The sequence below is a fragment of the Lygodium microphyllum genome, chromosome 28 (assembly GCF_053477565.2).
Source record: "Lygodium microphyllum isolate KBCC chromosome 28, Lygodium_microphyllum_v1.1.10, whole genome shotgun sequence".
Lineage (NCBI taxonomy): Eukaryota > Viridiplantae > Streptophyta > Polypodiopsida > Schizaeales > Lygodiaceae > Lygodium > Lygodium microphyllum.
Window position 1 is genome coordinate 79,922,791 of NC_141162.1, and position 72,089 is coordinate 79,994,879.

At 41.0% G+C, this 72,089-nt stretch overlaps 1 protein-coding gene across 4 annotated transcripts; it reads left to right on the forward strand.

Moving 5' to 3' along the window:
- Positions 1-6,203: 6,203 nt before the first annotated feature.
- On the forward strand, positions 6,204-34,261 carry LOC148011658 (phospholipid-transporting ATPase 1-like). Of its 4 annotated transcripts, none has more exons than XR_015689297.1 (8): positions 6,204-9,039; positions 9,146-9,500; positions 9,635-10,481; positions 10,675-10,798; positions 10,895-11,114; positions 17,648-18,115; positions 18,192-18,490; positions 32,765-34,261. XR_015689297.1 is itself a non-coding variant. In XM_087670150.1 (7 exons), the coding sequence occupies exons 1-7, from the start codon at positions 7,035-7,037 to the stop codon at positions 18,349-18,351; spliced, it is 4,179 nt and encodes a 1,392-aa protein (XP_087526276.1). In that variant the 5' UTR covers positions 6,204-7,034; the 3' UTR covers positions 18,352-19,303. The 4 variants fall into 4 exon arrangements, 2 of the variants coding, with proteins under 2 accessions (XP_087526276.1, XP_087526277.1); XR_015689298.1 differs by lacking the exon at positions 32,765-34,261 and adding an exon at positions 31,908-32,580; XM_087670150.1 differs by lacking the exon at positions 32,765-34,261 and having other exon boundaries at positions 18,192-19,303.
- The last annotated feature ends 37,828 nt before the right edge of the window (positions 34,262-72,089 follow it).

Here is a 72,089-nt window from a genome sequence, read left to right on the forward strand (position 1 = left end):
ACTTCATATGATCACATCATTCATTTGATGGTGATTAAAATGATTCCATATAGTAGGAAAACCAAAACATGTGTTAATAGTGAGAGAGTGTAGTAGTGAGTTGTCATAAGCTCTAGATTCAACCATGAAAACTAATTCCATGTTGATGTTGGCTATACATGTCCAAAGAGTGGAAGAGATGTACATTCTCCGTTCTCCCTTGGCCTCCACATAATAGGCCCATAAAATATTATTTGCAATGGCTTACTTATAAAATTCACCTAATACATGCTCAAAGCGTGGAAGAGATGTACATTCTTCCTTCTCCCATTGTCTCCATATACTAGGTTCACACAAGAGAATTTGCAAGGGCACTTTATGACCTAATTTAGTGTTCCTTGGGTTGATAAATTATTACACATGGAGGTTGATGTTGCCTTCTATAGAAGTTTATACTTGAAAGTCCCTAATAGGTTGATTGCAAAATAAAAATGTGAATGCTTTTCTCTTTGCCACAAATACCAAATGGGAAAATGGAAAATCTTTTTAGGTCAATAATGGTTGTCCTTTATGAGGTAGCTGCTATGGTTGTAACATTACCTTTTCTTTATAAACTCTGTGTGTGTATGCGTTTGTTTATTAGTTTGGACAAATTTTGTGTGCACACGTGTGTATGCACATATGTGGTAACATGTGCATGTACATGCATGAATGTTTGTAAAGACATGTTGTATTTTCCTAAGTCAATCTTTTTTTCAACTAGGACTAGCCTTTGGGGGCAACACCTCACAAATGTTGTGCCAACTAAGCCACTATGGATACTCTCATACATGAGACGAATATATTTCAACTTCATTTGAAACTTGTAGATTCGTAGAGTTACTAAATTCATTCCTCATTGTATGTTCGTCAATTTTAGGGAGTTACTCTACAATAAGCAAAAACTATTCCTTCTTTATTGATGATCACTTACATGCAAACTCATTGCTTTCAAGTTTTAACACTTGATAATACATCAAGCTATATCATAAATTAAATTATTAGCTACTATATCAAAATCTAAACTAAGTCAATGAAATTTTGGAAATCTACGAGATGAACTTTCTAATATTATATCAAAGACTACTTGGTTCATGATTCTAAAACCGTTGTTGTCTCCTAGATTCTAAAGGCATACTTATTCAATAACTCAAATGAGCACATAATATTTATTAAAAAGCTACATTATCATCTCATAACAACATATATCGGAGAATTACATAAGAAACTTTATATGGTAAGGCAACCTTGGGCAAGGTATCTTAGAAAGGCAATGAGTGTTATATTGAATATTATTTTAATGGTTGTAACATAATTTGCTTGTTTAACTTGCAAAGTCTTAATCACAAAATCTTGGATGTATTCTTTTTCTCCTTCTATTGGATGCTACCCATAACTACTAGTAATATAGGTGAGAGTGGCAAGTGACAATCTTGCCCTTTCAAACATGAGTTGTGGAGACACCTCAATTGAGTTACTTTTTAATTGTAAGTTGAGATTATAACAAGTTCGAGGCCCTCTTTGGATTTAGTGCTTGGGTTATAACAATAAACATATTAAATATTATTTTAATGGTTGTAACATAGTTTTCTTGTTTAACTTGCAAAGTCTTAATCACAAAATCTTGGCTGTATTCTTTTTCTCCTTCTATTGGATGCTACCCATAACTACTAGTAATGTAGGTGAGAGTGGCAAGTGACAATCTTGCCCCTTCAAACATGAGTTGTGGAGACACCTCAATTGAGTTGCTTTTTAATTATAAGTTGAGATTATAACAAGTTTGAGGCCCTCTTTGGATTTAATGCTTGGGTTATAACAATAAACATAGTCACATGCTCAAATTTCCAATTGATAGTAGAGGCCATCACATAAAAAACATGCTCATATTAAGGTTGAGCTTGCCCAAAATCCAATTATACATGCAAGACAAGCAATTTGTAAGAATGAAGCCACTTCTTCTACCTCTTCCTCTTGTCATTTGTTTATATGCAACAAATAATACAAATATAATGGGAAGTTTAAACACCTCCATGCTCACTTACACTCCCCAATATAAAGTGGAGATATACATCATTAAAAATATTTTCCCACCTTTTCCATTAGAGCAAGAACATGGTTACAATCTTACAACTTGTGATGTCTTAGTTATTGAGAGTTCATGATGTGCTTTGATCTCTTTTGGCTAAGGAGAGGGAAAAAAAGAACCTATGTTAAGTAGATTGATGGAAAGTTTGGGCTTTGGGCATATGGTCTTTCTAATCAATGTTACATTATAATTGAGGCATCTATCAAACCAACTCCCAATCCTAAGTAGCAAGTGTAGGATGCTCCCAACACACACACACACACGCACACACACACACACACACACACACACACACACACACACACACACACACACACACACACACACACACACACACACACACACACACACACACTCTCTCTCTCTCTCTCTCTCTCTCTCTCTCTCTCTCTCTCTCTCTCTCTCTCTCTCTCTCTCTCTCTCTCTCTCTCTCTCTCTCTCTCTCTCTCTCTCTCTCTCTCTCTCTTTGTGGCAGTGCACTAACTCCTCCATTCCCCACTCTAATACATTAAATCCTCACACACTACCTCTATCTCTTTCTCTCTCACCATCCTTAAATTACTTTTCCTACTTATAATTTTCTCACTTGAAACACAAAACAAATTACATTCCACGTATCTGCCTAACACATATGACTAGCAAAATGTAAGCATGCGAATATTGGCCATATGGCTAGGACAAGAAGAGCTATTGTTCAATAGGGGATGTGCTTTAAAGCGTCATGACTACCCCAATAAGACTGGCTAGAGATAGAGTAGCACTTACCATGCAAGGTAAGTGGAAGTAGAAAACCACATCAATTACCAACTATCAGTAGAGATGAAGAAGTTGGCAAAGTAAATGGGGTGACTGGGCATGCTATTATTGGTGTCATGGAGGTCATTGTCAGAGAAGAAGGTCAATGTGGTGGCTAACAAGGCACCTTGATAGGCCTACAAGTTCTTGAGGGTGTGTGGAAGGCTCATGTCCAGGTCAATGCTAATGTTGCTATCATCATCCATATCAATGAGCTTCCACTACTCCGCCAATAATGAGAGGACATTGATATTGTGGCTCATGTTTAGGTACTGCCACACCTTTCATAGGATATAGTGACTTGCTAGAGCGATCATCCCTTGAACATTGGGCAAGGACTCATTTGTGACCACTAAAGCCAATCAATTGCCTTGAAACAATCATCCTTGCTAGCAGTGAAGTGTTTCAACTAGGCATAGTGGTTCACTAGCTTAGATGCCACCTAGATGTTAGGCGAGGAAATGGTCCTCTCTTTCCTTTCTCTGTGTAGACAATGGGCCATCATTATCATTGGTATAGTACAGGCTTCTAATGATGGTAAATGTATCCATGATTTATTATAATATAGTCTACATGAAAGAATAAGATGTATTAGATAGATGCCATGATTGTATGGATCAAAATTTGATGTTTTAGAGGCTTTGTTGGCTCCATAAGGCTTATTCTCTCTTTTCATGTTTTGGCCTAGTCAATAGCACCCTACCATTCTTTATCCTCTTTTGATATGTATCCTTGCTTTGGTCCCATAAATACGCTTAATCTAAATTGTATTCATTGTTAGATTTCTTTTCCTTCCATAATTGGCTATAATGTATCACTACATTGCTACTTGTAGATTGTAATTCAAGCACTCCATGGAGATTTTATGAAAGCCAGAGCTAGAGATTCTATGCATGTGCAATTATAATGCAATGGTAGTGACATGATGGAAAGAGAGGTAAGATTGATGCATTTTTTAAGACACCATGATAATTTTCTAAGTACATATTTGCTTGCATTTTAATTTTATGAAATAAGCGTTATGAATTTCAAAGTGTTCTAATAGATGCTTATATATATATATATATATATATATATATATATATATATATATATATATATATATATATATATATACTTTAGTTTTGCATTAATAAGGAAGGGCAAAACTTATTTGCTAAGAATATTCTATAACCTTGTGATAGTTTATAACAACTTAAAATTTTCTAAGAATAATCTTATTAGAATGTTAAAAACAATAGAAAATTTTGCCATCTACATGGCTTGGATTCCCTTTAATAATGGGTGGCACATGAGAGTGACAAGGCTATTGTAATGTCATGAGAGAGAGAGAGAGAGAGAGAGAGAGAGAGAGAGAGAGAGAGAGAGAGAGAGAGAGAGAGAGAGAGAGAGAGAGAGAGAGAGAGAGAGAGAGAGAGAGAGAGAGAGAGAGAGAGAGAGAGAGAGAGAGAGAGAGAGAGAGAGAGAGAGAGAGAGAGAGAGAGAGAGAGAGAGAGAGAGAGAGAGAGAGAGAGAGAGAGAGAGAGAGAGGCTTAATGATATCTAGTCACATGTGGTGATTGTAATATTGTGATCCGTTTATGTGAGAAGTATCTATGCTCATCTCAATGCAAGAAAATGTTGCCATCACATAGTGATGGGTCCTTATAGGCTTGGTCTAAAACGAGGTATCCCATTCCATACACAACATCATGAGCTTATTGTCATGCAGGAAAATGTTGCCATCACCCCTTCTCAATTACGTTGTCTTAATTTCTTGTAGAAGATTGTGAGGCTATACCTACACTAAGGTTGCCACCTCATTAGATGGTGGCATCACTCATGGCATGTCTTTGACACAAGTTTGCATTTAGTCAATATTCTACACAAGGGATTTGGTAAGGGCAACAATATTTAAAAAATATTTTTTAAGGAACTTTGATTGGTTCTTATTGACATAGGAATGAGCATAGTTTTGAGTATTTCCAATAGGAAATCATGCATGTACTTTACATGTATATTCATATAGTTGACACACATTGCAAACATACAATCGACTTTTAGATGGAAAGCAAGCACTTTTTGCAAGCAAATTTTAGGTTTTAGAGGTGTGATGAAGATGCAAATTGTTGTGGCATTGGGTGGGTTGGGGGGGGGGGTATGAAGACTACAAAAATCATGAATTTGGTAAAGTCAACCTCTAATGTTTGCTTGCACTTCACATAATCATAGTAACCATTTATGTGATGTGAGTACAATTTACTTTAAGGCATGCTAGGATGTTTTTTGTTCACAAGGTGTGGTTAACTGTGTGTCTAGATGTGTTTGGACATGTGAATACATGTTCATGTGCATAGTCTAGCATGTGTGGAGATGTATGTTTGCCCTTGCTAGAATCAAAAACACAGATTGTATCTCATGTGAAGTTGTTCTTATGGTGAGCTTTGGTTGGAAAGAAATCCAATGGTGTGCCAAGTTTACAAGCACGTTTATTGTTGGATGCTTCATGTGCAAAGGAGCTCTTAGAAGGGCATTGCTTATTGTTATTCTAGTATTTAGCTTTGTTGTTTTAGCAAAACTTGCTTTAACTTTAGTTGAAGCGACAAGCAGCATTCATAGAAAATTGAGGTTTAGTATCAGATGAATTGTTCAATTTGGGAAAAAGACCCTTAAAATTGTTGGACAGAAGGTTTTTAAAGTCTAGAATTTAGGATCGATTGATATGATAAAAAACCTGTAAAAAAATCTAAGAGAACATGCAAATTGCCAAGGTTAAAGGTTTTTGTATTGATAATTGGCTTTGAAAAATGTTTTCCGTGAACAGAGCGGAGAAAAGAAACTGCGTAAGGTGGGCGTGGGAACGAACTACAACACTGAGGATGCCACGATGGCAGGTTTGACTGTCATGAAAGCTCAAGGACAGGTTACAAGAAAGTCAAAAAAGGTTATGTGGGGCCATCTCCTAAATATCCGGGTCAAGGAGAAGTTAGGATCATGACACGTGGGGCCCGGCAGAAGGATTTTTGGCGGCTCAGAGGCTCAGATATTGTGCCGGCCGCCGGGGCGAGGGGAAGATGCACGCCCGAGTTCTCACGATGGCGTCGCACGAAAGCATGTGATGTGTTGTTTTTTTTTTAATGCGACACGTTATAACGGCACAATTGGCAATTTTGCGCAAGGAGTGCCTAAAAATAACGAAATGGGGCCCGCCTAGACTCTAAATTTGCAAAAGAAAAAAGGTTGGTAATAGGTATTATAAAAAGGCCGCGGGGCTTGGGGATCCTCAGGACTATGTGCCGCGGGGCTTGGGGATCACGGCTGAGGTCATGCCCATCGTCTGTGTCGCAGAATTCGGAGGCACACAGAAGCACAACGCAGCCACGTTCTCTCTCGCTCTCTTTCCCGCGCCCCCTCCCTCCAGCCTCCCTCCCTCTCAGCGCCTCTCAGACGATTCAGGAAGATACAGGAACAGGGAAGGCTGACCTCTCCCCGCCGCCGTGCGTGTGTGTGTTTGTGTGGAACACAGACAAGCAGGGGTGGCTCTCTGTATGGACTCTTTGGAACATATAGAGAAACAGAGGACTCTCTCTCTCTCTGGAGTCGCTCGAACGTGAAGGGAAACAGGGGAGCCCCCGCCCCCGCCCCCGCCCCCCTCCTCTCTCTCTCTCTCTCTCTCTCTGTCTGCAGGAACGCCAATCTCTGTTTTAGGACCCAGAGAAAGCTTCCCGTGTATGTGTGTGTGTGTGCGTCTCTCTCTCTCTCTCTCTCAGGAACAGGGGGGTTCTCTTCTCTCCCCCTCTGTACCCACTTAAATTTCTGTCTTGGGACAACCTCTCTCTCCGGAACAAGGGAGGCGCCCTCTCTGCAATTTCCTCTTTTGGATGAAACCTTTGATCCGCAGGCCTAGCCCGGACTCAATAAACATCCTCTAATCATAATCTCCCCAACATTTGTCCTCCTCTAATTCCCTGATGACTCTTCAGGAACAGGGGAGGCGCCCTCTCTGCAATTTCCTCGTTCGGATGAATCCCTTGATCCGCAGGCATAGTCCGGACTCAATAAACCTCCCCCAGTCATGATCTTATCAACAGTGGTCCTCCTCTAATTCACTGCCTGTGGCCTCCCCCTCCTACGCTTATGTCTCTGACCGTCTGCCATGTCGTCTTCTCATAATAAGCCTTTGCTTGACCCTTCGCCCTCTCCTACTTCTTCAGACATACCTCCCCCTACTTCAAGCACCCGCTTCTTCGATTCTTTGTCACCTCCCCCTCCCCTTCCTGCATCAATTCAAAGAGACTCTCAGCCCGTGTCTCCTCGTCCTCTTCCCCGCCTTCCCTTGCCCCCTCCTCCTTTCGCCTCACCTCCTGATCCTCTCCCCACTCCCCCCCACAACCTCCATTTCCGCCTCCTCCGCCATTCACACTCCACCCACGAGCACTCCTCCAGTACACAATCCTCTCTGTCTCAACTATCACACTCCAGATCCGCTGACTTCAGGTTCTCCTCTGCCTTGCATTGGGAGAGCCTGCAAAATAAGGCATTTGAGGATGTCCTGAGAAAGCCTCAATTACCATTATCACCACAACACACAGAAAGCTGCAGTGCTGCATGCTTGCAGGAGCGACATCACAGTACTAGTAGTGGCAATGAACAACAGGGGTTTTGCAGATATGATGAAGAGCACCGATCAACTGTGCAGCTTGCCTCAGTTGGACCATCCTCCCGGCGAACAGGATCTGTTTCATTCGACTATTCTGCTACGAGCAGGATTGCACAGAGTGGCACTTGGTCGCACCTTTCCTCTGAACTACTGCGGTCAGGTTCAATGCAAGGAAGTGGGGTAAAAGACCCTGACAAGCGGATTGTCTACATCAATAATCCCCTCAAGACCAATGAGCGGTACGAGTATGCTGGAAACAAGGTGCGGACCAGCAAGTATACTGTATTATCGTTTCTGCCGAGGAATCTTTTCGAGCAGTTTCACAGGATTGCCTATGTGTACTTTCTTGTCATCCTATGCTTGAATCAAATTCCACAGTTGGCAGTTTTTGGAAGAACTGCATCTCTTCTTCCGTTGCTGTTTGTGCTGGTGGTCACTGCCATTAAAGATGGCTATGAAGACTTCCGCCGGCATAGGTCAGATATGAAAGAAAATTACAGGGATGCTTTAGTGTTTGAGAATGGAGAGTATAAGCCCAAGGCATGGAAACACATTCAAGTTGGAGAGGTGGTGAAGGTCCAGGCCAATGAGACAATACCGTGCGATCTTGTGCTCTTAAGGACCAGTGATACCAATGGTGTGGCCTATGTTCAGACTATCAATCTTGATGGCGAGTCTAATCTCAAAACGAGGTATGCTCGCCTTGAAACTGCTGCCCGTCTGGAGGCTGCAGAAAGGCTCCGGGACTCTCATCCAATCAATGGAAAAATAATTTGTGAAAAGCCTAACAGGAACATATATGGATTTGCTGCTTATGCAGAGTTGGATGGCAAGCAGCTTCCACTTGGCCCTACCAATATCATTCTTCGTGGTTGTGAGTTGAAGAACACTTCCTGGGTAATAGGGGTGGCAGTATACACAGGTCAGGAGACTAAGGCAATGCTTAACAGTGCAGGTGCCCAATCAAAGAGAAGTCGGTTGGAGCAGAACATGAACAGAGAGACATTATGGCTTTCACTTTTTCTATTTGTTATCTGTTTTGTTGGAGGTCTTGGAACAGGCCTGTGGTTGGGCAGCTATGCAGACGGGCTGTTCTTACCTTACTATGGCAAAATTGAAAACTCTTTCTCTCAACGTGTCAAAGAAGGCATCTTTGCATTTCTTAGCTGTCTAATTTCCTTTCAAATAATGATACCCATATCTTTGTACATATCTATGGAGTTGGTTCGGCTAGGACAATCTTATTTTATGATTCAAGACAAAGAGATGTATCACAGGGAGTCCAACACTCGCTTCCAATGCAGGGCCCTGAATATCAATGAGGATCTTGGACAGATAAAGTATGTGTTCTCAGATAAGACAGGCACACTCACAGAGAACAAGATGGAGTTCTGTAGTGCAAGCATATTTGGAAAACATTATAGCCACTCTAGGGTGACTGTTGCACCTGTTGGCAGCCATGAAAGTTCTTTAGAGCTGAATGAGGAGGAGGTAATTGCAGGTTTGTTTTCCAACCTATATTCTGCTTTCCTTGCACAGATGCTTGGTTCCTTTGTGTTGCAGTTGCAAGAAATTATGGGTAAAAGAAAGGGTATGCTGTTGTGCAGAGGTGCCAGGACATGTCGCCTGGAAACCCACAGCAGCAGAGGTGAGGCTGAATACAGAACTTGTTCAGATGCTACAGGTTTCTGACCAAGGGATGGAAAAACAGGCAGTGCAGGACTTCATGCTGACCCTCGCTGCTTGTAACACTGTAGTTCCGACAAAGGTGAGAATGACATCTTCAGGCAACTTAAAGATGGAGTTGGCAATTGCAGCTGATGAGGGGGCATCTTCAATAGAATATCAAGGAGAGTCTCCTGATGAACTAGCTCTTGTATCTGCAGCTGCTTTATATGGTTACACTCTTTTGGAGCGCACTTCAAACTACATTATCATAAGTGTCCTTGGTGAAATACAGAGGTAGAGGTCCACCATCACCTGCATTGTTTCAATGTTATTGCTTAAGCTTATGGAAGTGAAACAATGTGCATTTTCCATCAGTAGTAATATTTGGATTTTAAAGATCGTTGATTTTTGTTGCTTCTGAGTAACAGGTATGAAGTTTTAGGTGTGCATGAATTCGACAGTGCCAGGAAGTGCATGTCAGTAGTAGTTCAGTGTCCAAATGGGTTAGTTAAGGTGCTGGTAAAAGGTGCAGACAGTTCCGTGCTGAATATGATTGCATTGCCAGGAGAAGCTGATCCTGTACTGTCAGATGAGCATGGAGCTCAGATCATCTCTGATACAAAAGTGCACATAGACATTTATTCAAAGGGAGGGCTTCGGACCCTGGTAATTGCAGCAAGAGATCTCAATACAAGTGAACTGAATCGCTGGCAAGAACTCTACGCTATAGCAAATGCTTCTTTATCGGATAGAATGAAGTGGCTGCATGAGGCTTCTCAAGTGATTGAAAATGGTCTTTTTCTCCTTGGGGCCACAGGCATCGAGGATAAGTTGCAGGATGGTGTTTCAGAAGCTATAGCCACCCTTCGAGAGGCTGGAATCAAGGTCTGGGTGTTGACTGGAGACAAGCAAGAGACTGCAATATCAATAGGATTTTCTTGTGCATTGCTCACAGATGATATGCACCAGGTCATCATCAATGAAAGTGAAAAGGAAGCCTGTTGCAGAGCCCTGAAGAGTGCAAAGGCTGCCTATGTGTTAGCAGATGGCAAAATACCAAAATTTGCACAAGAGTCGGTCCTCCAGGATCAGAATTTTAAGGATGTTAACACCATGGGAGCAGGACATAAGAAGCCTTTAACTCTACAGCAATTGATGGAAATTGATTCTGCTAGTTCTGAGGTTGGCCAAGGAGTGAAGTCAGATGAATCTCTAGCACTGATCATTGATGGAAATAGTCTTGTCCATGCCCTGGAAGATGATTTGAAGCAAGAGGTCCTTCCTAACCCAGTTCTTTTTTCTGCAAAGTAAATTGATTCAGTGGGGATGTTCTTTTCATGGCTTGTTGTTGGGTGAGCATTTTGGCTTTATACATTGTTGCCAGTCTTTTAATTTTCTAATTGCTTCTTTCTTTAGTGTTATAAGGTGGGAAGCCAAATGTCATTAATGCGTTTCCTGTGACCTGCAGCTGTTTGAACTTGCCACAGCCTGCAAAGTGGTTATTTGCTGTCGAGTTGCTCCATTGCAAAAGGCTGGAATTGTTGCTTTAGTAAAGGAGAGGTCAAAAGAGATGACATTAGCCATTGGAGACGGTATGTCCTATACATGTATCATTTACATATCTAGAAGAGAACTACCTTTCTCTGCATGCTTGAATCCCAAAGGTTTGCACTTTTTCATGTTTTCAGGAGCAAATGATGTCTCTATGATACAAATGGCTGATATTGGAGTAGGCATCAGTGGTCAAGAAGGGCGACAAGCTGTATTGGCATCAGACTTTGCAATGGGGCAGTTTAGATTTCTGAAGCGCTTGTTACTTGTGCATGGTCATTTGAACTATAGGCGATTGGGCCAAATGGTGCTTTATAATTTCTATCGCAATGCTGTTTTTGTTATGCTATTATTTTGGTAAGCTGTGTGATTTGGCATGCACTCTGAAAGCCTTGTAATTATGATTTGGGATGCCCCTTTTGTTTTCTTTTTTCCATTGCTCTATTCATAAAACTAACTGTTGTGTTCTATCCTTCTGCCATAGTTGATTGTGCACATTGAGTTTTATTTCTTCAAGCTGTGGAGTGAGTAGAAGACCGAGAGAACCACTTTTAGTTGGTGGTGGAACATTGAAGTGGCAGATGTTGGGGCTCAGGCTTTATACTATACAGACAGTATGGGTGCATTCTTGTTTCACGCAGAAGCCTTTAATTGAGTAGCTGGATGCCACGTTTCTAGTTGCAGAAACCTTTAGGCAATCAAGTCTCCATTTATGAAGTGGTTTACATTTAGCTTCCAAATCCATTTGTGAACCAAAATCTTGTAAAAAGTAGAGTTCATAAAGAGAAGTCTCCAATACAGATTGGGTCCTGTCCTGAACCCATCCTTCGCCATCCCCTTTTCCTTTTTTAAACAACAACAAAAGAAAGAGCTCCCCCTTCCATTCACGCCACCATTTTCCTTAGGAGTATTCATCTTTCTTTTTTGGTATCAACCTCCCATCTGGTCCAACACCAACACCATGACAGGCCCAAGTTAGTATTAATGACTTCTGTAAAGATTATGTGTCACTTAAGTACCACACACACGTGTCCATCTTGACATATGGACAAACATCCATTTGAGTCTCTCTTACTTCAATATGCGCCCTGAACAGCCTTGCTGTTCATACTACCAGCAACATTGGCACATAGCATAGCACTAATGGAATCTGCTATAAGTGCAAGCCATAGTTAATTGAATCTGTAAGGCCAAACTAAGTTAACTTTAGAAAGTTCTTGTCAGATGGTGGTCATACACCCACCAGCTATGTAAGGTGAGCTAGGAGGAGCCATTCTTTATCCTTCTGAATCCCAATAATTACTCTTCAGTTGTCACTTCTTCTCCTCCAGCTGGCACATCATGCTCTACCATGCATGTGATTCTCTTGAGTACTTCCTAAAGCTGTCATTTTCCCCCCCTTTTCATTCTCGTTTTTGTTTCCCATTTGCATTCCCAGTTTTATTTCCTCAATTCAGTCTCAAAAGACTTCAGAATTACTGGAAACTAGCTTCAAGCTTTTGCCTTTGTTGCATTTCAAAATTTGGTTGCTATTTCCCTGATCCAAGCTTCAGCAGTGTCAATAACCACTTGACCAGGACGCTGCCTGCAAGAGCAGCTGACCGTGCATTCGCACATGCTTTGGATTGAATTCTGTGATGCTGCAAAGGCAGACAGGAGCAAGCAAGGATGGCTATGAAACTAGTGGGAGTTGTGGGCGGCAAAGTGAAACACAGGTAGCAGGAAAGTGTTACAATTTCAAGTCCCTTTAGACTAAGGTTTAAACTGATAAGGCATCAGTCCACACTTAAATTAGAGTCTCATATCTGAGTCACTTCCTAAAATTGTGTACTTTTTAGACCAAGGATTTTAGACCCTCACTCAAATTAGAGTGTACTATCTCCAATGATGACTCATTGCTGGGTGGCTCATGGCGATTGTAGTGTAGCAAAAGGCACAATGCCAGTGTGCTTTTAACAACTGTGAGACCTTGGAAAATTTGACAATAACATGGATAAGTATCAGCCGGTGCATGTCACACTCCTACTGCTTGTCCTAGTGGCTCATGGTGACTTGTAGTGAAGCAAAAGGCACAACATTTCATGAGGATGTGAAATTTTGATGCTTTGCTTAACATTTTATTAAGTATCAATCAAATGTGCAAATGTGAGGTGCACATGTGATGCGCTAGTTAGTTATTTCACAATGATGGGCGAAGAACCCTAAGATGTCAGTGTTTGTCAAGGGCAAAAGTTGTAACAAGTTTTGTAAGACAAGTTCTAGGTAGTACCTGGTGTCAAATTTTGGCCTAGAAGATTTTATTAGCCATTAATGTCAATGGTTGGTGACATTAGAAACTAGGCATTAATTAATTAATAAATGTGAGTTTAGGGGCTAATAAATGCTTAGGAATACTTGGATGACAAATTGGCTTAGCCATTTTAATCGCTAGTTGGTATAGTTAATGTTCTGAGCAAGAATAAATAATTAAATTAATTTATAAAATTAATATTCTGTAAATTAATTAATTGGCCTGAAAAATGCAATTAGAAGGCTACCAGTTGGCAAAACTTGCCCATGCAAGTGAGGGAAAGGCTATTAGAGGTTGTTGGAGCTGCATTCCAGCATTGTAGAGGTTGGGAGAGGAAGAGAGAGAGCTGCTGCTGCAATTTTCCAGCCATTGGTGATTAGCCTAGCCATTGTAGGCTATCAAAGAGCTGCCTCCAGCTGACCAAGAGGTCATTGTGGGCAGCTAACAACCCCTGTAGGCTGTCTATAGGCATATGACAGCAAGTTTGGGGCCCACAAGGGCGACTACATGTGGGGCTCGTCTTGATGGGATAGCAAGATGTATTGAAGATTGAAGGAGATAAAGCTGGATCTCAGTGTACTTCAACCTTCAGCAATACAAGTTAAAGAAGTATTACAAGGGGTGCCAGGTTTGGGGCCAATCGGGTATCCAATGTCCAAGATTAAGTGGTAACATTTACATTTTCAGTTTATGTGAATTTTATGCTTGATGTAATTAGTGCTTAATCAGGTTATTCACCATCCTATCTGAGAAGGAAGGCTAGTTTCGTGACACTTATGTGCCTTTAACAGCTGTGAGACCTTGGAAAATTTAACAGTACCGTGGTATAAGTATCGGTGTGTGCATGTGACATTCTTCCTCCTTGTCCCTAGGGCATGGCCAGTGAGTATATTGCATCTTTGGAGTCTAGGATGACCTGATAAGAATCTTTTACTTGTACTTTTCACAGCTTTCACCCTAGGCTAATTGAGAAATCTCAAAATTCCCAATCTTATTAGCTTACAAATTCATAAATCTGACAAGGGATGAAGACACAACACTCTAAAGTATGAGTGACATGCACAAAGGTAACTCTGCTTTGATTGTTACTTTCAAGGAAATGTCTTGGCTGCAGTAGGGAGAGACTTGTTCAATGGGGACCGATGCTGGGAATGGTAAAAATTGAGAAAGCTAGAGCATTCATCTAACTTACATGGCTTCTTTATTTGCCATCAGAAAGATTGCAGTGAAACCAAGGGTATTATAACCACGTTTTTGGTACTTATAATTGGAAAAGGAAAAGTAGCCCCACCCTTGATTTCTATAAACATGTTCAAAGAGTGTAGAAAATAAAAACTCAAGCTTAAATTCTTATAAGCAAATCCTATAGCACATGCAAGAGAACTGGAATTTCGAAGTAATCCTTTGACTTGTTTGTTCATCCAATGGTGACAAGCATGGTGATAGAATGTACGTGAACCAAGTCTAGATTGTATTCAACTTCTCAAAAAGATGTTGGGCAGCATGTCAACAGGTCTAGTAAGTCTTCTCCCCAAAAGGAGAGACCACTTGGAGCTATCCTAGTGGAGACTAATCACCTTGTTGTTAGTGGTCTATTAGGCACTAGCCAAGATGATTCGCAATAGGCTCCCCCCCATCCTTCCAGACATCATGCATGACACTCAGACAGGTTTGATCGAGGATAGGAGTATCCTAGATGCCATTGAGTGGGCAGAGCACAATGGTCAAAGGATGACCATGCTTCTTTTGGACTTCGAGAAGGCTTATGATAGGGTGCATTGGGACTTCTTGGAGGGTATTATGGCATGGCTTGGCTGCCACTAGGAGTGGATCAGTAGTGTGTTTGCACAGTACAAGTCAACAAGCATTAGGATACTCATTGGAGGATGGAGGGGGGCTGAGTTTCCTCTAGCCCCCTATCTCTTCTACTCTTCGTGGAGGTGATGTCCTATTTCCTTCCTTAGAGTGAAAATTTTTCAAGGCCTTAGGCTCCTTGTGTTGGTGGACTTAGAGTATGTTGATGACATGGCCCTCTATTTGGCGAGGATGATGAGGTGATGCTGGAGAGAGTGAGATTGGCATTGGAGGTTTTCTACATGGTTGTAGGTGCAAAAATCAACTAGAAAAAGACTCTTGGTTTTCTTATGGATCTAGACTCCAACAGGGAATGAGGCCTTCATCATACGAAAGTTGACCTATTGGAGCATGGTCCCTCTCTCTCTAGTGGGTATGGGCAATAGCTTGGTACATTGCTTCCTCTTGATATTTCTCCTTGTTGGGTGTGGTACAACTATGCCGCTTGGTGCATAATTTTCTCTTGGCCAGTTTGGATAGGTCTAGGGATTCTTGCACCAAGGCAGCTTGGGTGCAAGAATCCCTAGACCTATCCAAACTGTTTCGAGGGGGAGCTAGGGATCATTGACCTAGAGTATTAGAGTTTGTCCTTGTTGGGCAAGCTAATGGTACAGGGGCTTACACCAAGAGGTTAGACGTGGAAAGTCCTTCTCAAGAGGGCTTGTAGGAGTGTAGGCTATGGCTAGGTAGGGAGCGGAGACCATCCTTGAGGTGGATCTTCACGTCAGCTTATCACACCACCTAGATCCACCTTCCTTTGTAGCTTGTTGGTAAGGCTTGCGTAAGGCCCTTGTTCAATGGTCCCCAATCTGTTAGGAGGAGATTGACCGCCAACTTGTGGTTTGGAACTCCTAGGCCCAAGACTGTGATAGGCTTCAAATTGGAGAGTGCCCTCACATCCAGTGGGTTGGATAGGAGTTTGGCCTTGCCCACACTATTAGGATGTGGTGAGAGGTTTATAGGATGGTGGATTAGGTGGTTTTACAGCAGGTGTATGGCGCGAGTGGTTGGAGCCTCTCGACAAAGGGCTAGTGCATCCTGGAGGTGTGTGGGCAGCTAGGTTTTTACCAGTGGACATCCCCTTGCCTGTGTTGGCAGGCAAAGTGGGTGGCACTCCTTATGATGTTTTCTTCATAGTGTAGGTTGGCAGCTAGTCCTTGACAAAGATCGGTAGAATGAGAAGCTATTTAACTGTCCACTAGAGGAGGATCCACATAATTGGACTCCAGGAGAAGACTTGGGAGCTAGACCCCTATGTATCCTAGTTGAGTTTCTAGAGTGGTGCCTCTAGATTTGCAGAGCCGGCCTTATACAGCCAAGATCGGTAGATGTGTATTGATGCAAGAGGACATGGATTGGGCAGAACACAGCATCATGGATGCCTTCCAAGGGACTAGCTGGAGGCCTTGGAGGGTGTCATATTTCCTTTGGCTCCTTGCCCATAAAGGTCTAGCTGTTGGGAGCTGGTTGGCCTAGATGCAACAGGATGGAGTTTGCAAGTGCTGCCCGCAGTGGTGCTTGGAAACTCCAAAGCATTGCCTCTAGTTATACGAGGCAGCACAATTGGTGTGGAGAGGAGCTTGCCATATTCTCCACTGTGTGGCACCCAACCTGGGGTGCATATCTTGGGACTTTTTGTTGGCAGGGAGTTTGCTAGGGCTGCCACCTACTATACGAGACTGAGCATGATACGATTTTCATTATTGAGGCAAGTTCCTGTGCTGTGGTGGGCTTGGATGCACTGCCCATCCACCAGGTACTGGATTCCACTGTAGAGCACTTACGGGTGTGGGAGATCATTGGTAGCCTCACAAGGCGGCACATTTGGAAGGCATGCTGTTAGATGATTTTTGGTGGCAAGTGCCTCTTAGTTTACGTAACCTTGGGTGTAGGGTGATTCCCAAGCTCAGAAGGAGCTCCATCATCATTTTTTTCTCACTTGGGGTGGCTGCAACCTATTCTTCATGATGCAAGTGGGCAGCCCTAGGTGGTGGTATAGTCCCCTTGCATGGCTTCTTGCCCCCATAACCCCCCAGATTGCCTTGAGAGGCTTGTGTATTGATTGCTTTTTTATTTTGTTTCAGCTCCAGCTAGACTGTTGAGCACGTGTACTTCATTGTAAACATCTTGTGGGTAATATAATTAGCCACATTTTTTCTGCAAAAAAAAGATCAGATTTTGCCATAAGGACAGATTATGAGTGCTATTCAGGCATTAGAATTTTGTGAGGTAATCTGTGCCACATTATTCTATTAAGGAGGGACGTCTTTTGAAACAGAAGCAACAATGCATTATCAATCTTCTGTTGATGCACTGCATTGCAATTATATACACCTGAGCTGTCAGGTTGGTAAGAATAGACCAGCATGTGTGGCTGACACCTAAGTGGAATGGGTGCATCTGAATTGATCTTAAAACAGGCCCTGGACTAGGTATTGATTATGAGCAATTCGGGGGGGCCTTATTGATAATTGCTTAAACATAAGCAACACAACAGGGATAATATCAGAGAGTAGGTGGATTATTGAAGTTATACAACATAATTATTCTATGCTGTTGGAAAGTTATCCTAGTGGTTACATGATCCTCGGTAAAATTTTTAATAGTTTCTGGTATGATTTTATTAGAAATAGTATACATCCATGATTTGACCAATTAAGCACTTCTACTTTGTTGTTATAGAGAGACATGCGTGCAAGAAATTTCCAGTTGCTTAAATTTACTATTGCACCGTTGTTCTGTCCAGGTATATATTATACACAGCCTATTCTACATCCCCTGCAATAACTGAATGGAGTCTTGTTCTTTACTCTCTTATCTACACGTCAGTTCCCACCATAATTGTTGGAATACTTGATAGAGACCTCGATGATGTGACACTCTTAAGATTTCCGGGTCTTTACAGGGGTGGACAGAAGAATCAAAGTTACAATAGAGGTTTGTTTTGGTTGACAATGCTGGATACCCTCTGGCAAAGCTTGGTTCTTTTTTTTGTGCCAGTCCTTACTTTCCAGAACAGCATTATTGACATATGGAGTATTGGAAGCATATGGACAATTGCAGTGGTGATTGTGGTAAACATACACCTGCTTATGGATACTGAACAGCTCACATGGATCATTCACCTAGCAATTTGGGGCTCCATAGCTGCAACATACATTTGCATTGTTATCCTTGATATCCTAAAGGAGGAGACATCTCTTCCTCACTACTGGTAAAATATGTGAAATGTATCCACTCTTATTAGCTTGCAAGTTGTGAATTGGAGGTAATTATTATATCTTGTGCAGGGTGGTATTTCATATAGCAGCTATAGGATGCTATTGGCTTGATATTTTGTTGATTATAAGCCTGGCTTTACTTCCTCGATTTACCTGCAAGGTAATGAAGCAGACATTCTGGCCATCAGATGTTCAGATAGCCCGTGAAAAGGAGTTCCTGAAAACATAGTCAAGATGATTCTTGGTTTATATAACCAAAATTGTAGCAGCACCCTGTAAAAGTATGCAAACTCTGGGGAAGACAAATTTTGATAGTGGAATTGCAGTCTAACCCATCCCTTAATCCCAACATGTCCTTGCTGATCCAGGTAAATCTTATTCTTTTTGTATATTCAATCCAAATGGATTGGTTTTGTACCAAATAAGCAGCATCCTACAGGCATATGCACATATGTAATGAGAGCCTAGATAGATTGGGTCAGCTGCGTTAATTATAACTTCCTTGGCTTTGTATTATTATCACCATTCAATGTCATGATATTGAAAAGGGCTTGAACATGGAAACACCCATTCAAGCTTCTTCATGAGAATCACAGAATTACTTTAATCCAGGATTCACCTTTTGGATCAGTTGTGTACTATAATTAGAGAAGTCACCACCTTTCTTCAAAATTTTCTAGTTAAGTTAGACTGCGATCATCTCTAAATCTTTATCATCAGCAATGACTTTATTGGGTTCTACATTTGAATACAGGATGATGAGGTAAGAAATATGAATAAAGCATAGTGGGGATCCTCTTATGATCAAATACTAAACTAATTTTTCAGGAATAGACTGTGATAGAGGGAGTCCCTTCCGAGTGGAGGATAGATATAACTTATTAGACTTGGATTGGTTCCTTTTTCAGAAGGGACATCCTTCTTGGGCTCATCGTGACTAGGAGAGACTGTTGAGATGGCAAAGCTCAACACGTGTGGACATTGATGATGGACCGCTTGGCTAGATGGGTCCGCATGTCTACACTTAGTACGCTGGTGGCCATTATGACACTCACATGGCCACTGACTTATCACTTATTATATTTAGGTTGTTACACCTACCTATAGCTGGCAAATATATAGCGCCAGTCGATTAGTGTAGTCGATAATGCACTGTTTGACTTAGAATGCCACTTTTCTTTATGTTGTATCTTATCTATACTTTGTATATATTGTATAGTGTGTGGAAGAAGAAGAAAAAATTAGCAAGAAAACGTTTTGGCCTCCATCTCTCTTCTTGTGTTTTTGAGTGAGCTTCCTCTTGAGATACTTTCTTGGTATTGAGGTGATCAGATGTAATGATGGTATATGGCTATCCCAAAGGCAGTATGGCTTGGATATGTTATCCAAGTATGGTATGACAGCATGTAAGCCTCTTTCAGTACCATTGGAGCAAAATGTGAAGTTGAGTGTCGACTTTGGGGATGAGATAGAAGACCCTACTATGTTCAGGAGGATAGTAGGGAGTTTGATTTACATGACTATCACAAGGCCAGACTTGAGCTATGCTGTTGGCCTTGTCAGTCAGTTTATGTAGATGCCTAGAAAGCCTCATTTGGATGCAGTTAGACGTATATTGAGATATGTGAAGTCCACTTTATAGTATGGACTTTTTTATGAGGCAAGTAAGGACGTACAAGTCTTTGGATACACAGATGCAGATTGGGCTGGTAGCATGTTAGACAGAAGTGTTAGCAGTCATGTTTGTCATGCCTTGTCATCTCCTGCCTGTGAGCCTCAGTCTGAGTCAGACGAGGACTTTAGGAGCTTTGACTTGTCTATCACTTGTTTTGACGGAGGAGGTAGCTCATTCTAGAGCACTCAGTTTCTTGCATTTCAGTGCATTTTCGCTTCCAGTCGGGATTTTATGTGCATTTTCCAGGGCAGTTTCTGCATTCTTCAGCCTGTCTCACCTGCCGGACATTGTCCACCCTTTCCGGGATTTTTCTGAGCATTTCTGGCATTTTTACCAGCATTAAATGCTGGTCGGACATATTTATGGCCTCAAATTTCAGGTCGGCCAGTTTTTGGGTTTTTTGGCTATTTATAGCCATTTCCCACTTGCCAGTCAGTTGTATTATTATCTTCCCTTCTTCTTTGGCAGGTGCACACTCCGACTCCGTCATCTTCCTCCGTCTTCGGTGCTGCCGTCATCATCAGCCTGATCTGGTGTCCTCACTGACGCTTTGGGCTGCGTGCAGTGACTGATCAGTCCATTTCAGTGTATTCAGCATTCATTTCAGGCAGTACAGATTTTCTTCCTTCATTTTCTGCTTTCTCTCTCTCTTCCTCTGTGTTCGTGTTTCTTCTTCCGTTGCGCACTCTCACATGGTATTATCGCCTAACTGAGAGCACAGAGGAGAGCTTCCATTGCAGAGGAGGACACCATCAAGTGCAACCTTTCTTCCCTCCTTTCCAGCCCTTGGCGGTGCTATCCAGGCTGAAATGCAGCCTTCCATACCTGCATTTTGTTGTTTTGCAGCATCAGGAGGAGTAGGCGGCAGTTTTCTAGGTGTTTGCAGCCTGCGTTTGCATCAAACGCAGCCAACAAGAGGTGGTCAACATCAACATAGGAGAAAGCGTCATAATCTGGAGGATAGGCGGCAGTTTTTCTCTCCAGGAGGCAGCATTTTCTCTCTCCTCTTGCAAGCGACAGCATCTTCTGGGTCTTTTCTGACATAGGCGGCTCCATCTTGACTGTCTGTTGGCTGCAGATTGTTTGGTGATTGCAGATATATACGAAGATGTCTTATCACCAGTTCTTTGCTGATTCAGAGGATGAGGTCTCTATTCCTTCCTCTGAGAGACAGAGAGACTTTCGTGCTAGTTCACGCGACGACCGGAGGTCACCTAGTCCATTTGACCGAGATCCCTCTATTCCCTGTTATCTCCATGTTTCACACAAGGCTCGTTCTGCTGGCTTTCATATGCCTTCCATGGCACCCTCTATACAGGTGCCTGTACTCCCTTCTTTGCCCAAAGAAGACCGGCTTGATGGTTCCAACTACTCGCTTTGGTCGTGTAAGGTGGAGTATATCCTTGATACCTTCGATCTTTGGGAGTTTGTTACCCACCCTATTTCCCGTCCAGTGGAGGATCCCACCGTTGGATCATCGATGGATCATGCAACCTTATGGGATCGGCTCAACTCACGAGTTCAATCTTTCCTCTTTATGAGCTTATAGGATTTTGTCATAGTGCATGTGCGCAGGTTGTGGAAAGCAGCGGAAGTGTGGACAAAGCTTGCTTCTTTGTACCATCAGAAGACTTTTGCCCATCGGATTACTCTCGAGAAGAAATTACGGATGCTCGTTATTGATGATTCTTCTTCCATGAAGGATCATATCAACAGGTTGGAGGACATGAGGGATGAGCTTGCGTCCCTTGATAGGATGATCTCTTCCGAGGATATGGCCATGATTCTTTTGACTCAGCTGCCATCTCCCCGTTTTGATGTCTTCTACATCAGCCTTCTTACATCAAGGACCCGCAAGAAGCTTCTATGGGAGGAGCTTGCCCCGCTTGTTTTGGAGCATGACGAGCGTGCTAAAGACGTAGCTAGTGGATCCACCTTCATCAAAGCTTTTGTTGCAGGTTCGAGAGGGGGGACACAAAAGAAAGGGAAGTCACAGGCTAAAAGACAGGAGAGTTCTTCAGGTTCTGACTCCGACTCGGAGAAGCCTAAATGCCCATACTGTGGGAAGGGGACACATCCAGAGGAGAAATGTTGGAAGAAGTACCCTCACCTTCGTCCAGGAGCGAAGGATGGAGCTAAAACATCTGAGCCTTCTACCTCTACTTCAGCGGTTACCCATGAGTCAGTGTTCCTTCATATTGTTGACTTGGAGAAGCCTTCTTCAGTGGTTGCCTCATCTTCTGAGAGACCTTGGCTGGTTGATAGTGGAGCTTCTAGTCATATGACTCCCTGAGGTGATTTGTTGCAGGATCTATGCCCTTCTGAGGGTTCAGTCATTGTTGGTGACATTGTTTCGGTGCCTATTTGTGGTGTTGGCACTTTGCCTTTATTTCCCGACCGCGCGTCGAGCTCCCTTTCCCAGGCTCTTTATGTTCCTGACTTGGGCTTTCCACTCCTCTCAGTCTATGGCCTTACTAGGCTTGGTACCCGGGTTGTCTTCACCGAGCAAGCCGTTTGTATTAAGGATTCTTCTACAGGGGCTGTTATTGTGACAGGTTGGTGGGAGAGCGGGCTTTATAGGCTCCATTCCCCTTCTCTTATGCAGGGATCTCCGAGGCAGTTATCTATTGCTGCACTCGTTTCCACTTGTGCACCCTGTTTTCCACAGGTTCCTTCCCATCCCCCACCCTTTCCTCCGGTTGTTCCCTCGTACCCCCCATCCCTTTCAAAGGGGGATGATCTCGGTGATGCGGCTATGGATTTCCTGGCCCTTGCTGTTTTAGAGGGGGCTTTCCAGGATCGCGAGGAGTTTCTTCATCGGTAATCTTCATCGACGGACTTCATCGACCTTGGCATTCCTCTTGCTACCCAGGATCCGTTTCTCCCTTGGCCTTCCGCCACATCTAGGATCTGAGAGGGGGTGTTAGCAGTCATGTTTGTCATGCCTTGTCATCTCCTGCCTGTGAGCTTCAGTCTGATTCAGACGAGGACTTTAGGAGCTTTGACTTTTCTACCACTTATTTTGACGGGGGAGGTAGCTCATTCTAGAGCACTCAGTTTATTGCATTTCAGTGCATTTTCGCCTCCAGTCGGGATTTTATGTGCATTTCCCGGGGCAGTTTCTGCATTCTTCAGCCTGGCTCACCTGCCAGACATTGTCCACCCTTTCCGGGATTTTTCTGAGCATTCCTGGGATTTTTACCAGCATTAAATGCTGGTTGGATCAGCATTAAATGCTGGTCGGACATATTTATGGCCTCAAATTTCAGGTTGGTCAGTTTTTGGGTTTTTTGGCTATTTATAGCCATTTCCCACTTGGTAGTCAGTTGTATTATTATCTTCCCTTCTTCTTTGGCAGGTGCACACTCCGACTCCGTCATCTTCCTCCGTCCGGTGCTGCCGTCATCATCAGCTTGATCTGGTGCCCTCACTGACGCTTTGGGCTGCGTGTAGGGACTGATCAGTCCATTTCAGTGTATTCAGCATTCATTTTAGGCAGTGCAGATTTTCTTCCTTCATTTTCTGCTTTCTCTCTCTCTCCCTCTGTGTTCGTGTTTCTTCTTCCGTTGCGCACTCTCACAAGAAGATCTACTAGTGGATTCATGTTTTCCCTTGGTAGTGCAGCAGTTACATGGAGCAACAAAAAGCAACCTACAGTTGCTTTATCAAGTACAGAGGCTGAGTATAGAGGTGCTGCTATGGCAGCATGTGAGGTGGTATGGCTGCAAAAGTTATTAGGTGATTTGGATGTGCAAGGAGATGGTTCAGTTGTCATTCATTGTGACAACATAAGCAGCATACAGTTAGCTAGAAATCCAGTGTTCCATACTAGGATAAAACACATTGAGGTGCACTATCACTTTGTGAGAGAGAAGGTACTTGTAGGAGAGATTGACTTGGTATATGTCAGCACACATGATCAGATAGCTGACATTTTCACAAAGGCATTGGGTGCAGAGAAGCTTCGAAAGTTCCGAAGCTTACTTGGAGTTGCAGAGATAGAGTTGAGCTTGAGGGGGAGTGCTGAGATGGCAAGCTCAACATGTGCGGACATTGATGATGGATTGCCTAGCTAGATGGATCGGCACGTCTACACTTAGCACGTTGGTGGTCATTATGACACTCACATGGCCACTAACTTATCACTTATTATATTTAGGTTGTTACTGTTAGAGATCATAGCCTGTCCGAACTGCACAGTCCAATCAGACTATACAGTCGGACTGCCACGTGGCAGTTCGACTGACTGCAGTCCAGTCGGCTGCATTTAATGCAGCCGACCTACCTGATTTTTTCGCCCAGATTCTGGCTATTTATAGCTGAGGTTTTTAGCAGTCTCCCGCACTTCTCTGCTCGCAAATTACAGACTGGTGGCACGTGCAGATTCCGTCTCTGTTGGTAGATTTCAGACAGGAGACAGTGCAGACTGCAGCGGACTTCGAGGTGAACAGCAGGTTGCATCGTCGAGGTGGAGACACGCAGTCCAGCGCAGTGCGTCCGTGTACATATCTGCATATCTTTGTATACAGCACACTTTATACAACAGATCTTCATCTTCCACTGTCTCTTTCTCTCTCTTCTCTCTCTGCGTTCTCTCTCTCTCAGTCCTACGCTTCCGCACCGCTGCACTCTGACATGGTATCAGAGCAGTGTTAGAGGGCTGACTGAGCGTAGAACCGACCTGAAGAGGAGTTTCTATCGCGACACAAGGTTGCGTTTTCAGCGTTTGAGGGCAGGCAAGAGGGCTGCGCCTCGGAACAAGGCTGAAGCGAGCGTGGGCGCGCAGGAAAGGAGTCCAGGTGGTGGATTTGCTGCTGTTTACTGCTGGTTGACGAGGAGGAAGTTTGAGTTTTCAGCTTTCAAGTGCAGGTTTTGCTTTTTCATCGCCTCCGGCGGGTGAAGAAGTTTCAGGACGCGAAAGAGCCTTAGCAGGCTGAGTTTTCACAGTCAGAGGGGGCTGCTTTTGCGTTTGTGAAGGCATTACAGGTGAAGATGTCTACAAAGATTAACTTGGAGTTCTAGACGATTATGGACCGGAAGGTGCCTGTCTTACCAGCTCTTCCTGCAGATTAGAAGCTCGATGGCGACAACTATCGCATCTGGCGCATCATGATGTTGGCTATCCTTGAGTCTTATGATTTGGCGGAGCTTGTACAGGAGGAGATCGACCGGCCCTCGGTAAGAGATGAGTCCAAACTCTCTTCCGATGCTCGTGTGGAGTTGGCCAAGGCTCAGTCTCACTGGGACAAACTGAATGCCAGGATTCATTCCTTTCTTTTTCTATCTTGTACTACAGCCGTGATAGCTCACATCAAGCACTTGACGGTGGCTCGGGAGATATGGCTGGAGCTTGATCAGATGTATAACCGGATGACCCTAATGAAGCGGGTTTCTTTGGAGGTTCAGATGCGGACCTTGTCCGTGAATAAGTCTTTTTCGTTGCGGGAGCACATCAACAAGCTAAGACAGCTTTAGATGCAGGTTCAGAATGTGGGGAAGCCGATTTCCTCCGAAGACATGGCGATCACATTATTGTCCCAGTTGCCGCCACGATTCGGTACTTTCTACTCCGCCCTTATTGCTTCAGGGCGAGAGTCTACTCTTCGGTGGGAAGAGTTGGTTCCTATGGTCTTGGACCAAGAGGAACAATTAAAGGGATAGAATGCTTCCAAATCGGAGGCACTGACAGGTCAAGCCTCTCAGAAGAAGGGGAAGGACCAAAAGAAGAAGAAGGGAGATAATAAGTCAAAGAAGGACAAGGACAAGGACAAAGAATCCACATGTCATATTTGTGGAAAGACTGGCCATTGGAAGAAGGATTGCCCTGACAAAGATAAGAAGGACACCAACAAGAAGGACACGAAAGATTCTGGAGCGGTGGCTGCACCCTCATCAGCTGCATTTCTTCATCTAGCTGTCATTGAGGACTCTTCACCGAATGCTTCTGATGCTGCGATGATGGCTCTCCAGGCTCGAGAGTGGATCGTTGATAGTGGTGCCTTCCGGCACACGACTCCTTCATCAGATGGTGTTGCCCAGTTGCGACCCTCGCGTGGGCAGATTCTCGTTGGAGATAGCTCTTCCGTGTCTATTGCAGGACGGGGTAAGATGCAGCTTATTCCCGATGGACGTGGTGGTATCCATACCTCAGAGGTCTTGCATGTACCAGGTTTAGGGTATCATCTCCTATCAGTTCATAAGATTTGCTCCCTTGGACTTTTGGTGGAGTTTGACAGTAATTCGGTGCGAGTTCTTGATCGTGGGTCAAGGAAGGTTCTATCATCCGGATATGAGGAGAACGGCATCTATAAATTGAAGTCTTCCACCGCCCTCTCTACTCTTCTTCTTACCTCTCAAACACAGTCAGAGTTATGGCATGCTCGGTTTGGTCACCTCAACTATGATTATCTTTGGAGGGCGTCACGTGGACAGCTTGTTCGAGGGCTGCCGGATATAGTGGTGAGCCAGCAGCCATGTGTCTCTTGCATTCGTTGGAAGCAGCATAGGGATGCCATTCCCCACACAGCTTCGCGGCGGTTTACTTCCTCGATGGAGCTTGTATCTATGGATCTATGTGGCCCTATGAGGAACAAGTCCTTGCGTGGGAGCTCGTACTTCATGCTAATCGTAGATGACTACAGCAGGATGACATGGGCCTATTTCTTGGCATTGAAGTCAGAAGCTTTCTCCCACTTCAAGGATTGGCTTTTCTTTGAGGAGAACTGATCAGGCCGGAAATTGAAGACCTTGCGATTCGACAAGGGTGGTGAATTTGTTTCTAATGAGTTTGCTCGTTTTTGTGTAGTTAAAGGTATTCACCAGGAGTTTGCTAATACCAACACTCCTTAAGAAAATGGCATTCTTGAACGGAAAAACCGTAGTGTGATCGAGATGGCGCGCACCATGATGGAGCACCGACAGACCCCTCAGGTTCTGTGGGCCGAGGCTGTGGCTACTGCAGTCCACATCCTTAATCAATCCCCCACTTCGGCCATTGATGGGATGACACCTTTTGAGGCTTACTTTGGGACTAAGCCCGATGTTTCTTACTTTAGGGTCTTTGGGTGTGATGCCTATGTTCACATTCCCAAGGCTCACCGTGATAAATTTGAAGCAGCTTCCCGAAGACAGGTATTTGTTGGCTACAGCTCCCAGTCCCAAGGCTATCGATTGTATGATCCCGTCAAGCGGAATGTGTACACTAGTCGAGATGTGCGGTTTGTGGAGGTTCTGGCCATATCAACGGGTGAGGAGCATCTCGTTCTTGGAGATCCAGGGGAGAGTTGGGCTCCCGCTACAGTTCCTTTGAAGCCCGTGCCTTTTGATTCTGATTTTGTTTCTGACACAGAGTCTACTGTTCCACCGGTCACCACTGAGGAGTTACCACCGGTGGATATTCCAGAGTCTTCCGCTGATGGAGAGAGACGAGGGGAGGTTTGGCCTCCTCCTCGATGGACCCGTGACACACTCCGTGATTCAGGGATCGAGGGGGTTCCTAAGGAGTAGGGACGCAAGATGGTCTGCGGCGGTCACAGAGGCACTAGGCACATTCTACGAAGCTTGTTTGCTCTAACTATTGTTTGATGACCCGTGTTATGTAGGATCGAGAGCCCACCTCCGTGAAGGAGGCTTTACAGTCCGCACCATGGAAGAAAGCTATGGAAGCCGAGTTGGAGGCTATTGAGAGGAATGGCACTTGGTCACTCGTGCCCCGCCCCCCAACTAAGAAGGTGATTGGCGTCAAATTGGTCTTCAAGACCAAATACCTTAGTGATGGTTCTTTGGATAAGCACAAGGCTCGCCTTGTTGCTAAAGGTTTTGCACAGCGCCCAGGGATTGATTGTCATGATACTTTTGCACCCACTGCTCGTATGGCGACCATTAGAGCTATTCTTGCCTTGGCTGGCCATAGGAGATGGCCTGTTTATCAGTTGGATGTGAAGTCGGCCTTCCTCAATGGTGATTTGAAGGAGGAGATCTATGTTGAGCAGCCTCCTGGCTTTGGATCCTCAGATGGGAAAGTCTACAGGTTGAAGAAGGCCTTGTATGGCCTCAAGCAGGTTCCGCGTGCATGGAACGAGAATGATGATTCATTCCTTCAGTCTCAGTTGGGATATCGGCGTTCTCAGGCCGATCCGCAGCTTTATGTTCACACTTCTGAGGATGGTTGTGTGCTTTTTGTGTTATATGTTGATGATTTGATTGTCACAGGTGATCATGCACAGAAGGTCCAAGAGACGAAGGCAGCTTTACATCGAACGTTCGAGATGACGGACTTGGGTCTACTCCATTTCTTTTTGGGCCATGAGATTTATCAGTCTCAGAGGGGGATCTTCATCTCTCAGCAGAGATATGTACAGGAGCTCTTGGTTTCTTTTGCGATGGAGGATAGTCGGACCCTTTCTACTCCTATGGATCCGAACTGGAAGGCCACTTCCCATTCAGCTTCTCCCATGGCGGATGCTTCCCGCTATCGTCAGTTGATTGGATCATTGATTTGGCTCCTCAACACTCGTGTTGATCTTTGTTTTGCTGTTGGGCTCTTGGCAGGGTTTATGAGTGAACCTCAGACGGTGCATTGGCAGACTGCTCAGAGGATACTTCGGTATTTGAGGGGGACGTCTGATTTAGGGATTCATTATCCAGCAGGGACAGATGGTATAGATTTTGTACTTGCAGGTTGGAGCGACTCGGATTGGGCCGGTGATGTGGACCACAGGCGGTCTACTACAGGTTACTGTTTTACCTTGGGTGCAGGTGTTATCTCATGGAGTAGAAAGAAGCAGCCTACGGTAGCCCTTTCATCTATTGAGGCGGAGTATCGGGCCGTGTCTTCCACCACATGTGAGGCTGTGTGGCTTCGGAGATTATTGGAGGAGCTTGGCTGTCCCCAGACTCATCCTACTTTGTTGTAATGTGACAATGAGAGTTGCATTGCCTTGGCACGGAATCCTGTTTTTCATGACCGGACGAAGCACATAGAGATCCAGTACCACTTCATCAGAGAGAAGCTTCTGGATGAGACCATCACTGTGGAGTACTGCAAGACGGAGGACAATCTTGCAGATTTGTTTACGAAGGCACTTCCCCAGGCTCTACTTCGGCGACATTCCAGATCCCTCAAGCTTTTGCCCCGCCCAGGCTCTGAGAGGGGGTGTTAGAGATCATAGCCTGTCCGGACTGCACAGTCAGACTGTACAGTCGGACTGCCACGTGGCAGTCCGACTGACTGCAGTCTAGTCGGCTGCATCTAATGCAGCCGACCTGCCTGATTTTTTCGCCCAGATTCTGGCTATTTATAGCTGAGGTTTTCAGCAGTCTCCCGCACTTCTCTGCTCGCAGATTACAGACTAGTGGCACGCGCAGATTGCGCCTCTGTTCACAGATTTCAGATAGGAGATAGTGCAGACTGCAGCAGACTTCGAGGTGAACAGTAGGTTGCATCATCGAGGTGGAGACACGCAGTCCAGCGCACTGTGCCCGTGTACATATTTGCATATCTTTGTATACAGCACACTTTATACAGCAGATCTTCATCTTCCACTGTCTCTTTCTCTCTCTTCTCTCTCTGCGTTCTCTCTCTCTCAGTCCTACGCTTCTGCACCGCTGCACTCTGACAGTTACACCTACCTACAACTGGCAAAGATATAGGGCCAATCGATTAGTGTAGTCGGTAATGCACTATTTGACTTAGAAGGCAACTTTCCTTTATGTTGTATCTTATCTATACTTTGTGTACATTGTATAGTATGTGAAAGAAGTAGAAAATATTAGCAAGAAAACGTTTTGGCCTCCATCTCTCTTCTTGTGTTCTTGAGTGAGCTTCCTCTTGTGTATGCAGTGTGTGTTTGGCGCAGCAGCTTAAGCAAAGTCCCCCACCACGCGATTCTTGACAGAGACAAGTTCTTTACTTTTATGGTGGTGGAGGATGGCCACCTCAGAGATGCCTTAGATTAGAAACAGTTCACGTGCTGCTCCAAACAGAGGATCAGAATAGTGGTATACTATAAGGAGATGGTACATCGCCAATCACTTGCTTGATTTATGCATGGAGACACCAAGCTTATCTGAGGAGGCCCCTTTAGAGATTACAGTGGGATCCGAGAGAGTGGAGAGACCCATTTCTTTGACAGGCCATGTGATGTGGTCTTCTTTAGTTATACCACTAGGATGGAGAGGAGGATTCAAATGAGTGTTACAAACATGGTATGTCAAAGCACTTTTTGTTAGACTTTTGGATGAGGTTGAATGATATATTTAAGGCCTTTAGGCCTAGAAAGATTTCTCTCTCCATATGGTTAGTAGGTCATCGGAGCTTAGTAGTTGGTAAATGGCTCAAGTATAGCAGGGCCCCAATGGCATGTGCAAGATGTAGTGAGTTAGAGAAGACACAAAGGTGTTATCTATGGGATTGACCTAATATGAGTTAGGAGCTGCAGAGAAGAGGCCTCAACATGGTCTTTCATGCACATTAGAGACTATGGTTACGACTTAGGGAGTAGTAGCTTGTGTTGAGATAGAAGCTCGACATGCAGGTGTGAGAATTTTTTAGGGAGCCACTCTTTTCTCATTGTTGGCCAGTATTTAAGCAGGATATTACTCATAGGCATAGTGGACTCAGGGACACCCTCATAGATGGGAGTTGATTGCTAGTATCATTGCTTTGGTACATTTGGGCTGGGATGTGTAGCCATGCTATTGACGTCCAGGATGTTTCCATTTTAGAGACTCTTTTAAGGGTCTGGACAGAGATCATCCATACTCTTTTAAGGGTTTAGGGTTGGAGAGTTGAGTTGGGTGAACCACCTAATCCATAGCCATCTCCAATCACTCGCTTTCGCTAGGGGTCCAATGCCTGGAGACTAGTATGGGGAAAAAATAAGATCATGGTGTTCCATAGTCTCCCATGAACTCTCATGCCTGTGGAGTCTTCTTGAATAATGAGGCTTGGGGCCTAGGTCTCCTTTTATAAGTGATTGGCCACATGGGCTACCTTCACACCGGGCATCCATCCGGACACTTCACTCCAATTTGACTTGGCCACGAGCCTAGACCTCCCCTATATGCATGCACACATTGTGCTTGAGGCCTCAAGTTATGGACCCCTATGATGTGAAAGAAACATACTCTCTCCCCTCTTTATCATCGTTGATGTCCTCATCCATGAAAACGAGACATTGAGTTTAGATGCCCAACCAATTTTCAACTTGTGAACCTTTCTAGTTTACCTAACCACTTTGTCAAATACTTGTCATAAGGAAAAGTCTAGAATTCCAAGTCTATTGATCCAACACAATCTCAGGCTTTGTGAAAGAAATTTTATTTGGATATCCATCTAGACATAATGTTTAGCAGAATAACTTTGTTGGTTTGGCCTGAGTTTTCTTTTAGGTGATTGATATGAAAACTAAATGCACAAAAATGTTTGATTGTAGAGATAACTGGTATGCCATATATCCTATATTCTTTATGATTCTAAAAGGGCCGTAATACCTAGAAGGTAACTTTTAATGATTACTAGTATGCATTACTCTCCATGTACCTAGGCATCTTTGGCTGGTAGAAAGATACCTTGACCAATGCGATAGCCCGCTAGATGCCTCATTGTTAACACCAGGACATTCAAGCAAAATCTTTTGTTGAAAATTGTCAATTGTGGGCACACAAACTTTTCCATTGTAAAACAATAGTCCACTCTAGATACAACATCGCATGATTCACTTGAGTTTCATATATACAAGGTACACCCTTGCTCAGCCTCAATCTGGATTTTTCAATAATGGTGATTAGAATGATACAGCCCTAACATATATATTATAGAGAGAGTTTTTTCTTGGAGCGGGGTGGGGGGGTGTGCAATGTATTGGACGGACTAGGGGTGGGTTTTTTTTGGGGGGGGGGGAAGAGAGTATACATGGTGTTAGCAGTCTAGATAGCTCATGTGTGAGTCTAAGTTATGCCAGGCAGAGCTAGGAATTTTAGGTATTTTATTGTGGCATTCATGATGCTTATTTGGGCATTTTATGCTAGTCAACTTGTTGCTATTTTGGCATGGTTTACTCCTATTTATACCGGACTCCCTTCTCATTCAGTCACATCATCACCTACAGGTTCTATGGAGAGAGGGAGCCAATGCCAATGCCTATGAGCCAGTGACTCACTGTTGTACCCGTCATTTTCGTGTTTGGTATATGGATTCCATTTCCCAAGCACTTTGAGTTCTCTTCTTTGCAGTGTCTTCTATGTTTTTCTCGTCTATCCTTGTGTTCAACAGTTTATTTCAGCATTTGTTTATGCTTTCATTGCTACATTCACTTCTGACATGGCATTAGATTTCAGATCCTACACACCTATTGTTTCCTGCCGATTACAGCTCTTCAAACTGCTGCTGCTGATCAGGCGATCTGTGTTGCTGATAATCATGCTTTTTCCAGCCCTACCACATCTGTGTTAACTGTATTTATTGCATCACTAGCCAGCCTTTTACCCTTCTTCACCTGCATTTTCAGTCTGCTGTTCTCGTGCTGCCCTAAGCAGCTCATGAACTGCTGACGACTGATCAGCATACCTGCGTTTTCAGTCTTTGCTGATTGGCACAGTTTTGGGCAACATGTTCTGGCTGTTTCTCTACAGATTTTTGTGATTTCAGCATTGTGTTTTTGTGGTTAGTGTACACTGCGTGTGAACTATGTTTTGTGCAATTTGTGCTGTTGGTTGGCTGTGCTCTCTCTCTCTCTCTCCTCTTTTTTCCTTTATTTTCTCTTCCTATTCTCTCCAAATGCGCCGGGCCGCAAACCACCCCCCCCCCCCCCGGTTGCTCTACCCATGACAAATTACATAGCCCTGATCACCTAACATGGAGTGCTGTTATGAAAGCTTGGTTTGTGCAGAAGCGGTTATGTATGTTGTATTTGGAGCTTGTGAGCGTCTTGAGTATCCTAATTCTCTTCCAACTGATTTTGACAAGGACAACTATGAAGAAGCTATGCTCACCATGGATACTGATGATGCCCGTTCATATTCTGTCTTCTTCTCTGCATCTCCAAAGAAGTTCTTCCGGCAATCATCACTTGCAAGACCTCTCCTGTGATTTGGGTGAAGCTTCAGATGTTGTATGAGGCTCCTTCATCTATGTGTGCTATCTCTCTTTATGGACAGCTCTAGCAGATGAAGTTCGAGCCAAAGGATACGATTTGATTTTTCTTACTTCGTGTCACACAAACATGGGATCAACTTCAATATATGCAGTCCATCCTTCTAGAGGCTCATCTTGTGGGGGATTGTGCTCTACAAGCTTCCTTTGGAGTTTGATGGAGTGGACAATGCTTTGCGGGCTCAGACATTATTGACACCTGTCAGTTTTCTATAGATGTCCTCAATGCTGCTTGAGCATGAGATGTCTTTGCATTTATAGGGGAGGCTTCCATTGCAAGCTGGTGGTTTCAGTGAGCCCTTTACCCCTTCAGAGAGGGGTGGCAGGAAGGAGAAGTGGAAGGCCCAATGTTATCACTGTGGTAAGAAGGGATATCTGCGCAAGGATTGCAAAGCATTGGCAGCTTGGAGGAAGGAGGATACAAACTCCTTTGTTGAGTCATCCTCTTCCTCAAACTCTAACTTGGATCCTCTGGCCAAGGTGCGGACATGGTCATCTTCTTCAAACCGCGAGAAGGGCTTGGCAACCCCTCCTTCTACTTTCTAGTACCGGTGATGTGGTCATCTCCTAGGACTCTCCAATACTAGAGAGGGAGCGTGAGAGAGTGGTGAGATGAGGCAGGTCACCTCATCTATACAAGTATATAAGTGTACAAGTTTCAGAGAGGGATGTCCCTGATGCATTAATTGAAGTCTAATAAGTTCAAATCCTAGAGCTAGGATTGACTTGCAAATTCATGATGGGCTGTTTCATGGCAAAGAACAGAATTGGCTCCTAGTCCAAGCTCACATGAGGGGACACTTTGGTGGTCTTGGCTGAAGGTGGAAAATCCATGATTACGTATGTTCAAAGGCATCTTTGATGGGATGGTCTTGTATACTACTACGAGACATTGTTGACAAACACAGAGATATGTTACGACTCCTCTCTATTTTTTAGGAGCTGGTACGATCAAAATTGACATTAGACTCTCTAGCACCTTGGTGGTGGCTTGATCATCCACTACTTGGATATCTAGGATTCTAGTGTGGTGATTCTTTGTTGTATGGACTATGATTAGCCTTTATCATTGTTTCATTGTATTGTATCATATCACCCATGATTTGAGAGAGGGTGTTAGCAGTCTAGACAACTCTGGGACATTGAGTATATCTAACACAATCTTCATTGCCAAAAAGTAGAAAAACTTACCTAGGTCAGTCATCTTAAATATGGTGTAAAGCTAGACCTTTATATCTACCATAGTAGTAGAATCTAAGCGTGTAAGAAGTAAATCATCAACATACAAGAGAATGTAGCTAACTCCCTTGGAGGCAGTTTTGACATACAAATTTGGGTCGCATGGAGTAGAATGGTAGCTATGAGTTCTAAGGAACTCATCCATCCTATGGAACCATGAATGTGGTGCTTACTTCAATCTATAAAGAGCTTTCTACAAACGAAAGACCCCATCTTTACGGTCTAAATGAGAAAGCAAGTCACATGGGGTAGAATGGTAGCTGTGAGTTTTGAGGAACTCATCTATCCTATGGAACCATGAAATGGTGCTTGCTTCAACTTGTAAAGAGCTTTTTGCAAACGACCTATCTTTACGATCTAAACGAGAAAACTCGGGAGGCTTTCCCACATAGTATTCTTCATCCAAATAGCAGTTCAGAAAGGCACTTTTGATATCCATTTGATAGAATAGCAAACCATGGTAAGTGGCTAGTGCAAGTAACAAGCAAAATTATGTCAACCACACAGTTAGAGCAAAGATCTCTTCACAGTCAACACAATGCTGTTGGGATAAAGGCCCGTTTGACCTCTATGTAAAGTACACACACATTATTTAGCTGCATATGTGAATGCACCCTTACGCACCCTAAGTATAAATACATTTTATTCTTTGTGTATCAACACATTGTTGGTACACTCAAATCTAATCATACTTTCACTCTGCTCTCTCTTCCTCTCCAGCCATCACACTCTCACACTCTCACACTCACTCCTCTCGAACTTCTGTCACTCTCAGTTGAGCTCCAACAACTCGTATCAGAGCCCAAGGTTCTGCATGCTTCTGAGACCAAGGGGCGTAGCTGACAGGTCGACTTGAAGGACAAACTAGTGACGACTGGGCAACGGGGGCCAGGATCAGGCGTCAAGTACTGAGCGTTAGGGTGACCAGTGGCGGTAGTTGGTGCAGGTGTGGGACAGGCGCCGATTCTTGTGAGTAGCGGTGGCAGTCCGTGCAAGCGTGGGACAGGTGTCGTGTCCAGCGGGGGCCAATTGGACTGCCAGGCAAGGGACTAGTGTGGAGGTGCTAGCGTGTGGTGATGGGTCTAGCTGGGCCAAACAGGTCACGTCGCGTGATTGGCGCGGGTCAACGGACCCCCTCCCCCCTGTTGCGTACCCTGCTTGTCATTTTTTTTCAGTCAAAAATTTTCCTTAATTTCTCTCAAACTCCTTCCTCTAACCAGAGTTCACGCACTGGAGGCACATACCTCAGATTTGTGCAAATTCAAACCTGATTTTTGGGCTTTTCTCGGAATTGATCTTGTCCATGCCTGGCAGTGACATTCAGGTCAGAATTTGCAGACTTTGTGTATGGTGACCTCAATTAAATTGGGGATTTGACCAAATTTGTCAGAATTTTACTCTTTTGAGTAAAATTTCTTGACATTGGATCCTAGAAACTTTGGGCTTTTCATTCATTGATAAAATTTTGCATAGCTGGGTTAGATTGGCTGACATTCATGCAATTTTGGACCTGAAATTTTGGGGATTTGTGTAGAATTTGGTAAATTTTTGCATTTTTGCCAGTGTGGTGGCTGGTTCATGTACAAACGACAGAGACTTATTTTTGGTTGAGGAAGAAGAACAGGATGTTTGCTGGTTTAGCTTGTGCTTTTGCATTTCAAGGGCATTTACTCTTGTGTTCGTGATAAAATGGTTGCAACTTCTTCCAGCTCAGACATCAAGAGCTTGATGGAAATCAAACAGTTTGATGGTCATGGCTTTGACCTTTGGAAAGACTGTATGCAGGGCATTTTGTTCCTAAAGGATTGTGAGGATGCTTTGTAGGAAGATAAACCCGCACTAATGTCTTATGTAAATTGGGCCAGAGTAAATAAAAAGGCTGTGGCTTACATAAAGATGGGTGTTATTGATGACATCTTGGTAAACATTAAGGGTTTAGATACATGTTATGCAATATGGGAGAAGCTAAAAGCTACCTATGAGATCACCACACCTGTTAATCATGTGCATTTAATGCGCAAGTTGGTAAATATGTGATTGGATGAGTCAAAGCTTGTAGTTGAGCACTTGAGTGCATTTACAGGGATTTTAAATCAACTCAAAGATGCAAATTTGGACTTTGATGATAAGTTGAGGGCGATCTTTTTTATCATGACACTGCCTGACTCTTGGAAGACCTTGGTGGTTTCACTCAGCAATAACCCCAATCTCTCATATGATGGGGTGAGGGGTTCTATCTTGAATGAAGAAATAGTGGGGAAGGTAGTAACTTAGCTTATAATGTAAGAGGCAGGGCTGAAAAGAAAAATGCAAATGTAGGACAGAGGAACAAGAGCAAAAGCAAAGGAAAGGAAAAGAGTGACATTACTTGCTATCATTGTGGTCGGAAGGGCCATAAGAAACCTGATTGCAGGTATTACAAGAAGGAACAAGAGAGAAAGAAGAATGCAGGAGATAAGAAAAAGGAGGAGGATAAGACAGATGCATCTAAGGCAACAAAAGGCAAGGAAAAGGCTAATGTGGCCTCTAGTGTAGTCATAGAGGAGCTTTCAAATACAGAGGCTGATGTATTATGTGCAGTTGATTATGATGCATTTGTATGCCACATGCAAGATATGCAGATTACCAAGGCTAATGTGATTGATGCACTTTTTTTAGTTGATGATGGTGTCACTCAGACTTAGATTATAGACTCTGGTACCTCTTTCCATGTAACTCCTTGCTTGGAGTGTTTTGCTTTATTCAATGTAGGTAATTATGGAAAGGTGTATCTTGGAAATAACCATGCTTGCAGCATTGATGGGATTGACACTGTACACTTGTCGTTAGACAATGGGCAAGAGCTTGTACTAAAAGATGTCAGATATGTGTGTGGCATTAAAAAGAGTTTACTATCTGTTGGTCAACTTGACTTGCATGGCTACACTACACTGTTTGGTGGTGGTTTGTGGAAAGTGAAAAAGGGTTCTATGCTGATTGCAAAAGGAACCAAGAAGGGCACTTTGTATTGTTTGCGCTGTAAAGCCTTAAATGACAAGTTTCTTGGAGTTGCTGAAATTTGCAGCCACTTTGAGTTATGGCATAAGAGATTAGGCTATATGAACCAAAAAGGACTTGATATCCTTACCTCTCTGAAGAGGGTTGATGGAAAAGGCTCTAAACTTGACTTTGTCTCTCGTAAGTCGAATGTCTTGGACTTAGTGCTTTTTGATGTATGTAGTATGCCCGTGAAATCGTTGGGTGGTGCTGCATATTTTGTCTTCTTTATAGATGATTGTTCCAAAAACATTTGGATATACCCGTTGAAAAAGAAAAGTGAAGTGTTTGTTGTTTTTAAACTTTTCATGCATTTGTGGCCACTCAAACAGGTAGAAAGCTGAAATGCTTTAGAACTGATAATGGGTGTGAGTTCACATCAACTGAATTCAAGTCCTTTTGTGACTTGCATGGAATTAAGAGGGAGCTTACAACCCCTTACAACCCTTCTTCAAATGGGGTGGCTGAAAGATAAAATATAACTTTGTGAAAGAGTGTGGTGCATGCTGTCCACTGTTAATCTCCCTCATGAATTTTGGGGAGAGGTACTCAAAACTGCGATTCGCATTTGCAACCACTCTCCAAAAAGGTCCTTAAATAATTGCATCTTTGAGGAGGTTTGGCTTGGCAAATCGGCATCATATGATCATTTACACATATTTGGTTGTGATACTTTTGTGCATGTTAGGGATGTACTGAGGAACAAACTTGAGCCAAAATCCACCGAAGGCATTTTCATGGGCTATGGTGATGAGGGTGGATTTGGTTATAGAGTGTAGTTACCTCAGTCCAAGAAAATTATTCGCAGTCGTAATGTTGTGTTTAATGATGAAAATTTATTGAAAGGTACTTTAGCCTCTAATGAAGATATGAAAAAGGTCAAATTTCAGAGTTTGCAGCCATTTATTACTTCAAAAAATGAGCCTCATGGTGCTGTACCAAAGGATGAAACTGATGATCAGCCGGTTATTTTTGAGCCAGATGATGATGGACAACAAATAGGAGCACAAGGAGGTCATGGATAGCAAGATATACTCGCTGATTATGAAAATGCAGGTGCTGGTAATGAAAATGAAGGTGTTGTACAGCATGAACAACATGCTGAAAATGGCTTACAGCAGCCAATAAATGCTGAAAATAGCGTAAGAAGGCAACCACATAGGTTTGACACCTCCTTGCATTATGTGATGCTTACAGATGAGGGTGGGCCTTTTACATACAAAGAGACCAAGTCATGTGAATTCAGCAGTAAGTGGGAGCTAGCTATGCAGGAAGATATTAAATCTCTATATGCAAATGATACTTGGGATATTGTGTCATTGCCAAAGGGAAGGAAGCCACTTCCAAACAAATGGGTGTACAAAGTAAAGACAGTTGATGGGAAACCAAGTACAATGCAAGATTGGTTGCCAAAGGGTATGCACAGAAGGAAGGGATTGACTTTCAAGAGGTCTTTTAACCTGTTGTGAAGATATTCACTCTACGTGTACTTTTTGCTCTCATTGATGTATTGGACTTAGAGCTGTATCAAATGGATGCAAAAACAACTTTCTTGCATGGTGGCATTGATAAGGAAATCTACATGAAACAGCTCGAGAGCTTTGTAGTTCCTGGAAAAGAGCAAATGGTGTGTAAACTAAAACACACCATGTATGGGCTGAAGCAAGCACCACGGCAGTGGTACAAAAAGTTTGACACCTTTATGCTATCTCACGAGTTTATGCGCAGCCATGCAAATCATTGCTTGTACTTGAAAAAGGATATAAATGGCAGGCCCATCATACTTGTTTTGTATGTGGATAATATGTTGCTAGCTGGAAAAAGAAAGACTAGCTTGGATGCTCTAAAAAATCAGTTGAAATCAGCTTAATCCATGAAAGATTTGGGGAATGCAAAACATATTTTGGACATGAGGATTCGTAGAGATAGAATGCAGAAATTGTTGTTTTTATCTCAAAAAAAGTACATTGAAAAGGTACTGGATAGATTTAACACGGCTGAAGCTAAGCCTTTTGGGGTACCCTTACCTCCTTATCTTAAGCTTAGCAAAGCCAACTGCCCAAAAGATGACGTGGAAGCAAACGCTATGAAGGGAGTCCCTTATGCATTAGCTTGTGGCTCTTTTATGTATACTATGGTTGCTACTCGTCTAGGCATTACTCATGCAGTGGGAGTTGTTAGCAGGTTTATGTCCAATCCTGGCAAAACATATTGGGAGGTTAAGTGTATTCTTCGATACCTCAAGGGTACACAAAGAAAGTGTATTTGCTATGGGCATGGTGCACTTAGTTTCCAGGGTTATTGTGATGTAGACATGGCAGGTGACTTGGACACTCATAGGTCCACCAGCGGGTATGTCTTTACAGTTGTTGGTGGGGTTGTTTCTTGGTGTTCCAGGTTGCAGAACATCGTTACACTGAGTACCATTGAAGCTAAATACATATTAGCTACTAAAGCTTCTAAGTAAGCTATATGGTTGACCAGACTTGTAGAGGATCTCAACATGCCTATGGGTATTGTAGTTTTGGGATGTGATAGCTAGAGTGTTGTGTAACTGGCTAACAATGCTATGTATCATTCACACACAAAGCATATAGATGTGCGATATCACTTTATTAGATAGATTCTGGAAGATGGTCAAATCACATTGACCAATATCAAAACACAGGACAACCTTATAGATGTTCTCAAAGAAATCTAAGCAAAGCTCAGCATGAGCATTGTATACGACTAGTGGATGTTGATTAGAGGTTCACTTCGGACCTTTAAGTGGGAGGTTGTTGGGATAAAGGCCCGTTTGACCTTCGTGTAAAGTACACACACATTATTTAGCTGTACATGTGAATGCACCCTTACGTGCCCTAAGTATAAATACATTTTATTCTTTGTGTACCAACACATTGTTAGTACACTCAAATCTAATAGTACTTTCACTCTGCTCTCTCTCTCTCTCTCTCTCTAGCCGTCACACTCATGTTCACTCCTCTCGAACTTCTGTCACTCTTAGCTGAGCTTCAACAAATGCTTGTGTAAAACCCTTGTACCACAAGGTGAATCTTGTACCAGTTCAAGGTCCCATTAGCTGTCAGTTTAGTCCTAAAGATTTGCTTAGTCTCAATTACTTTTTTGTGGATTGGATGATCCCCCCGATATAATTTTTCTTGAAGTCAAATGCAAATGAGATAGTAGATGCAAGCCAAATAGATTTTCTAGGTCCCTCCAATATGGAATTTGGTGGAAGGATCTCTGATTCTAGCATGGTCTACTAATACCAATTAGGTAACGAGTTTCTTGAAGGAGGCCTGGAAGCAAAAGACTTTGCAAGTGGGCCATGATCAAATAGTAGACCTAGCTCATATGGTACTATCTCAAGCAATGCAAGCTAAGAAATCGGCTTAGAGGCTGGTGTAGTGGGCTACACAATATCCCTCTCATAAAAAACTCTTTATCTTTGGGTAATGTCTTTGTTGTCTTGGGATCAAAGAAGCAATATGCTTTAGCCTTAGAGGAGTAATCTACAAAGGTCAAGATATCCTCTTCGGACTTGAGCTTTTCCATTTTATTATAAGCAGTGTGCATATAAGCACGACTCCTAAAAACTATAAGGTGAAAAATGAGAGGTTGAGTACTAAAGATTGCCTCGAAGGGAGTCTTCTAAGGCACCATTAGAGTTCGCCACCGATCCAGGATGTACACCAAAGTGCTAACCATCTCAATCCATAGATGCTTGGGGAGCTCTACTACAAGCATCATAGAGTGTGCCATGCTTATCATTGTTACATTCCTATACAACTTCATTTTGGGAGAGGAAGTTGGTAGAGGTGACCTGACAAGACATGTTTTGCTTATGTAAGAGCTTTGAGAAATCACGGGAGATGAACTCACCAACCATTGTCACTCCTCATAGATCCTATACGAAGACTAGTATGATTTTGCACAAGACGTTCTCAAGTAGGGAGGTATGTGAAGGCATTAGATTTATATCTCGAAAAGTAGTCCACAATAAAAAAGAAATGCAACCTACCATTAATGATGGTAGTGGATGGTGGCCCACAAAGGTCAATATGAATTACTCTAAGGGGCTCCTTAACTCTATCTCTAGCTTGTTGAGGCATGAGAGCTTAGAAAGAGAGTCGTACCCAACGTGTCCTTGGTAGAAATGCCAAAGAGGCTTGTCATTTGTTGATTCCCTAGTGGAAGCTAGGGAAACCAATAGTTCTCAGTAGTCAGATGGTTGAAGAACTTGGGTCATCACATAGAGGCCAGTAGGTTGTACCTCACCAGAAGCAATCACTAAACCAATATGGGCATTAAGCACCTCGACTATGGCTGCAATAAAGAAGATCGCTTGCCCCGATCATCGCTACTGGATGGATAAAAGCTTCACCCCAAGCTAGGGGACATAATGCACATCATCTAGTAAAGCGAGATCTGAGTCATTGTTAGTATCAAAATTGACACGACCTAGACCTTGGATCTTGATCGAGGAGTTGTTTCACATCGGATATTCTTGATTACAGTGGTTGCATGAGATAAATGTCTTGAATGGGGGGTCATGTGATGGGTGGCTCCACAATTCAAGCAATGGGAGAACTACTTGGTTCGGTAGAGTGGTCATTTGCGATCACCTCATTAGGAGGAAACTCATTAATGTGGATGCACCCATATGGTGGCATATGCCAAAAGATGACGTACCAGCGAGACAGTAGGGTTTGCGGGGAGGAACACAGAGTGAACTCGGCAAACATGGAGAAGAGAAGAGAAGAGAAAAGAAACTCTGATGAATGGAATGATTGTGATACAAGGGAACAAGGGTGTCGTAGCACAAGGAAGATGATGAAGACAGCCACGAACCACGAACTGCAATGTCCTCTCAAAGGGGTGTGAGGGTAGTGGAGAGGCTGGAGAGAAGAGGTGACATATTGAATGAATCAGCCGTAAGGAATGAGTGAGAGAGTGGTCTATAAATAGGCATAGTCAGTCTAGGATGGCACCCCTTTTTGGGGCTGCAAACCCTAAACGCAAAATGGAGAAACGCAAAACGCAAAAATGCAAACTGCGGGTGAAGGGTTTCTCAACAACATATGCTAACCACTACCTATACAAAGGCATAATGGAAGTTGCATGTATATTGGCATATTAAATGCTATCAATATGGTAGCATAGTGGTAACTACATGCATCTATCAAGTTGCTAGCTACCAAGCTAGTAGAAACCAAGTTGGTAGAAATTAGACTGGTAAACGTCCATGCTAGTGAAAACTATGTTGGTGGAAACCACCATGGTAGCAAATGTATTAGTAGTTTCCATTATGCTACCATATAGTTGGTTACATATATGCCACCTTATAGGTGGCTACCTATATGCTGCAATAATACCTTATAGGTGGCTACCTATATGCTGCAATAATTGTAGCTTCCACTACAAATCATCATTCTTCAACTCCTAATTGTATATAGGTAGTTGGAGCCTAGCACACTATCCTATAATTATTGTCAACCACAAAGCCAGTCAAAAATATTATGCTTTAAATAATATCAACTTGGGGTTTCTCAAGAAGTTGCACAATGTATTGAGTGGCATTTTCTTCCAACACATTTTTGGTATGTTATTTTTATTAGTAAAGTCATGGATATTTTTTTAAAGAAAAAATAGAAATTATTTGATCTCATCATTATTTTCATCATTGATGCATAGTTATCATTTACACATGTGGCAGCTAGATATTTTTCTTTAATATTCAATGGGCTCCTAGAAGTCTTGAAGTGAAAATTCACTTTGTGAAATTATCATTGCATTGAAAACTAGTTTGACATTGCAATGGAAACAAATGCAACATTGCAATGGAAACTAGTTTGACATTGCAATGGAAACAAATGCAACATTGCTATGAAAACCAAAGAAATGCCATTATCAAAATTAGTTTAATACCCATAACAATCTAGCATCATAGTAAAGTGTACAATGTGATGCTGCGCTAAATATTAAGGTTTTTAGGTTTTTTAAAAACATTAACCATTAGACCTTAATAGTCAACCTAGGCTCATCCCAAGGGGCTAAGTACCTATTTTGTGAAGTACATAAAGATCTTGACTTTTGGGTGCTCGTAGTTTTAGGACATTATAGTGGGATGTAAATTGTTAGTTACAGTGAGATTGGGATATTAGAATGCTAACCAATGCGACATTGCAATGGTCATTTCTCTATGAGGCCAAAAAAGCCAAAGTACTTAGAGACCAATTATTATTCTCACGTTGACACATTCCTTATGCCATGCTAGTTAAGCTTAGGGTCCTTTGGATACTAAGTCCTTAATACTTGGTTCCAAGTACTTTGGCTTTTTCAAACTTGATAGTGAAATTACCATTGCAATGTTGCATAGGTTAATATCATGATATCTAAGTCCGATCCTAGTGAACATTTGACATTCCACTACGTTGGCCAAAAAATATTGGCACCCAAAGGTCAAGATCCTTAGGCACTTCAAAAAGAAGAGTTTTTAGCCCCTTGGGATGAGCCCAAGCTCACTATTAAGGTCTAAGACTTTATTTTTTAAAAAGGCTAAAGAGACTATAATTTGCAATGCAACCTCACTTTGCATAATTTGTTATAATCCTACATTGATTGTTATGTGATGTTGCACCGATTTTTAATGTGATATTGCATTGGTCTTCACTGAAGTATTGTACTTATTTCCATGGTAATATCATACTAGTTGAGCTAAATACACATTAGTTGGGACATTGGATAGACTTGTATTGTTTTAGAAGTTACAATTCACTTCAACGACAACCTTTCACCTTGTGTCTCAACACTTCGGTTTAACTAACCATGCATCCTTCTTTCTATCCCAAGAAAGCAAGAACACAAGACTAGCTTCGAGGTGTAGTGAATTCACCTATCTTACATTCTCGTATTATAGTTTGAAAGCTCGAAGGCTCAAAGATAGTTCCACGATCCAAGTAATACAATCCGGCACTGTCCCTTCTTTGCATCCACTATCGAGCATACCAATGAGTCAAGAAGCTAATAGAGAAGAAGAAGAAAAGCAAAAAGACAACAAAGAGCTTTATCTTTCCTCAATCCCTTGCTCAATATACCTCTTTCATACTCTCTCTTAGTCACTCTCAACAATGGAAACAAGATGATAGAATAGAAAGATGAAATGGTTGTATTGATAGAGCTTCTGCAACATGAATACACCAAAAGGATGAATATAACTGAGATCTCCCATCCTTATATAGCACAAAATTAAGATTAAGTTTAGGTCACTTCTCTTCAAAATACTATTAACATTATCCCCCTTTGAGATGATTGCCAATCCCATGGCAGTTTATCTCAAAGATAAATGTGAAATGCTAGGAGCAGTTGATGAAGTAGCTCTGAAAAAGCAATGGTCCTGATGGATGAGTAATATATGCAATTGATGAAGAACTCTAGATGATGATGACGATATTCATGCCGTAGATGGGACAGGTGATGTTGGTGGTACTATGGTAGATGGCAATGAGAACAATATGCTTGGGAATACAACTTCAAAAGTTGGTGGTGGTAAAGAGACACTTAACTTATGGTTTTTCTAGGAGAAATAACTTGAAGGCCCACCAAAAAAAGAAGACAAGGTTGCAAAAGATGGGAGATTCAATCATGGATGTAGAAGGGAGTGATCATGAGTGTCCACAAACATTTTTACTTACAAAGTAAAACCTCTCGTCCATTCACTTCCTAGTAGGGGAGAGTGCTAGTATTCGATTTGTGCACATAATATAGAATATTGTTGGTTTGGGAGATGGGTTGAACTTTAGGAAAGCATGAAGTGTTGTCCCACACTTGAGGACCCAAATGACCCAAAACCATAAATAGGTTATAGTTTAAATATTATGTGAGTGCATGTGCTTACCTAGTCTAATACTTAGAAGATTGCTCTAATGATTCTTCTGTTGATTATGAATGATGAAGCAAGAAACCATGAACTTGAGGAAAAATGAATTCATTGGAGAGATATCGTTGGGGGAATGGACAAAAAGTGAAGTTCAATCCAATAAGCTCTTGAAGCACATGGTTTGCTACTAGATCAAACACATGTAGAATACAAGAGAATTGCTATCCTTCAATTGAATTATCTTTTCCAGCATGCTTCAAGGTTATGTGCTAGCACTAGGATGAATGAAGTGGAAAGGGAAAAAGTGTAAGTGACTCAACGAGACATGTCTAGCCAAGGCAAGCTGAGACTCCCTAGGTATATCCTGACCTTGATGTGCCCTAGGTAATTGTTGGGAAAAATGGAAAAAGAGCTAGGGGATTAGAGATGGAGCTAGCCAACTAGGGTAACCAAATGCATCCATTTGAGGACCCCTAGGTGTAGTATAATGTATGTGCATGTATATATTGCTTTTTTTTCATTTCTTTTGTCTTATTATTATTATTTTTTTCTCCTCTTTGTTTGTGTGCTTTTTTCCTTTTATTCTCTTTCTTAAATAATACAATATGAGACAACTTTGGCTAAAAGCCTTACAAAATTGAAGTGGAAGTATGAGAGATCTGAAGGTTGGTAGGGAGATAGTAAAGTTGGCTCATAAGAATAGAGCTATGCACAGGAGTGTTCACAATGAAGATTAAGTAGTGAGTTGGTACATGGAAAGTCCATTGCCTTATTGTTAATGAAGTGATGATTGATGAAGAATCAAAATGTTGATTATGAATTATGTATTGGTTGATGAAACAATTTATAGCTCCACCGCAAGAAGTAGAGGACCATTGTATATTACAGTTAATGGAGGTTTTCTTTGAAAAAATTGAGAACCACATTGTGGATGGGTAGCTAATGTCTCTATCTCTTGTTAGAGTCTCTTTGAAGATCTTGTTGCCACGATGTTACAAAGCTTTAAATCTTTAGAGAAAGCTACTATTGTTGATTATGTTGGGTTCAAAACCTTGAGTTTTCATTCTGTTGCTTTGTCATTTATTGCATTCACTTAGTGAAACCTTGAGAGTACCAATGTAAAAAGATCAAAAGAATTAATGATAATGTTGTTGCTCTGTGCTACCATAGCTAAAACAGAAGTTAGTACGCGTACCTTGGATCTTACCCTCACATAAGATGTAGCATTGTTCCAAAAGTCAAAGGGTCATTGGTTCAGGGGATTTTGGCTCTTGTTAGTGCAACATATATAGGGAAATAATAAAGAATGTAAAAGTTTAATATGGTTAGTTCTATACAAAAGTTGATATTTTATTGTTTTTGAAATCCACCAGGTGAAAGAAATTCGAGTTGTACTCTAATTTAGCAAAAGCATCTAAGTTAGTTGGTTTGGTAGCCAATCCAAAAAGGTAAATAATCAAATCACTAAGCAAGGAAGGTCCTACAAAGTGACTTGCTATATGTAATTTCTCTTTAATCAAAATCTTGTCAATCTGTAGGTGATTTTTAACTCTTATGGCAAATCCAAATTTTGAGCTAGGATGATAGAGCACAATGAAGTGGTCTCATAGTAAGTTGGTTCTGATTGAAGTGTATTAACAATACATTACTACTTAGCCATAGCTTTTGCTTTTGCTCTATGCTTCCACTTCAAGGCTCACTCCCTTCAATTGATATGAGGGCCATTGCACTAGCATTGAGAAGCTCTTCCCCTTCAGTTTATTGTAGTCCGAGAAAAAGCTTCAACTTGAAGACTCCATGGAAGTTTAACCCTCTTCTTCCCAAGGTATGAATCTTACTCTCACTTCTTTTGCGATTATTCCCTCCAGTTGAGGCTTGTTCCGGAGCTTGAGTACCCTTGCTTGAGCCTCAGTAAGTGCTCAATAGCAATCATTGCAAGCAATAGGACCAATAGCATCATCAAGGTGATTTGCGTCAATTTTCCAAATCTTGTCCATGGCACTACTATAGACATTGGCATCTCCTGTAGCTCCTACAGTATCTAACAAAGATTTAGCACCTCTCCCGGCATTGTTTGGTCACCCATTGGAGCCTCCTTTGCAAGTGCATACCTCAGCCATTTGGGACAATTTGCTGTAATACAAACAAGGATAGCCATTACTTCACTCTTTGAGCTTCACTCATCCTCATTCACCTATGCATTGATGTTGAGATGTCTTGAGATGCTTCTTGGATAGATTTGAGCTTTCTTTGTTGAGTTTGAAGCAAAGTTCTTTGCTATATATATAGTGGATATCAGGTATTTCACTTAAAAGCTTTATGCCTTGAAGGCTTATATGCTTCTCAGATCCGACAAATACTAATGTACATACTTGGCAATGATATATGGGCTTGGGCATGTCTGTGGTGATATTTGAGGCTCCATTTTGAGCCACATTGAATGCTTTGGCACCTTGGTTTTATGCTTCCATTTCTGTCCTTGCTATTACGGGCTTGAAGAGTACATATTAGGTTTTATGCTATTGGATGTATGCTCTATGGATCTTGGATGTGTGGATGCTACTCACATGAGGTTTTGAGCTTTGCTTGTTTATCTAGGATGTGACTTTTATTCCAATGGAAGCCGCTACTTGACACTTGGATGTACTATAGAGCAATTGGTTATAGAATTGAGCTTGAGCTTATTACAGTGAGATAATGGGACTCATGTGACATGTACATGCTCGCTTGATACTCATTGGATACAATTACTCTATTATGGGCCAATTTGATCTTTTGTCTTGGACCTAGCACTTATGTTTGTCAGAGTGTTGTCAGTGGTATTTATATGCTTTTGGGTTATGTATTAAGCCTTGCTCAGTGGGTTATACATCTGGCAATTCTCTTCATTTACCTTGAGACGTACCTCGTGCATGACATCTATGCCCTTGCATATATGGTTATTGACACATTGTATTTGTGACTATCTTCAATGCCAGTTGTTCTTGCCTTTTCTTTTCTTGGTTGCTCACAATTGATTTTTTGCATATGGATGCAATTTATTATAGCAACCCGTCATTTCAGTTTCATGTATTCTATTTGAGAACAATCACTTGGATTTGATAGTTTCTTGCCTATGGTTTATGGACATCTCATTACCTTGGAAGTGCCCCTTGTTTGTACCGTGGTTTTGGGGCTGATTTGTAGGTTATTACAATAGTCTACTTTGCCCTTTTGTGCACTTAGTTGGTCCCATTATGGCTAGTGGTTCTAATTATAGTGTTATATTCAATATTGATAAATTGGATGGTACCAACTATAGCTATTGGAAGGCCCAAATCTAGCAAGTTTTAGTGTAAAAAATGCAAATTAAGCCTTTGAAACATGAGGGTGCCAATCCTAAACGTATTGATGCAGATGACTGGGCTGGCTAGATGAGCTATGTAAATCCACAATCATTTTGTCCCTCTCTAAGCAAGTTTTCTATAATGTTGTCTCTAATGGGTAATCTGCATGGGACTTATGGGATAAGATTCAGAATATCTATAACAAGCAAAGCCCTACTTCTCAAATATATTGGTTGAAGCAACTTATGAATCTTCGCATGAAAAAGTACATGACAAAAATGATGATTGTTGCTTTGTCCTTAACAAGTCTAACATTAAGATTGAAGAGATTAAGGTCATACAGATTGATTTTAATGATAATTTCAAACTTGCAGCTTCTTCTCTTAATACTTTATAGTTAACCGATGCCTTGTCAAGATATACTCAGTATTGGTTGATAGATTCAGGGGCTTCCTTTCATGTGACCCCTCATAGAGAGTGGTTTGACTCCTATCATAGTATGATTGGATCTGTTCGTCTAGGTAATGACTTGGCATTATAGATAGTTGGTATTGGTGATGTCCAGCTATAGTTGGTTCAAGTAGCGTGTTCACTCTTCATGATGTGCATCAAGTACCGGCTTTCACAAAGAGCCTTATCTTTGCTGACACTTTGGATTATGTAGGTTATGTTGCCTCTTTTGGTGATTCCTCATGGAATATTACATGTGGGAATCTTATCATTACACATGGTGCTAAGTCCAATGCTCTCTATCCCTTGCTTGTATCTAGATCAATTGACCATGTTTTGGTAATGGATGCAGTTTCACATTTATCTCTTTGACATCATTGCCTTGGGCGCATGTCCTTGAAATGAATAAAAATGCTTACTCGTTTGTAGTATCCTGTGCTCCTTGACTATAAGTTTTTTGAGTCTTATGATCATTGTTTATATGGCAAGCAGACATGTAATACATATAAAAAGTTTGGTATGAGGCATGGATGAGCCTTTGGCTCTTATTCATTCAGATGTATGTAGTCCCATTCCTTACAAGTCATTAGGTGGCGCGTGAAGTATTTCGTTATCTTCATTGATAACTATATACATAAGGTTAGGGCATACCCTATTAAGGAGAAATCAGAAGTCTTAGTTGCATTTCAACATTGGCATGCTCTTATTGAGAACCAGTGTGGGTATAGGCCGAAATGTCTAAGGTCAGATAATAGAGGTGAGTATTTCTCTACAACCTTTGAGTTGTTTTGTAATGAGACATGTATTAAGCCTCAATTGACCACCCCATATATCCCACCCCAAAATGGTATGGCTGAGTGCATAAATATGACAATTCAAGAGCGAGTTTGTAATATGCTTAGCCAAGCAGGCTGACCACAACATTTTTAGATTGAGGTAGATACTACTATCGTACACTTAATTGATTAGTCCCCATATACTGCTCTTGACTATCAAGTTGCAGAGAAGGTATGGTCTAGAAAATCTCCATCATATGCTCATTTGGAGTGCGTGCGAGAAGTGAGCTTTTCTAGGCAACCTCCATTTCTTGTTCCACACAGTCCACTTATTCCTCCTCTTCTCCTATGCATATATGAAGCACCACTACTACTCCTCCACTACCACCACCATCTCCATCACTACCACCACCATTGGCACCACCACCACCATCTCCACCTCCATTGCCGCCTCCAATGCCACTACCACTACCACTACCCCTCCACCACCACCACCTCCACCGCTTCCACCATCACTCCCCACCCATGTTTCTCCCCCCATGTTAATTACTTCAAGTACAACTCTCTCTCTCTCCCATGTAGTAATTTCCCTTTCCTCCCCCCCCCCCCCCCCCTCTCTCTTTCTCTCTCAATTAGCAACTTCTCTCTTTCTCCCCCTCTTACACACACACACAATTAGCAACTTCTCTTTTTCTCTCCCTCTTACACACACATATACTCTCTCTCTCTCTCTCTCTCTCTCTCTCTCTCTCTCTCTCTCTCTCTCTCTCTCTCAGCCTCCAACACAAATCCATGTTATATGCATTTGTTTTTCACAATCCTCTTAATTTTACAATGGTCAAGAGTTTACACAAGATCCATTGTCTTAGACACTTTTAGTAGTTAATATCAGGGTGATAATAATATCACATTGTTACTCCCACATGCATGTATACATTCATGTCCCTCTCTCTTTTATGTCCGTGATTTGCAATTATATCTTGATATATCATCACATCCATTGTGCACACATAAGCGAAACTGTATCGCACATGTTTTTGTTACACTCAATCGAGCATTATTGTGCGAACTTACTACAAGAGGATACAATGTCAAGTAGTTTGTTAAACTTACTACAAAAACATGCGATATTTATTGTTTTTTAAATTGTTCAAATAGTTAATATCGAGATAGTAATATTACCTCATTGTTACTCAATCCATTGTGCACATATACATTCACATGCATGCATCTACACTCCACCCTTCCCTAGATATTTTGCATGTGCTTTATTTACATATCTTATAGTATTGTAATTGAGCAAAGGCCTCTATACAATCTTCTTCACTTGCACATTCCTCTTTCTTTCTCTTATTCTCTCTCATCCTCATTTCATTGCGCTTGAAAATCAATACAATCAAATAATATATCCGATATACCTATATACCTCCTCATCCTACTCTTGCTCTATTTGGTAATCCTCATATATGCATTGATCATCCTGTAGATCCATCTAGTTGGCATTCTCTTGGAAAAGTTTGTATAGCCCTCTCTCCATCTACCCTACATGAATGTGATAGGCAAAGTCACCATGACATTTTTGAAATGGATTGGCAAGATAGCATTGCAAACATGCCATAAGAGAAGGATATTGTGATTACTTGTACAAAAGCCTCCATACTACCAACTCTGATGACTTCTATGACTCTATATCTTCAATTGGCTTGAAATCATGAAAGATAGTCTCAAGTGTATATTGGAAGAATAAATCGTGTTCCACTTGAATGTAATAGACCTCTGAACTCAAGAGTAGTCTCCTTCCGCCGTCTTGAAACATGGTCCAAAAGGTCTCTTCTCTCACCCAACTTCAAAAAGATGCATTTCCATCTGCTCAAATCAAAGTTATGTCCTTTAATAATAATGCGACAGACTTATGATGTAGATAGTATATATGAACGAGAATAACCTATGTTCAGGCATGCCCATCAACATTCGAATTTTCTTGTCAGAATTCTCCATGGCCTTCAGTATCCTTATGCAATCTAGCTTGTTTAGCTTTAAGGACGCCAATGTGTATACTCTCTCCTCATTCAACACACCCTCGGTCTTTGAGGACGCCAATGTGTATACTCTCCTCGTTCGGTCTTTGAGCCCCACTCCAAGCATAAGACAGTTTTGCATTGATAAAAACATTGTCATGGACTCAACAAAGTCAATATATATATATATATATATATATATATATATATATATATATATATATATATATATAATGAGAGAGAAGTTTTAAAATAATTTTTTATGAGAAGAGATAAAAAATAATTACTAGCTAAGAATAACATATTATGTGTATATTTATAATATGTTTTAATATGAGATATAGTAAATTGAGACTTTGTGAATTAACTATATTTAAATGCTTGGACCTTATGAACAAAAAGTAGTCCTCTTTCTTGAAAAATTTTATCCTCCTAACATAGAAAACTATAATTAACATAATGTATAATGGCTATTGTCTTTGCATTGTGTATATTTGGAAAAATCAAGACCTTATTAAAGATTTTAAAAGGTTTTATACTATTGAAATTATATTCAAAACACAACTTTTTATTCTAATTTTACTTAGATAAAAACTTTTAAATAGATGAATTTGATCACAAGTTGAGAGAGAGAGAGAGAGAGAGAGAGAGAGAGAGAGAGAGAGAGAGAGAGAGAGAGAGAGAGATGTGTGTGTGTGTGTGTGTGTGTGTGTGTGTGTGTGTGTGTGTGTTTATAAAGATCCAAAGCTATTAATGTAGGAGAAGCCCAAAAGTAGTATTGTAGTATTATAAGAGAGAGTTGCTAGAATTGTTTTGAGAGAGAGAGAGAGAGAGAGAGAGAGAGAGAGAGAGAGAGAGAGAGAGTGTGTGTGTGTGTGTGTGTGTGTGTGTGTATAGGAAAGGCCCAAATGTAGTAAGAGAAAGTTGCTAGACTTTTTTAAAGCCACACACACACATAGAGAATAAAGGTCCAAAGCTAATAATATAGTAGAAGTCCAAAGGTAGTATTGTGGTATTATAGGAGAGAGTTGCTATAAATTTTTAATGCCACAAAGAGAGTGAGAGAGAGATTGTGTGTGTGTTTTGATAAAGATTCGAAGCTATTAATGTGTGGGAAAGGCCTAGAGATAATATTGTAGGAGAGAGAGAGAGAGAGAGAGAGAGAGAGTATGTGTGTAGATAAAGATCCAAGGCTATTCATGTAGGAGAGGGTCTAATGTAGCTTCCCCTTCTTTGGCTTAAAAAAATTCTAGCACTCTCTTCTATAATACTAACTTCTACTTTTGGGCCTCTCCTACATTAATTTTAAAAAGGTATTTCTCTATCCGAACTACTTTTCACATTTCTTTCTCCTCTCTTATCAATGATTTTTAAAAAGGCACCTCTCTCTTATCTCTTATCAATAATTACTTTAATATTTTTTTATCTCTCTCTCATCTAAAAGTTATTTTTCTCTCTCCTGTCTCTCTTCTCCATTGAGTCTTAGTATCCTTCCAATTGAAATTCCTTACATTCAAAATATCTAGAATATATTTTTGATTTTAAAGACAAGGCAAACCATTGATGAATTACTTAGTCAAGATGGATTAGAGTTTTTATGAGTAATAATCTCTAAAGCTATATCTTTAGTTCTTTAATACAGAGTAGATAAACCTACCTTGATTGTTCTCTTTGTATATATGTGTGTGTGCATGCATATGTGTGTCTCATTACGAACTTGTTTCTATCTCTCTCTTATTAAAAAACTATCGTCACTAAAAATCTCTCTTTCTCTTACTCTATCTCAAAAATATATATACATATGTATGTATGCATGTACTTGTGTGTGTATATTGGAAGTCCTAATATGTGCGCACACACATATGCTTAGTTCAAAGAAGTATAACTATATTTTATAGCCTGTGAATATTAATATTACAACAACATGATGTCAAGTTAGCAAAGACATTCATAGAGAGATCAAAATTATGCTCTCTCTCTCTCTCTCTCTCTCTCTCTCTCTCTCTCTCTCTCTCTCTCTCTCTCTCTCTCTCTCTCTCTCTCTCTCTCTCTCTCTCTCTCTCTCTCTCTCATTAAGCATATTGATTGAGCATAGAATTTGTACTTGTTTTCACCAATCAATATCTCCTCTTGCCACCACAATAAATAATCCATAATGTGTAAGCTTTATAACGAGTTTTTTTTAAACCCAATATTTAACGAGGTTGCTAAAGCCATGTATTTAAAAAAATATTTAGTGAGTGTTTAAAATGGATACAAATGTTAACATGTTTATACATCAGCCCATGCTTATCGAAGATAACTTGCATCTCGTTTTTAGAAGTAGAACTTTTTCAACATTACTCATAGTGTGACCAGCAAAGCGAAGACTATGTTAATTCTGAGAGCAAATACATTTTACTTTACTATTGAGAAAATACTAACATACCTCCCTTGGTTAGCTATGATCAAATTTATGATAATCTTTTACTATCATTGTCTCTCAATTTGTGGAATAATAGTGCACTTGCTAAAGGTCAATATAATACAAATCTAGATCCAGATTGCTTGCAAAAATTGTTTTGTGTTGAGAGAGAGAGAGAGAGAGAGAGAGAGAGAGAGAGAGAGAGAGAGAGAGAATGTGTGTGTGTGTGTGAACTATTTACAAGTAAAGAGCGAATTATTTATTGTAATACATATCATAATCCAATATAATACAAGTTCTATCAAACCTAGAGTACTTGCACAAATGTTTTTGTATTACAAGAGAGAGAGAGAGAGAGAGAGAGAGAGAGAGAGAGAGAGAGAGAGAGAGAGAGAGAGAGAGAGAGAGAATGGGAGGAGAGAGAGTAAAAGAGTGATGAGAGAGAGGGGGAGGGAGAGCATACAATATGTACTATTTTTAATCGCCAAGAAGGGGTCATCGTCGACAGTCTCTTCTCAGGTGAAAAAAAAGTCACAAGTTCACTTATAGCTTTATTTTTCACCAAAAAGGGGGTCACTGATGACATGCCTTCTCAGGTGAAAAAACAAGTTACAAATCCAAGAAGGGACTTGTGACTTTATTAGAGAAAATTGGGGGGAGAGAGAGTAAAAGAGTGATGAGAGATAGGGGGAAAGAGAGAGAGAGAGCATGTGATATGTACTATTTTTTCTCGCCAAGAAGGGGTCACTAGCAGTCCCTTATTGAACGAAAAATGAAGCCACGAGTCTATTTGTGGCTTTATTTTTCACCCAAGAAGAAGTTGTCAGAAGCCCCTTCTCTCAGACGAAAAAAATAGCCAAAAGTGAACTTGTGGCTTTTTTTCGCCCGAGAAGGGGTTGCCAACAACCCATTCTCAGTAAAAAAATTTCCAACATGCCAATTCTTAATCTCTTGAAGAAGAGAGAGATAGAGAGTGAAATACGAGTGGGGGTTGCCAACAACCCCTTTCCAGTGAAGAGAAATTCCATAAGTCCTATGCTTCTACTCTCAAAGGATCGGTGGAATTATTTTTCATCAAGAAGGGGTTGCCGACAGCTCCTTGTTTGGAGAAAAATAATTCCATGTAACCTCCTTTCTTTGGGAGAGGGGACTTGTGGAATCATTCTTCGTCGAAGAAGGGGCTGCTAGGGCCTTCTCAATGGAAAAGAATACGCATCACTCTCTTTCTGTGCTTGGCTATCTACTTTTGTGTGTGTGTGTGTGTGTGTAAAATCACGAGTCAGTTAATAAATAAAATTTTAATTATCTAGTTAGTAAATAATATATAATAATATAAATCAATGAAAATTAAGTAACTAATTAAAATAGTTTATATTAATTATAAAGTTTATTAATATTAATTAGTATAAATCAACGAATAATGTGATGTCAGTAAGCGCAATGTCAAGACTATTCATCCATTAAGGCACACATTACCATGAGGTGCAAAGAGGCACGTATAGAGCTAATGTGAAAGAGGTGCAAAAGTAGAGAAAATGATAAGAGACTTTAGTATAACTGGACCTCAACACTTGCAAATGACTATGGCTAGAAGACTAGTGAGACAAGTGCCCTAGTTTATGAGCAAGGTGTTCCCATGTCTGACACCAAACTCTCAATGATGCTCAAGGAACTCCAACCACTCATTGAGAGGAAGAGGTAACATATTATTCCATTCACGGATACTACACATCCCAAAAATATAATAAAAAAGCCATGCCTTTCAACCAATCAAGGGTAGTATCACCAAAATCTTCAAAGAAAATGGTGGTGGAGGTAGTCCTTCATGACACCATTTGGTCTATAAGACGGATTCTAGCTCACAGTTGTGTGCAATGTCAAGGATGGTTGAGAGCTTGACATAAAATGCAAAAAATCAATCAAAAACATGGCGCATGAGATACCTACACCTTCCTTTTGGGGTATCATGGAGTAGCTCAAGAGGATAAGCTAGCAATAAACATGGAATGTGGTACCAGTTCATGTGATTTTATAATGATAGTGTGAACCATACATGGAACATTTGTTTTTCCATTCATCACGCACCACCCAAAGTTCCACAAGTATGGCCAGTGGCACAAGGCACAAATTTTATAGTAGAAGAAATCCACGTGTTGGAGAGTGGTGGGTTTATTTTTACAAAAGGTGGCACAAGAAGTGGATGCTAATGAGGGCTCATGTAGATATCGGAGAGGTGCTTCACAGGCTACATGGAAAAGGATAGACTCAGCATTAGCTCTAGATGCAACTGTGATCAAGGGCCACACATTGATGAAGCCCTTGAAGCAGGAGCTTTTCAAACTAGAGACACCTAACTCAAGTGTCTTGTAGGAGTATTATGATATATGCACATTGCAAAGAACCCAACATATAATTGCCAAGATTTCATGGACCATGTAGCATAAGAAAAAACATATTTGGCATGTAAGCACTTGTATATGTACCTCCAAGTGTTTGGAATGGATGCAAATGTAAACGTGTTTACACATCAACCCATGCTTATGGGAAAAAACTTGCACCCCGTATTTGGAAGCACAAAACTTTTCTAGCACCATCTATACTATGACCAGCAAAGCAACACCAACGCTACCTCTTAGTACAATCGCCTTTTATTTTTTTGAGAAAATATTGTCATATAATTCACTTGGTTAGCTTATGTCAAAATTTTGACAAGCTTTTTGGTGACCTCTCTCTTTGATTGTCAAGCAATAGCACTATTGCCAAAAGTTAAAGATTGCTTGTATGAATTGTATTGTATCAAATTTAGAAGGGGGAGCTATCAATCCATTGCAATTAAAGTTCTAATAATATAGAGTGGCCACACGATCATTCATATTATGGGGGAGAGAGAGAGAGAGAGAGAGAGAGAGAGAGAGAGAGAGAGAGAGAGAGAGAGAGAGAGAGAGAGAGAGAGAGAAATTTATGATTTAAGAGAAGTGTGTGTTACAACACATATCGTAATTTGATGTCAGGTATTACTATACAATGTAGACTAATCACATGTATGAGAGAGAGTAAAGAGATGGAGCAATTTGAGAGAGAGAGAGAGGAGAGAGAGAGAGATGTGGACCATGATCTACCATTCTGGAGTGATCGCATGAATGTATCCATATTGGGTATACCAAAGAGAGAGAATCATTTACACGACATAGAGTGTTATTCAAGCAAGTGTTGAGAGAGAGAGAGAGAGAGAGAGAGAGAGAGAGAGAGAGAGAGAGAGAGAGAGAGAGAGAGAGAGAGAGAGAGAGAGAGAGAGAGAGAGAGAGAGAGAGAGTCATTTGCACTACATGGAGTGCTATTCGAGTGGATGTTAAAAGAGAGGCAGAGTGAGAGAGTGAGTGAGAGAGAGAGAGTGTGTGTGTGTGTATGTCTATGTGTTCTTTGCATGTCACACAAAGAGAATGAGAATATAGAAAGAGTAAAAGAGAATATACACATAGAGAGAAAAACTAAGAAACTGAGAAGGAGAGATGAGAGAGAGGGAGAGAGTGAAGGTAGTGGTGGTGGTGGTGGCGAGGGGCATAGAGAGAGAGAGAGAGAGAAAGAGAGAGAGACAAAGTGAAGGTGGTGGTGGTGGTGGCGATGGTGGTGGTAGTGGTAGTGGTAGTGGCGATGGAGGCAGGTAAGTGGTGGTGATGGTGGAGGTGGAAATAGCTAGGGGTGGAGTAAGCGAACTATATGAAATAAAAAATGGTGGTTGCCCATAAAAGCTCACTTAAAAATCTCTCTTTTTGCCCTCCCTCACTCATTTGCATGTCTTTGGTTGTGAGGGTTTCTGCCATGTTTCCAAGGACAAGTGCAATAAGCTGGATCCTAAGTCTATGAAATGTATCTTTTTTTGTTGTGGAGATGCATGTGAGATGGGCTATTGCCTATGGGATCCGAAGGCTCAGAGGGTTATCCACAGCCATAATGTTGTTTTTCATGAGGAGAAAATGCATAAGCAGGCTAAGCATATCATTGAGGTATACTAGCTTTGGTTGCTCAGCTTGACTTTGATCTTTATTAGATGAATATCAAGACGACTTTTCTTCATGGGGACTTGCATGATGAGATTTATATGGAGTAGCCTAAGGGCTTTGCAAACCCTAACAAGGAATACCTAGTGTGCAGATTGAGAAAGAGCCTTTATGGCCTTAAGCAGGCACTAAGGGAATGGTATCGCAAGTTTGATGTTTTTATGCATTCAAAGGATATTCTCATAATGATATGGATTTGTATTTATACACAAAGACCCATGATGGCAACCTTGTGATTTTGGTACTCTATATGTCGATGATATACTGATTGCTAGGAGTGCTCATGATGAGCTTGATGCCTTGAAAGGTCAGCTCAAGAATAGCTTTGAGATGAAGGATATGGGATAGGCCTCACATATTATTGGGATGTGCATTATGCATGATCACTCTAAGGGTTTCCTTTACTTGTCACAAAAGGAGTACATCTAGAAGGTCCTTGAGCAATTTCATCTACAAGTTGTTAAGCCTATCAGCTGTCCTTTACCTTCTCATGTGAAGGTTAGTCAAGTTGATTGTCCGTAATTTGATGAGTAGAAGGCCGAGATGACCAAGATCCCTTATGCATTCACAGTGGAGAGTTTGATGTATGCCATGATAGCCACGTGTCTTGACATAGCATTTGCAATGGGCATTTTGGCACACTATATAGCTACACCTGGTAGACGACATTGAAATGCAATCAAGGGTATCATGAGGTACCTAAAGGGAGAAATAGCTATGTGCATCTGTTATGATGGCTAGGATACAGAAGTCATAGGGGGATGCACTAACTTTGATTATGTAGGACATGTAAACACTAGGAAGTCCTCTGGCTATGTCTTCACCTTTGATGGAGGTATTGTTTCTAGATGCCCAGGATGTAGAAATGCACATCCTTATCTACTATAGAGGAAAAGTATATTGCAACCACCACATAGGCTTGCAAGGAGACTCTCTTGTTAGGTCATTCGGTGGTGGTGGACCTTGGTATTACTGAGGTGGTTCCTACACTCCATTCGGATTCTATGAGTGCTATTGACTTGGACAAGAATCCGAGCTTCCATGCGAAGACAAAGCACATTGAGGTGCATTACCACTTTATTAGAGAGATCTTTGAGGACAAGTTCATTAAGCTTGTTAGGATCTCAACTGACCAAAATCTTGCAGATCTACTCACTAAAATTCTCTCAGTGGAGCGTTTGCCTTCCTTAGGAAGTTAATTGGGCGTCGGATGAGATAATGTGTTTCCTCATCCTATTGTACTCTATGTACACTTGTACTTTAACACTTTTTTCTTATTCTCTCCTCACTAGGAGCACATTCACCTTTAAGCGAAAGGTTTTTGGGTTAAAGGCACATGTGCCTAGCTGCCCATGTATTAGTTACACTGATAATATCCACACCGTGTATTAGTTACCCACACACCTATACACTGCAGGTGGCAGGTACCCATTGCTGTCACTTCATTCTTTATTCCTTCATTGACATTTAAATAAAGGGAATGCTGGTCGCACATTATGATTGTTGGAGTTTCCACATCTTCTCTCTCTCTCTCTCTCTCTCTCTCTCTCTCTCTCTCTCTCTCTCTCTCTCTCTCTCTCTCTCTCCTTCCACTATAGCTCTTGCTTCCGCTCTCTGTGCTTCCACTTTAGGGCTCACTCCCTTCATAAGCAACCACGGTACAACATACCAACAAAGGCTTGAGGCCAGAAGGAGAATCAAGTTTAGTAGGGCTGATTTGGATATGAGTCTGGGCTGTCTTCTCTAGGGTATCTCAAGGTCAGCTCACTCAACTTGGACAAACTAGTGAGATGTTTTAGTAGGACATTAGTAGATATGGTCCTTGGATCTAGAGTTTCAAGCACATTACTTTTAGCCACTATTTTGATATTAGTAAAATGTTTATGTACATCACTCTACTTCACATCATGTAATGAAGATTCATTTTGGATGGCAATAGAAGTAAGGGAAATATGAGGTTTTGTGCTACTCAACCTGTGCATAAACCACTCATAGAAATTGGGATTGTATTGTAACAAAGCATGGCCATCAAGAAGTTGTGGGTCATGTGTGAGGTAGAAAATATATCTAATGACATCAATCATCATGTTGCTTTGCCCCAATTGACTTGCAACGTGTAGCTCTTCCTTTGAAAGGAGTTTGTCACATAAAAGATCTATTTCAACAAGTTTAGAAATGTTGACACTGTTGATATTCCCAAGCACTCTCAAAGATGTAGGGGCTACATATGTAGGATCATGCATTGAAGTCCACATTGTCTTTCTTTTCTCAACAATAGTCATTAGACAACTACTATATTGTGTAGCTAAACCTTGACTAGAATACTATTTCCTATCAAACTCATTTTGACCTTCTACTTTTGGAGCCAATGCCACAATGTCTTCCTTGCTTGTCGTGCACTACCCAGTGTGGAGTACGAGAATCAAGAAATGCTTCTCTTGCTCTGCCTTGGTCATTTTCTTTACAACTTCTTCCACGAGTGTTGGATAATACCAATACATGTGTTCCTGCTCTATCCATGTCAATGTCCTTTCTAAGAGCTTCTCATCCTCTACAATCTCAATTCCAATGTTGGCATGAATATATGCACGTCGCTAATAACATTATGTCCTCCAGTTTCTTCTTATGCTCAACCTCCACTTAATCTTCTTGGTGCTTCGACTTACCCTTCCTCTCCAAGAGAGATTGCTTAGACTTCAACTATCCAAGGGATTTGAGTCAAGAAGAATAGATTTTGTGAACCATTGAATTCATTATACTCTTTGGGCTAGAGTTCATATGTTGTAGTGAGACTAAAGCACTAGAGGCTTATTCCACAATTGAAGTGACAGACTTGATCACAGATGAAGGCTATGAGTGTAAGCATTCCACATGAGAATTGGAAGTAATAATATTAGATATTGTGGATTGGTAAATTAGACAATCAAAGAATACTATGTAGGATCCTCAAACTGATTGGAAATAGTCTCAATCTAAAAAAAATCAAATATGTCCTTGATTGACAACACTCTCAGAGGGAGGTTGTCAATCTTGTGACATGTCCTTAGTTGTCCCTTATGGATCCTTTTTTATGGATTGAGCAACTACACTAGGTGATTGTTGTTGGATTTTCTGTTTGGATTTAGGTGACAAAAAGGTTCTTTTGGTTTGGGAGACGTCGACTGGGAGTATGGACCAACAACAACGGTCGGCTATTGCTTGGCAACACTTAAGGTTTCTATCTTCTCCTTCTTTGGACTTTGTGTTTCAACATGAACAACGTCACTAGGAAGTGGCTACTCAGTCTTCTCCTCTTGACTTGCATATTTCTTAGATAGTGTGGATTCCTCTTGTGGATTAGCAACTACCTCAAGTGTCGCTCTTTTGGAATTGTGGATTCTAGTATCACAAGAACTAACTTTTCAGTTACCAACTTATCCATTCGTATCTCCTCAAGCATCTTAGTCCTTGATCTAGGTTTGCATTTAGGTGTCTTCTCTTTGGCTTTGATTTTGTTAGGACTTCAACTATGGTCAATGGAGGTGGCTATGCAAGTGATTTCAACAAGCCATATCTAGCAATTCCTTGCATAAAACCCTTGAGCACATAGCAACACTTTAGGAACCCACTACAACTTCATGCTAGCTCTCCATCGATGTTTCTTCTCATTGTATGCCCTAGGTCTCCTCTTTCTTTTGGATGAAATTCTCTTTTCGACAATTGGAGAAGTTGGTGTAGTGGTCTTAGTAGCTTTAGTCTTTCCCTTCGTTCCAAGAGGAGTCTTGCTCGGTTGCTCTCTCTTGTCATTGTGTGCCTTAAGCAATTCCTTTAGAACTCTTTGGCCATCCTCACGAGGGTTTCAATCTAACTCTAAGACATGCTTCTTGCTCTTCTTGGGAGAAGAGAAGATTATCTTTATCGAAAGCAATGACTATCTTGACATTTGGTAAGCTTAAGTATATTCTATGTGCTTCATACTCTAGATCACATTTTCTTGTGCACTTGAAAGGTTTTCTAAGTAGGACTACCTTGCCCATATCCTCCCGATTTGGAAACACATAGAAAAGTATGGACATGCTTTCATTCTCTATAGTCAATATAATCTTACTTACATCATTCTAGGAGGGGATAAGGTGATCCTCCATAAGGTCTAATGATTGCATTTATCAAGACTAGTTTAGGTTGACCAATCTCAGTCCATACATGATAGGTCAAGGTGTTGTAATCAAATGCTTTGTCAATGAGAGCATCAATGATGAGCTATGACTTGGTAGTTAGATTGACCATAAGATACATAGGACATATCCACTCTTTGTCTTTTGACTCACTGTGGCTTTGATCTTTCAATGTTAGGCTATGTAGACCTAAATAGGATGCTACTTGATGCCTTGCATGTCAGACAATCATAATACATATGAGTGATGCTACACAATGCATCTTAGGTAAGTCTTTGCGGGTGTTTCTATCTCCATCCACTCTTCTAGCTAGGGCCTAAACTCTTTTATCACTAGGGCTAGCCTCTTATGAATGGATAGTTTGATGGGATTGTTTGCTCTTGGTTATTGACTAATAAAGTTTAAGGACTTCTAGACTTCTCAGCATAGCCCGCCGCTATGGGGCACATCAACAAAGTGTTAGGCTCTTAATAGCCAAATCACAAACTCTTTGACTCTTCTTGCTAAGTCAAGGTCTGATGTAGCCTCATGTATGCTTCTATTGTTTTGAATCTCTAAATTTTTCAACTTTTCTTGGATCTCTCAACTTCTTTTCTTGGAGTTCCTATCCTTCAAAATTTGTCTCTATTTGGTCAATTGCCTTATGATCATGCACTAAGTGCAAGTGTTCTCGTGTGTGCTTCTATTTTTTTGAATCTCTAAAAGTACTAAGGTATAAAAGTACTAAATAGACTATGAAATCTGAGCCCTAACAAAAGGTAAGCATGCCTTATTCATGCAAGACCTTCTTCCTCTTCTTAGTAAGGCTCTTGAGGTCATCCCCCAAGAACTCATCTCCTTCATGTCAATTTAGGAGTCACAAATTATAGTTACATAATTAACACCCATGTTGCCAACAACATAATTAGGGACCTTAGAAGCACTACAATGCCTATTTCTTAGAGGACCCTCCTTATATATAGCCACCAAAGGATGTCATCAACTGTACTACTAGGGTGGCAAGAAATGCCCAATTAAGGAAGAAGTTAACAGATAATTGCATAGTTTGGCTTTAAACTCTCCACACATAAAAAAGAATTGCCTATACCTTTTGGAGTTCCTATCCTTCAAAGTTTGTCTCTATTTGGTCAATTGCCTTATGATCATGCACTAAGTGCAATTGTTCTTGTGTGTTGCTTCTATTGTTTTGAATCTCTAAATTTGTCAACTTTGCTTGGATCTCTCAACTTCTTTTCTTGGAGTTCCTATCCTTCAAAATTTGTCTCTATTTGGTCAATTGCATTATGATCATGCACTAAGTGCAATTATTGAAATTGTGGCTCAATGGGTGGCTTCTCCTCTCAACCACTTCAGTCTTGGTGCACTCTTAAGACTTGAAATGATTTGAATATGTCTTAGGACTCGTGATAGCTTGGTCAATGTCCTCTTACTCATTAAGTGCATACAATGGTTGGAAGTGAGCACTTGATGGAAGCTTGGTTGGATGATCCCCCCCCCTCCCCTCTCAATTTCTAGTATGCTCTATAACGAGATGTGAAAATGATTATTGTGCTTGTACACTATGATCCTAAATGCCCCTAGGTGATGTTAGCCTGAAGTGTGTTGCCTAGGTGCTATGTGTACTAGGTCCTTGTGATGTGACAATGTATTTCCCAGGCCTCTTGACCTTGTTTTGTACAAGCCTCTTAGTGAATTATCAAGTCAGTTGAATGCTTCTTCTAACAAATTGATTCCAAAACATACAGTCTTCAAGACAGTAGAGACACTTTGACCATACAAGAGAGAGATGTGCAAAATCAGGCTTTCTTTCTTTCAAAAATCAAGGTGCACTTGGTTATGCAATACCACATGTATTATAATCACCAAGATGGCAATGTGTCGGGACAAGTTGTGCACAATGCAAGGACTAGCCTCCTAGCTTCAACTAAATGCAATTAATGTTGTGCATGGATAGATAGCATGGGTGAGAGTGTTGTGAGACAGTGAGCTAAGTGCAATGGCCTAGGTGCAAAGGAACTTTGAGAGGTGTGAATAAACTGAATGAGCTAAGTATGAATGAACTAATGTAAATAATATTTGATGAAAAGGAACTCTAAACCTAGGTGTGAATGAACTCTAAATCTAGGTGCAATGATCCTAAGTGCAACTGATCCTAAATATAAATGATCTTAAGACAAGTGAGCTTAAGATGAGTGATCTCAAGACAAGTGATCCTAAGACGAGTGAACTTAAGATGCGTGATCTTAGAATGAGTGAACTTAAGACGAGTGGACTTAAGATGATCAATCCTAAGGTGAGTGATCCTAAACGAGTGAATCTAAGATGAGTGATCCTAAGACGAGTAATCCTAAGACAAGTAATCTCAAGACGAGTGATCTTAAAACATAGGATCTCAAGACAAGTGAACCTAAGATGAGTGAACTTACTACGAGTGATCTTAGGATACATGAACTTAAGATGAGTGATCTTAAGACGAGTGAACCTAAGATGAGTGAACTTAAGATGAATGATCTTAGGATGAGTGAGCTCAAGACTAGTAAACTTAAGAGGAGTGAACTTAGGATGAGTGAACTCAAGTGCAAATGAACTAAGTGTGAAGAAACTAATGCAAAGAAACTAGTGTGAAAGAACTGATTTGATTCAAATAAATGGGTGTAAGTGAGCTAGTGCAAATGAGCTTATGAGTGCAAATACATTAGTGTAAAGGAATTAGTGAGTGTGACTAAATGGATACTAATGAGTTATGCGCATGTATGCAATAAAAGCTATCAATCGAGATCAAAGAAAATAATGAGATCCAAAAGCAATCAACCAGCTCAACATATGGCAACAAGTGACAACCAACAAAACAATGGCCTTCCATTTGATTTTTGCATGTTGAGTTTTATGTTTTTTGGATTTTGCACTTCACTTCCTTCAATGTAGATACAACTAGACAATTATGAAAAGCATGATGTATTTTCAATCCATAATAATAGTGTGATACAAATTGTTCAAGTAAGACAAGTTTGAGTTTTGCACTTTTGCCTTTCCTTTTGTATTTTGAGTTTTGAGTTTTACTCACTCTTTTTCCTTTAATGCTCATACTATCAATCATTCATAATTAATCAGAAAGTTGCATCTACAATATTGATACACAGATTATTCAAGTAAGAAGAGTTAAGTTTTGAATTTTGAGTCTTGTATTTTTTGAATTTTGCATTTTGTGTTTTTTATTACTTTCACTTCAATACACATACAGCCTAACAAGCACGACAAGCATAATATATCTTCAATCCATAATAATGTCACATGGTTTGTTTAAACCAAAAAAGTTTGAGTTTTGAGTTTTATAGTTTGTATTTTTATGTTTTTGTGTTATTTTTTGAGTTTTATTGTGTTTTTGAGTTTGAATTTTGTGTTTTCATCTAGTCTAACAAATCCAATCTTTCCAAACTCAACCCAGCAAACAAATTCCTCCTGATTTTGCCTTCCTAGACTAGTTGCATGTGTTTCGGAGTATGCAAGTCGCAAGTATGGACAATCAATAGCCCATCGATCCCATCCACTCAAGCAAACAAACCTTGGGAGTCGCACCGTCCAAAATGTTGACCTAAATGCACAGTAATCTGGACATTGGCTCTTTTATCATTTCAAAATTAGCAACTCGCTTCGCGACGACAACCTCTCACCTTGTCTCTTTACACTGTACTCTAACTAACCATGCATCCTTCACTCTATATCCCAAGAAGGCAAGAACACGAGACTAGCTTTGAGGTGTAGTGAACTCACCTATCTTACCTTTCCACATTGTAGTCCAAAAGCTTGAAGGCTCAAAGATGGTTCCATGACCTAGGAAACACAATTCAATGCCATTGCTCCTTTGTATCCACCACTGAGCATACCAATAAGTCCTTAAGCTAATAGAGAAAAAGAAGAAAACCAAAAAGACTACGAAGAGCTTCACCTCCCTCAGTCCCTCGCTCAACATCTCTCTCTCTCTCTCTCTCTCTCTCTCTCTCTCTCTCTCTCTCTCTCTCTCTCTCTCTCTCTCTCTCTCTCTCTCTCTCTCTCTCTCTCTCTCTCTCTCTCTCTCTCTCTCTCTCTCTCTCTCTCTCTCTCTCTCTCTCCAATTGAAACAAGATAATATAATAGAAATAGAAAGATTGAATGGTTGCACTAATAGAGCTTTTGTGGCATGGATGCACCAAAAGGTGAATACAACTGAGACCTCCCACACTAATATAGACTAAGATTAGGGTTAGGGTTATGTCACTTATCTATGGTAGTGCCCCATTTGTGTTTTAGGGTTTGCACCCCACTTTGCATTTTAGGGTTTGTGTCCCTTTTGCGTTGTAGGATCTCAACGACTATGAATCAAGGTTTGTACCCTCCTTTGGCCATTCTATCCACTTTGAAGAATCTCGACTGGTCATTCCTTGAAGCATGCTTTATCCTTAGCCTAATTAGACCTAGCCTATTCGATTCTAATCACAAATCCATGTGCGCAACCCATGCAACAGTCACGAGTACAACAAATACAACTATTGGTGATGATACAATGTGCACAGCAGCGGCTCTCACAAAATAATATATGTTTGACTTTAGCATTCACAAAACACTATAAATAATAGTCCTCATTGTAGTGTCAAAGCACATTTTCACTTCCTTAAGCACTCATGCAATGTTATGTTTATTTCAAAGATAATTTTTTTAAAAATGCAATCTAGATGTAATATTGGTTATTTTCCAAGTTATGTTGTGTTTCTCTATTATAAATATCCAAGTATATTATCACATTTTTGCTTCCTTAAGAAAATCCAGTATTGGTTGCTTTCCAAGTTCAATTACATTTCTCTAAGATAAATTATCTAAGTGTGTTATCACATCTTCACTTCCTCGAGCATTCATCAACCAAAGCTTAGCTTCGCCAGTAAGACGAAGATGAGCAGTCATGGATTGATTTGCAACAGTAGTTTCAGCGGCTAGGAAATAGTCATCCAAAGCCTCAATCCACGCTTCTGCATCTTGCTCCACCTTGGGTCCTTCACCGCTAAACCTAGGTGTTGGTGTCTGCTTCAGAAGAAACTTCTTCTCTTGGAGTCCCTTGTATGTTTCATCAATTTGCACCCATTGGCGATCCTGATTATCTTCGTAACTTCTCTCCATCCATGGTCAATAGGGAATTTACTGGCTCATAACCCCTTCTAAGCTTCCTCGAGCCTTCGGAGCCGTCCTACATAACAAGGGCACTTATTACTCGGCCCTTTACCCTCTCATGTACTCGAATGATCAAATATAAAAAAACACCTATCTCCCTCACGAGCATAGGACCCCCACCCGCATGTGAGTTTTTCCAAAAACACCTACCTCCCTCGAGAGCGTAGGACATCCACCCTCATGTGAGTTTTTCCACACTCCGCAGAGTGTTTAGGGAGCATTGGGTTGGGGACCCCAATGTCCCGAACCACCACAATCCGACTGTCCAAGCTTGGAATCATAAGAGCCATAACTCATCATTCATAAATCCAAAAGCAGTCATAACCATAAAACATTTTAACACAGTTGTCAATGTATACGATGCATAGAATCTATCTCCTTCGTCAATTTCTGTGTTCCTTCCTAAAAAGCATTTGATAATACTAACATATTTTTGCAAGTTTAAGTAAGTTCTAACTAATCGTGATCCTTTTCTTATGTACTAACCTGATTATCTCTGTTTGGCCATCCATCATGATTACGGTTTATAACCGCAACCTCATTTTATTGTGGAATAACCAGCCCTTTAGGTTGAATAGATTCGGGGTTAACTTCTGCTTGTGCTCCAACAGCGACTACTTCTTCACGTTGGGGAGTTCTTTGAGCATGACCTCGCTCAACATCTCGATGTCTCTTGGGAGCCATGGAAGAAGCTTGATGGGTTCAGGTAGCACTTCCGCGTAGGGGTGGAGAGAGAGAGAGAGAGAGGGAGGGAGGGAGAGAGAGAGAGAGAGAGAGAGGATCGACTAATTGCAGCAGAGCTTCGTCACATCAATAGCAGCATAGAGACTTCTGCATAGATCGTTATATGTGTGTGTGTGTGTGTATCGTGTGTGTCCTGACGTGATGCTCTACCCCTGATTATATAATAACTTTTGAGGGGAGGGGGAAAGGGTAAAGAGAGGACACTTGATTTTTAGCGTTTTTTGATGACATCATCGATGACAAAGATAGAATTCTTCCTTTTAGTATTTTTGATGACATCAGGGAGGGGCTCCATTTTTGCAGTGCGAAGATAAAATTTGACAAATATATGGGCGAGGATGCACTAACGACGCGGTTTCTAAGGCATAGACCTTGGCATCTTGGCCTTGGCATACTTGGGATTGGGCTGCAAAGGCTTCATTGGCGCCATTGGTTGCGCATAAGAGGCTCCCACTAGCTTGTAGGAAAATCTTCCCGAGAGGTCACCCACCCCGGTAGTGTCGTCACCCAAGTGCACTTAACTGCCAAGTGACTATCCACTAGGCTAGTTCTTTTTGTTGTTCTATACTACAAACATAGTTTTAATAAGCTAGTCTTGGGAGGGTTTCCCAAGTCTTTCTTCCATGAGAACTGGCATATAATACCTCATTAATAATAACAATTATCTTCATAAGTAGAGCCAGTCTCATAATTAGAGCTAGTTTTAAAAAAATATACAACATAAATCAATTTTCTTTTGAATGTATATGTACATTGATTATTAAAATAAATTAAGTAATGGAAACATTACAAAAGATAAATTGTACACAATGTAATAGAAGTGGAATCCAAATATAATCTTGGTTGTTTCTCCGATTCAATTGTTTTTCTATTTTATAAATATCTAAGTATATTATCCTAAACTATTGTAGTGGATTTTTTAGTGTTGTGCTCACCATGCATGTCAAAGAGAGATCTCAATCTAACACTAGCAATCACCAAACATCTTAATCCATTAATGCAGTAAGGAACGAAGCACACCAATGAGTGCATAGAGCTCCACCATATCCAAAAACTACAACCAAAATATTGAGGTAACAAGTCCAAAGTCAAATATGTGATAGTATTCTTTTAGGGATTCTCCGCACTCAAAAGCTCACCTACCTTTGAATTACATATTTCTATCTCCATCTATCTCATGTCCTTCTCCTACTTGAAGAATGAAAGCTTGAAAGAATGAGGAAAGCTCGAAATCTTGATGAGCATTAGTATATATTTCAATCTCCACCATTCTAGACAAAATTGTGTGCAGGGATATGCACTTCTTCATTCCCTTTACCATGAGCACACAAGGTAGCGAAATAGAAGAAGAGACAGAAGAACACTCCAGAGAGCAAGAAGGGAGAAGCTCTCACACCCTCAAGATCAAGAAATCTCTCGTGCAAGCATAATCTTTCTCCCACTCAAGCTCGAGCTATGAAATATTGAGAAGAGCGAATAATTTAATGAAGAGAGCTTGATATAAGTTTGCAATCACAAGAACTAAATTTTCATTGTTTGATTTCAACTTTATATAAAAAGTATTGTGTCTTTATGGTTTTTGCCCATAGGAATTTACAAGTTGCATGAGAGAGAGTTTGGCTCTCATATTTTCAATGTATGTTCATGAGAGTTTGCAACATTCAAAAATAATTAAAATTTATTGGAAAAAAATTGTTTGTAATTACTACAATTTGTGAGATTGAATACCTATAGTCGAAATTGATTTGGCAATCATTAGTACTTTATGCTTCATGGTTTGGTGTTTATGCTTCTTCCTCCTTAATTGGTTACATGTCCAACTTCTCTTTCTTCTTTTGCTTTTTTTCTCTTCATGTAGCATTTTATTTTCAAAATAGCTTTGTATTAATCTAAGAGGGGGCTTGAGAAATAAAAACTTTGTGGATTGCATTTGTTTGGAATATTAAGATTTTCCACATAGTTATAGGTAGCAAATTCTTTAAAATCAACAACCATCTTAAGTGGTTATTTCTTGTTATGTGAACCCATTCAAGTTTAAATTTCCTACATCCTCTTTTACATCTATCTAGTTGTTGATAGTCTATCACGAAAAGTGCATGCTCTTGAGATTACACCCTTCAAGGAAATGAGAATTTCAGTGCCTTGCTCCAAATTGAGAGATCAAGAGTGCTCTAGGGCCTTGAAAAGAAAAAGAGCCACTGATTTCTTTGTGCCAATCTTCATCATAGCTCTATAAACTGAAAAATCAAGAGCAGTATGCATCTACATATAACTTCTCATAACATACATGCCCCTAGCCAAGCCAGGAGAGGTGATGTTTTGGTAGTCACTTGGACACCTTTCCTAAGAAACATTGCCTGGACCCCATAAGATTCACATACTTGGCTAGTCATTCAAGTCTACCTTGCAACCAAACATTACGCCTTCAACCCCCTTACGATCATCCTAAGATTTCTATGGCTTCTCTATCAACAATCTAGTGCCCAATCATTAAGGATAACTTTGCAATAACCAATCAAGATTGAGAGCAAACTAGCCTCACAATTGGTTCAAAGAGAGTGAGAGATGAGGGAAACTTAAGTGTCCACCCCTATACCTTGTCATAATTTCATTGTAGCTCCCTAAAACAGTGCTAATTGGGTTCTATGACTTGACCATAGGTACCAACCCTTTCTATAAATCTCTTTAGGAAAGCATCCAACTTGTCAAGTCCACACTTGTATCATTTTGTAATTATCTCATTGCACAAGGTTTGATGAAAATCTTTTATGCACAATACAAAAACGATAGCCAACCTTAGTCCTAGTTCAATTTCCCATCATTGAATATATTGACCCCTTCCCAAGTCTTCACACTTACCCTTATCTAGAATCAAGCCATACACAGTGCTTGTTGCTGAGAATCTCTTCTCTCATCTTAAGACCAGCATGGGATTAATGTTAACATGACCAAAGTTCCTATTTGGCCCCACATTACCAAAGGAGGGAACCTTCCTATAACAACTGATTTCATCGCCCTAAGGTGTGGATCTTCACACTCTAGGCAATAACAACTCTAGTCATGCAATAAAGCCAAATCTAACATAAGAATTAAGGGGGAGAGTATGATGCCATAAAAATTCTTATTGATTTGCATAGTCAAAGCCATGGTAGAACTTCTTTACTCTACCAATCACATTTAAGAACAATCATACAAAGGCACAATCATTTCTTTCAAATATCAAATCCACTTGAAGCAATCCACTCAAACATTTTTAAGTTGATACCACTACATGATCCCTATCTTGGTATCAAATACAACCAAATAAGCATTAGGTGTGTTCAAGAAAACTATCATCTTATAAGTAATCTTCTAGTCTAAACTATCTCCACCAACTTGGGGGATTTAAGCACATCTCTTACACCATCTTTTATCACATCCTTATGAATGATGCTATCCTCTAACAAGGGTAACAATTCATCAACATGAAACTACTCATGGTTTCCCAAACTTAAAGTCTCTTACCCTTGTGTTGGCCTTGTTTTAGGCAATTTAAGGCGTTGCCTTAGGGTCAAAGTACCTCCTAAGGTCCCCGTTGGGGTATATAAATGCACCTTCTAATTTCATAGAAAGCTAGGCTTTATTATTGTTTCCTAGGAAGTGACTTTACCTACATGTATTACCTTATGAGGAACTAACCCTCTTTATTAATCCACTAACTAAATGTAGCATACTTCTCCCTCTCTCAATTTCCTACGAAGACATCCTCTCCTTTAATATTTATGCTCTAAACAAATCTACAATATGACACATTGTTACTTTCTTGCAATAAGAGCATCCATGTTATCTAAGAATCCAAATGATATGATGCCAA

Coding starts and splice junctions, on each gene's coding strand:
- LOC148011658 (XM_087670150.1), top strand. CDS start 7,035: ATGTCGTCTTCTCATAATAAGCCTTTGCTTGACCCTTCGCCCTCTCCT. Junction 9,040..9,145: donor TGAGGAGGAGGTAATTGCAG/GTTTGTTTTCCA, acceptor GCTGTTGTGCAG/AGGTGCCAGGACATGTCGCC. Junction 10,799..10,894: donor GACATTAGCCATTGGAGACG/GTATGTCCTATA, acceptor TCATGTTTTCAG/GAGCAAATGATGTCTCTATG.